The following is a 72089-nucleotide window of genomic DNA, read 5'->3' on the forward strand; positions in this document are numbered from 1 at the left end:
TTCAGTGGGTAGTGGGAGTTGTGTTTGCACACATGAGCAGCGGAAGGATCGTGTTCCAAATTCTATTGAAGTTGAACATAAACAATTACAGTACAAGAACAAAAACTAATAGGTCATGCATAACACGAAATTATAGCATGCTTACAAAGAACATCAAGGGATAGAGTATGCATACCTTTGAAGAAACATTCTTCAAACTCCCTCGATCAATCTACAAGCGTCCACAACAACGCAGCCCTCGAATGCAACGACCAGTGCAACACGAACACAACGAATACAACGAAAACAATGATCACGAACCCAACGAATGGCCTTCGACTCCTTGAAACCAATCGAGTTGAGTGAGGAAACCACCACAATGGTTACCTTCGGTGTGAGAATCCAGCAGTTGTGGGCTCTGTATGATCTTGGTTTGAGGAAGAGACTGGAGGACAATAATCATGTAGACGATTGAGCAAGTGGGAGATAAGATGTTGTCTATCGTAGAGACGATATGCTCGATTATGTAGAAGATGGAAGCCTATCGTATAGACAAAGCCATGCGACCGTTTAGCTATGATCAGCAGAATAAACTATTGTATAGTCAAACTCCACGATCGTTTAGTCTCTGCACAATATCGCTTAGTGAAACATTTTCACTTGATAGCCTTGTCTGTGAGCAACTTTCCGAATGAAGTAACTTTTTAAAATTAGAAAAACATTTTTCCTTTTATCTCACGGTTACCATAAAATCACCAATAACCTCCCACTCAATTGGTTATTAAAGAAAAAGAGATAATTAGAAAATAGTTAATATTATGATAAATAAATATGATAACCAACTTACCATATTATATTTATAACCTATAGTTTTAATATTTCATCTCATGAAACATACAAACCATAGTTCTTTTTCTATTTTATGGTACTTAATGTAAATCATATTTACATTACTTCTCCACTTGATGTATCTCATACATCACACCAATATATCTTATATAATTGAATTTTCTCTTGTCAATTTGAACATTTCAAATCAACCCCAAGAACTGATTCTCAAATTGAATCCATTGAACTACCAAGGGGACCTTATGAACCTATAGCTTGAAGCTCCAACGGTACGTCAATAACTGACTAAACTCTTTAATCATGGGATCCACCATCCGTTAACTGCTAGGCACTCCACTAAAGATGAACAACTGCACTCTCTTCACTATAGATATATTTTGTGTCCATATCAGCCAATCAACAGTACAATAACCCTTCATAGATCGCTCGTAAGTACAGTTGGGCCAATTTATCGTTATGCCCCTGTAGTTACGTCTAACTCCTTAAGTACCACTGATTCCTCTAATGAACATAAGTTATAGTCCTACTATTACTGAATCCTTTCTTCCAAAGAGAGATTTTGGTCGCTATGTTCAAGACCCGGAATCAACCTTTAAGGGAGCAATCTATCTACTTACCCCTGCTTCGAGGAAGAAGTGAATTCCGTCTTGTGTAACTGAGTTCCTAGCTCCCCAATTAGACAAATCCGCAAAAAGGTAGGTTTGTTGAGTTGACAATCTGGCTACTTTCACCCATACTAATCAAAGGACCACCCTAAAAGGCAGAAGTTCCCAAAACACTCAAGATTAAGGTCATGTCACCTATGGTCTTTTAGGTGAGATATAAGTCTCAAGTACCAACGACGTTATATAAAGAGACGAATCACTTCGTGGTCCGGTCTTATACAAACTCTTTGTATAGGACACCCCCGCTCGCATGTCTCCATATAAATGATCAGGATCAGACCATCTGTAGTAGTTCACAACATTTGTAAACCTCTACAAAGCGGGCCATATCCGTAGTGTCACCAGGATAAGGTATCCCTCCTATATCCTTATATTACATACCTTTTAGGTTATCACTTAAGGCATGATCCACTTGTATATCTCATATACATGCTTAAGTTTACATACAATAACCATGGATCTCTATTTTTTGGATATGAGTAAATGCAAATAAAATAACTCTTATTTTATTCATAACAATGTGTACAATATTTACAAACTATGAGACTCTGGAAGAATTAGGACATCAATCCCAACAATCTCCCACTTGTCCTAATGCCTCGGAAGACTAATGTACAATACATGAAAAAAAAAATACAAGTACAATATACAATAAACTAGGGCATACTCTATACCCCAGTATCATCTTCCACTTGCCCTAGACAATATGCCACATGTCCCGTAGATCCAAACTCTCCAGATGACCCTCGAACATTTTAGCCGTGAGAGCCTTTGTAAACGGATCAACAACGTTGTGCTCTAATGCGATCTTTATGACTATCATATCATCGCGATGCACAATCTCCCTGATGAAGTGATATTTTCGTTCTATATGCTTGCCTCTACGATGACTCTAAGGTTCCTTCGAATTTTCCACAACCCCACTATTATCACAATATAGAGTGATCGACAAAGACATATTTGGAATAACTTTTAAATCTGTAAGGAATTTCCTCAGCCAAACAACCTTCTTAGCTGCTTCACAAGTAGCTATGTATTCGGCTTCCATAGTAGAGTCCACGATGAATTCTTGCGATGCTTCACCACACTACAGCCCCTCCATTCAGAGTGAACACTGACCCTGATGTCAATTTTCGAGAATCTCTATCAATCTAAAAGTTAGAGTCTATGTATCCTGTAAGGATCAAATCCTTGTCTCCATACACAAACATGTAGTTCCTCATTCTCCAAAGATACTTGAGGATCGTTTTGACTGCTGTCCAGTGATCTAATCCTGGATTGGACTAATAATGACTGACAATCCCTACTGTATAGCAAATGTCAGGTCTAGTACATAACATTGCATACATTAAGCTTCCAACAACCGAAGCATAGGGAATCTGTCTCATCTTCTCAACCTCTCGAGGTGTCTTAGGACATTGATCCTTAGACAAAACAATTCCATGCTTGAAGGGTAATAAACCCCTCTTGGAATCCTGCATCATGTACCTGATGAACATTTAATCTATGTACGAAGCTTGAGACAAGGCTAACCTCTTGTTCTTACGATCCCGAATGATCTAGATCCTTAGAACATACTGCGTCTCTCCCAAATATTTCATTTGGAATTGGGCGGCTAGCCACTTTTTAATGTCAATCAGAAAGCCTACATCATTTTACATGAGTAGGATATCAACCACATACAGTACCAGGAAAGCTACTCAGCTGTTGATAATTTTCTTGTAAACACAAGGCTCATCAATGTTCTGATCAAAGCCAAACGATTTGACCGCACTGTCAAATCTAATGTTCCACGATCTAGACGTTTGTTTCAGCCCATAAATGGACCTATTAAGCTTGCAAACTCTTTGCTCTTGATCTGGAACAATAAACCCCTCTGGTTGAGCCATGTAGATGGTCTTCTCAAGATTACCATTAAGAAAGGCAATCTTGACGTCCATTTGCCTTATCTCATAATCATAAAATGTGGCTATGGACAGGAGTATCCTGATAGACTTCAACATGACAACAGGTGAGAAAGTTTCCTCATAGTCCACTCTCTCGACCTGGATATAACCCTTTGCCACGAGTCTAGCCTTAAAGATTTGCACCTTTCCATCTACACCTTGTTTTCGCTTGTAGATCCACTTACACCCTATAGGTTTTACCCCATCAGGCTGATCCACTAGTTCCCAGACATTATTGAAGTACATAGACTCCATTTCCTGATGCATGGCTTTAATCCACTCATCTTTGTCAACATCCTCCATTGCTTGCTTAAAAGACAACGGATCCTCGACCCCATCATAAAAAATGATGTTTTGGGCTTCAGTCAAACCCAAGTAGCGTTCCAGTGGGTTCATAACCCTTCCACTACATCGAGGCAGTTTCAACTCTTGAGCTGGTTGACTAGATGAACCGACCTCAACAACTCTTGTTGATCTATCAGTTTATTCAAAACTTTTGTTGAACCCTCAGTAGATAACTAGAAATCTCATGTAAAACAAGCTTACTTCGTGGTTTATGATCCCTGATGTGGTCTTCTTCCAAGAAGATAGCGTTTGTTGACACAAACACTTTGTTCTCACTCAGATCATATAAGTATCCACCCCTTATTTCCCTGGGGTAGCCTACAAAGAGGCAAACTTTCTAACACGGTTCCAACTTCTTTGGATTAGCCACAAACACATGGGTTGGACACCTCCAAATCCTGAAGTGACTTAAACTAACTTTACGGCCTTTCCACAACTCAGAAGGTGTTTCAGGAATACTTTTCGAGGGAACATTCTTCAGAATGTAACATGCAGTCTCCACTGCAAAACCCTAAAATGAGTCTGGAAGATGAGCATAACTCATCATAGACCGAACCATATCTAATAAGGTTCTGTTTCTCCTTTCTGATACACCATTTTGTTGAGGTGTACCTGGGGCCGAGAGTTGGGATGTAATTCTATGTTCTATCATATAGTTCTGGAATTCGAGGTCCATATACTCTCCACCACGATCAGATTGTAGTATTTTTATCTTCATACCTAACAAGTTTTCAACTTCAGCCTTATCTCCTTGAACTTGTCAAGGGCTTCAGACTTACGTTGCATTAGGTAGAGATACTCGTACTTTGAATAATCATTTATGAAATAGATGAAATATTCATACCCACCTCGAGCTCTAACACTCATCGGACCACAAAGATCTTAATGTATAAGCTTCAAAGTTTCCTTGGCTCTATAACCTTTTCCAGTAAAATGTCTTTTGGTAATCTTTCCTTCAAGGCATGGTTCACATACCGGCAAGGAGTTTTCTTCTAAACTCTTTAGAAGTCCACATTTCATTAACTGCTCAATCCTATTGAGATTAATGTGACCTAACCTTAGATGCCAAAGATAGGCGTTTTCCTTAGGAGAAACCTTTGGTCTTTTAGCGTTGTCGCCGTACTGAACATTTCAGTATTAAACAAGGCTTTTATGACTAATGGCCTTAGTACATATTAGTTTTTTTCCATTAAACCAAAATCAATCTCCATACCATTCTTGAAAATAAATACTTTACTCTCAGAAAAAGAGACAATATAGCCTTGTTCAATATAAATTGAGATTAAGTTCCTCTTGATATGAAGAACTACAAAAACATTATGCAGTAACATATAACGTTTCTTTTCCAAAACCAACTTCAGCCTGCCTACAACAACAACTTAAAAAACCTCACCAGTACCGACTCGAAGAGTCAACTCTCCCTGTGGCAACGTTTACCAAGAACTAAATCTTTGGTAGGAAGAACTGACATGGTTAGTAGCACCTGAATCAAGGATCCAGGAAGAATCATTATTCTCTACCAAACACGTCTCCAAGACCAATAAATCATATTTACTGTCTTTAGACTTTCTCCTCTTTTAAAGAGTAGTGGGATCAGTATCAGAGCCTAAATAAGCTCCAAGTTCCATTTCAGAGAACATTTCTCATTGATGAACTTTATCAAAATCGGCAACACTTGCTTTTCTCTAACTGGAGGTTATCTTGGGAACTGACACTACTGGTTTCTTTGTCATCTATCCCTTTGTGCTCAAAAAGTAAGAACTGACGTTCAAACAATTCTTGCAATATGTGAAGTCAAGCCAATGAATTAGCCTTCATCCACAGTTCATATGCATTATGAACACTTTGCAGTGCATCAAGGGTCGGGACTTGAGGACACTCCTCGACCATGACAAACTCGAGGTCGTTTACCACGAAATATGTTTTAACGGACTCTTTCCACTGTATGAAATCGGTCAAACTAGAGGCATTTAATGGAAAATCAAACATATTGCTGGAAAAAAAAACACATTGACCTATGTTTGGTTTTAAGCAAATACTCATTGAAAAACGTACAATATCCAATACGGTTTAGCAAAACTGAAATGAACCCCGTGTGACATCTAGTTTCACAATGACGCTTCAAAGTTTAGGAAAAAAGCTGCCAAAGGATAGTTAATTTATCCCTCATCTGAATTGAGACATTCTCAACCAGTCATTAATACCAGAACAAATTGTGCTCCTATAACGACTAGCCATCATTGATTTGGTCAGAAATCATTAACTTACTTAACAATTTCCTGTAAATGTGACCTGTCATTTTAGGCCCTAGAGTTCCGCCCCAAGTAGCCAATCCAAAGGGAAAAAATCCGATTGGGGCAAAAACTAAAGTGACCCTATCCATTTCTAGAGTTCACCTTGATATTGACTAACTGCACAAAAACGATCTCACGGTGTGAACTAATGAAGGAAACCACATGATGTGTTGACACACACCTTCACCCACTTACTATAAATACTCTCTCCGTCCACCTTGATATTGACTCATGCAAACACCATCCGAAGGGAGATGCTCCCAGGGCATCATGATGCCAAGCATGAATCTCACGACGTGAACTTTCAGGAAGAAACGTGAGTGGAATCATTGACATGTCATATATATCTCTTCCTCCCACTGAGTATTTTATAACCTAGGGTTTAGTTTACTTAGAAAAAACACAACTAAGGATTTTAACTAAGTGACTTTTTAGGTTTGCCCAAGAGTAATGCTTACCTTGGAAAGTTGAAACAACTTTTGATAATCATTCATTAAACTCTTTAACGAAGTATTTGATCAACTATCGCATGCTTGTAGAAAATTATCTAATTTACCTTTCCAGGTAGGTTCCTAGGTAAGGGTGTTCCGTTTCCGTCATCTTAAGTACCCCAACCTAGACAGAACCCGCCATAGACAATAGGTCCCTTATAGATAGATTTAATACAATTTAATCTTTTATGCCAATCAATTTAATCCTATTAAACTGATTTTAAAAAATTAAACTTAAGTTGCTAATTTCATTAGAACCTTGAACTTAGGTCTATTTCAATCCAATTTTAAAACCCTTTTAAAACATGAGTTCGTCTAAGTTCGCATGCAACTCTTTCTTATTGATTTTAGTTCTAATTTCCATTATAACACTTATAACCGGAAATAACCAAAATCATCCACAACGCAAAGCAAACACATACAAAGCATTCATAACATTTACAAATAAGCCTAATTGTCGTGCTCCATGCATTGTTCATTCATTGTTACTTTTATATAATACTTAATACAACCAAGCAATGAACCAAGCAAACATGCTTCCATTCACTCGTATACTATAATGCTTATAATATAAAGATGATGCATGCATAAATTTAACTCTTATATTTCATGATGCATCCGTATGCTCTCTTGTAATTTCATCAAGCCATATTATAACACTTATAATACATGATACATGAATAATTGCATAACCTAAGGTGGGTTTTAAATCTATATGTCATACACTATGACATATAAACAACATATATCATATGTACATTAAATAAAAATTGATGAACCGAGATAATTAGCCTCAAAATCCTCAAAACCAAAGCTAACTATTACAAATAGCAAAGAGTCTCTGGTTCAAATAGGCGAACTGGGTCTTGAACCGACCGGACGAAGAAACGTGTCTCCTTGATCATGTACCAAATTCCTTGTGATCGCCTACATGATAGAGTAAACGCTTTACTCAATCGCTTACCAACAATTCCTGAGCTAAACCATCGTTTAGCAACAATCGTGTACCTTTACTATGCGATGAAGCATGAGGTATGCGATCATTCAACGTGCAACGAACAATGCAAGCCTTAAATGATCATCTAAACGACAATGATGTTGTGAAGCACAATCGTCTAAATGATCGCTGAGCAAGCGCGAAGGTATCGTATACCGCGTGAGCGTGTAGTCAGTGACTATGCGATAAAGCATGCTAACTACACGATCGTTTAGTGCATGTGCCTTTTATTAAACGATGAGCATCTAATGCTCTACCCGATCGTCTACCTCCAACATCCACTCGATCGAGCAACCAACGCTACGCAAGAGAGCAAACAATTTACCCTATCGTTTAGTAGTAAATACTACACGATCATCCAGAACATTTATACACAATCGTTTAGCCAAATCCCAACTATCATTTACCTTATGCTACACGATACGACCAACCTTTGATCTTTTTCCTCGCTGAGAATCGCATCTCCATGCTTCAAAACTTTATCATGAATGACTCAACAAACTCAAACACTTTGAATTACAGACTCGGTTGCTTGTTAATTATGCCAAAAAACGCAGGGACCTTTACAAATTAACACTTTGTAATAAAAAGAAAACTTTAAATAGAGGCAATTAACCCGTAAATATTCATCAACATATCCACAAACACATTTAACACTTAAACGCGATGCAGAAAATCTACCAAGACTGTAAAAGAAGTTTAAAACAAAAATGAAATTTGGATTATCAGAACAACCTGGCTCTGATAATAATTGAAGGAAATCAGACATGAGGATTTCCATGAGCAGCGGAAGGATCATTCCAAATTCCATTCGAATTGAACATATACAATTACAGTACAAGAATAGAAACTAACAGGTTATGCATAACACAAAATTACAGCATGCTTACAAAGAACATCAAGGAATAGAGTATGCATACCTTTGAAGAAACATTCTTCAAACTCTCTCGATCAATCTACAAGCATCCATAACAACACAACCTTCAAATGCAACGACTAATGCAACACGATCACCAGCACGAACACAATGATCACGAACCCAACAAACGGTCTTCGACTCCTCGAAACCAATCGAGTTGAGTGAGGGCACCACCACAATGGTTACCTTGGTATTCTCGGTGTGAGAATCCAGGAGTTATGGACTCTGTATGATCTTGGTTTGAGGAAGAGACTGGAGGACAACAATCGTGTAGATGATCGAACAAGTGGGAGATAGGATGTTGTCTATTGTATAGACTATATGCTTGATCGTGTAGAATATGGCAACATATACTATAGACAAAGCCACACCATCGTTTAGCTACGATCAGCTAAATGAACTATTGTATAGTCAAACTCCATGATCGTTTAATCTCTACATACTATCGCTTAGTAAAATATTTTCACTTGATAGAGTTGTCCATGATCAACTTTCCGAATGAAGTAACTTTTTAAAATTAGGAAAACATTTTTCCTTTTATCTCATGGTTACCATAAAACCAACAATAACCTCCCATTCAATTGGTTATTAAAGAAAAAGAGATAATTATCAAATAATTAATATTATTATAAATAAATATAACAATCAACTTACCATATTATATTTATAAACTATAGTTTTAATATTTAATCTCATGAAACATACAAACCATAGTTTTTTTTTTCTAATTTATAGTACTTAATGTAAATCATATTTACATTAATCCTCCACTTGATGTATCTCATACATCACACTAATTATATCTTATATAATTGATTTTCCTCTTGTTAATTTGAACATTTCAAATCAACCCCAAGAACTGATTTTCAACTTGAATCCATTGAACTACCAAGGGGACCTTATGAAGTTGTAGCTTGAAGCTCCAACGGTACGTGAATAACTGACTAAACTCTTTAGTCATGGGATCCACCATCCATTAACTACCGGGCACTTCATTAAAGACCGATAGCTGCACTCTTCTCACTACAGATATATTTTTGTGTCTATATCAACCAATCAACAGTGTGATAACCCTTCACAGATCGCTCGTAAGTACAGTTGGGCCAATTTACCTTTATGCCCCTATAGTTACATCTAAATCCTTAAGTACCACTAATTCCTCTAATGAACATGAGTCATAGTCCTACTATAACTGAGTCCTCTCTTTGGAAGAGAGGATGTGGCCACTATGTTCAAGACCCGAAATTAGTCCTTAAGGGAACAATCTATCTACTTACTCCTGCTTCGGGAAAGGAGTGAATTCTGTCTTGTGTAACTGAGTTCCCAGCTTTCTAATCAGACAAATCCCCAAAAAGGTAAGCTTGTTGAGTTGGTAATTTGCCATTCTCACCCATACTAATCAAAGGACCGCCCTCTAAGTAGAAGTTCCCAAAACACTCAGGATTGAGGTGATATCACCTATGGTCGTTAAAGTGAGATGTAAGTCTCAAGTATCAACGACGTTATATAAAGAGACAAATCATCTTGTGATCCGGTCTTATACAAACTCTTTGTATGGGATACCCTCGCTCGCATGTCTCCACATGAATGGTCAAGATCAGACCATCTATAGTAGTTTACAATACTTGTAAACCTCTACAAAGCAGGTTGTATCCATAGTGACTAAGATAAGGTATCCCTCTTATATCCTTATATAACAAACCTTTTAGGTTATCACTTAAGGTATGATCCACTTGTATATCCCATATACATGCTTAAGTTTACATACAATAACCATGGATCTCTGTTTATTAGATATGAGTAAATGCAAATAAAATGAGTTATTTTATTCATAACAATGTGTACAATGTTTACAAACTATGAGACTCTGGAAGAATTAGGACACAAATCCCAACAATTACCTGGTAGCTAAGTGTGTAAGGATGGATTTGGAGTAAGCCTGGGGGTGTTCGTCCAAGGAGGCCAAGTCACCAAATCCTGTAGCAAAAGGGAATTCCAATTCATTAAATTTCATATGTCTATAGAAAATAATTTTGCCAATGGAGCTTAAACAACGATGCCCTGTTGTGGGATGAACTGGGGCCTAAATACACATGTTTCTCAGATTTGAACTGAAACTTCTATTTATTATACGATCGGAGATACGAATAGTAAATACACCCAAACAAATTTAATTTCAAGACATTTAATAGCTTGTATTTCTACAAGTTATCACTTTCGTATTCGACTCTAGTTACTTGTTGGTTATAAAATTTTCTTTTTAAAATAATAATAATAAATAAATAAAATAAAATAAAGGTCTTGCTATGGATTTATATGGATTTATTTATAATTGTGATACTTCCCTAAATAAATACTGAAAAATTAAAAAAGAATAGAGATGGATGATTTTGGCATTATAATATTAAATCTCCATCGACATGTCAATATTTTCATCGATATTTTTATATATTTTCATGAATTAACCTCAATATGAGGGGTCAATGAACATTTTTATTATACTGTTACAAATTTCACAAAAACACAAAAAAATAAGCAACATATGTCACTATATGAATATAATATAAAGAAAAAACAGTTTAACTTGTTTATTTACTGATTTAATTTTTTTAAAAAATTTTCATAAACATCCATTGATATCAATATTTCTATCGACGTTTTGGTAAAATTGAGACCTCGATTTTTATCAACATTATCATGTAAAACTTTGTTTGGCATACTCATATTCCTAAATTTTGAAGTTTGGGCCCATTGGTCCTTAACTTTAAAAAATGTATAATAAATCTCTAAACTTCTAATTTTGCCTCAAGTAGGTCCCTAGACATGAAAAAGTGTATAGTAAATTCTTAAACTTTAATTTTTATGTCCAATAAATCCTTTTTTTTTATCTATTAGGTCCTTGATTTATTTAATATTCTTTTTATAGTTTATGGATCTTTTTGAACACAAAATTGAAAGTTTAAGGTTTAATTAGACATAAAATTTAAATTTATATCTAAAAGATCAATTAGTGTTTAAAATTCTAAATATATCAAACACTTGTTAGATACAAAATTTAAAATCTAAAAAAAAAAAACTATTAGATTTGTAATTAAATACTCAAAGATGAAATAGATACAAATTTCAATATTCATTCGCTAAACTTATCCTCCAATTTTTTTATATTTTAGAAAAAGAAAATAAACAAAACACTTATGCATATATTATATAATATTTACTACAAAAATGGGAAAACATTTACTATTATTATTATCATCATTATTATTTGAAGAAAAAAAAGGAAAAAACATTATAAGTCATTATATGAAATCTTATTTTGATTATTAGCCAAGCAATTCCTATCTAATTGGGGCCCTCAGTTCCGGTGGTGGTCCACCAACTTCCAACCGGCGGTGGCTTTCGCTCGCCTGTTTACCTAATTACTTCCAACTATTAGATTTTTTATTTATTTATTTACTTTTTTTAATTCAATAATTTTATAATAAGCGATCTAACTACTAACTTTTGAAATAATAATTGGTATCTTATTAAATTATTTTCAAATCAAAATTTATTTAACACAACAATTTAGAAGGGAGAGATTCGAACCCTTGCCTTAGTGCATATTGTATGCTTTATTACGGCAATTGAATATTGAAAACTAACACGAGATATAAATAATTGCAGAACAAACTAAATTATATCTCAAATCTCATTTCAGATATTTGAGTCAAAAATCAATCAATCACAGTAAAACCAAATAATGGTTTCAATCCATCACTCAAGGAGAAGTTTGACATCATTGAGATTCTAGATTAAGACATCTCTGAGTCATGTAACTGCTAGAGCACGAGAGAATTCGGTGTAATGACTCTTTGACTTCTTTCCCTCCACAAATTGATAGTGGTAGGAATTCTTAGAAGAGTTTCAAAGGTTACTTTGTCATGTAGTAGTGTCAATCTTAAAAAAATGTTTCGAGGAATTTTCAAGTTGCTTGAATAAAAAAGAGGTTAAAATGAGCACAACTCAACTAGCACAAAATTTGTATATCTAATAAAGGTTAGAAGTTCAATTCCACCACATTTTATAATAATAATAATAAAGAGGAGAACAAGAGAGAATGTCGCGAAAATATTGCTTAATTTACCGTCTAATATTGAATGTCACTCTCACATGTCCAAAATGGGCTCGTACACAAATGACCTATGAGTAACTTTTTCTCTATAATTCACCAATTCAACTATGTTGGGTTTTACTTTAGGGAAATTCTTATAAATAGAAAGATCTCAAAATTATTGACACTTTATAGCAAAAAGTTAAAAAAAAAAAATAAAAAAATAAAAAAAAGAATTGTTGTGTACTTTGGAACTTTTTGCTATAAATTTTAAATTTTTTTAAATTTTTTTTTTTATATTTAAAAAGGTCCCTAAATTATACTTTCAATTATTAATAACTATTCAATAATTTACAGCTTTAATATAGCTTAATGTTGTCAAGGAAGAACAAATTACCTCGTCAGCAGATGACAAGGAGCCATGTAGAAGCTGATATAAATGCTCTCACTGGTATATATGCTCTTGCTGGTGTGTATGTTCTCGCTGGTATCGCTGGTGTCGCTAGTGTGTATGCTCTCGCTGGTATCGCTGGTGTGTGTGCTCTCCTAACAACCTCTGCCATATAATTATTCTCTACCAGCTGTACAGAAAATTCGTTAGTTATTTTTTGTCCTTATTCTAAAACCTAAGTGTATATATCTATACATCACTACCCTGTATTATCAGTAGGGAAAAGATTTAATATACGAAATCAAATATACAAAAAGGGAAAGAGAAATTGCTCTCCCAGATCTTCATCTTCTGCTGCAACTTTTTCTTCTTCAAACTTAGCTCATCAGCTGCTCAACTAATGTACCATCTATTGTAGTTCTATAAAAGTCAAAGAAAAAGCAGAGCCTTTCATTAAAGCCTTTTGCCATCAATAATTAATATCATTTCCATTCTTTGTAGTTTCTAATTTAATGTTCATGAATGTTTCTAAAGTTGCCTGGTTTAATTTTTTAGGAATAATTTGTTTGAGTAATTTTATATGGTGTAATCACCGTTAATTTGGCATGATTTATTACATGTCGTGAATTACAATGAATTATTTGGTACATTACACACGTTTATTTTTAACCTATACCTTATTAGTTAGACACGATCTAATGAAATGATGATGTGCTAGTTTAGTTGCGAATTTTGACATTAGTAAGTAAGAACAATCATATATATTTTAAGTAGCTATTGTAAAGAAGCTTATCATGTATACTAGGAATATGGTATATTTTTGTGTATGCAAATAGTGACCTGAAATACTTAACATGATGTATAATGACATACTTATTTTAATTAATTTGGTTGTGATTTTTTTTCAAATCTAACCAGATCAATTTTTCTTTAAGTTTGACTAAAGAATTGCCTTGAGAAAGGGCAACATGTTCCTTATTCATCACTTTGCATTCGTGACAGGCATGACCTTGTCGTCTGCAATGCATGCAGAACTTGGGTATTAAAAAAGAAATGATTTCTTGCTAGTGATACATACATACACAATCAATCCAATCAAAACACGATTTGGGAGGTTTTCTTTGAGAAGCCGATTTCTACGTCCTTTCATTTTCTTTAATCGAATTGGTAAGCTGGGTCAAGCAATTTTTCTATTGACGGTGATAGCCTATTTAGATTTCTCTCATCAACCACTTGACGCCCATTCGTTGCATCCATTATGGTTATTTCAACCAATATACGCGCCAAGAAATTAAAAACATAAATCCAATAGCCCAAACAAGATGTCCAAATAAGAACATTCGCGCTCAAATATATATGGAATTTTTCTCAAATAAAAAAATGTTAAACTATTTACAGAAATAATAAAAAAAAATAAAACACTGATGGACTTCCATCAACATCTAGTATCAATCAGCCTCTATAAAAAAATATTAAATTTTTATTTTTTCTATTTTTAAAAATCTCCTAAATATATATTTTAAAAATTATAAACCAGTTTTACCCAGTAGTTAAAATCTTATTGTTCTCCAAAGGGGAAAAAACTTATGATAATCGTTTTTAAGGCTTGCAATGTCATTAGAAGTTGATTCGACCACTCTCAATGGTCAATCCTATAAAATCACATTACATGTCATAAATGATCTAATGGAAATTTTTCAAAATAAATTCTAAAATAGATAAACTATTGTCCCAAAAAAAGCTCTTTGATTATTTGAAATAGAAAACCCAAACAATAATACTAATAATAAAATCAATAAAAGAATGGGAAAAAAAAACTATATTTTTTTAAAAGGTAAGACCGGTTTGAATAAACTGTTTAGGACGTAAAATGGGCTATAATAATACGTACTAGTCTATAATAATTTAAGTCTATATTTAAAGTATCCAATATTTTAGTCTGAACTCGTCTAAGAAGTTTATACTTGAGATGTTGAAAGTTTTTATTTTAGGTGCTAATTTATTTAATATAGAGTTCTGAAGTATGTGTTTAGGTTGATTTTTTTTTCTACATTTGTATAAAAATCATTGTACATTAAAATTATATTTTGAAAATACAAATAAAAGAAAACCCATTTAACATGCCATTTAATTTTCTTTTAATATCAACTTGAGTTAAGGTATGTTTGGATTGTCTAGGGAAAAAATGTTTTTCAAAAAGTCATTTTCATTTAAACACTTTTTATAAATATTGTTTAAAATAAAAACACTCATGTCTTTGATTACATTTTCTTAGAAATACTTTTATATGTGAATTTGTTTGTTTTGTTATACACTCAAATTATTTCGAGTTTTCAAAATTTGCTATGGATTTTAAGAACATTCATGTACACGAAGAACAAAATAAAGACCCATAAATGAAAATTGTATTTATAAGCTTGAGTTCTAAATATCAATATTAAAAATTATATATATATATATAATAACTAAACAGTTGTCTTTTATCAAAGCCTAAATTATTCATTTAATTTTCAAGCTTTCTAATGGTATAAAACAAAGATGCTAAGTGTCATAATCACACTTTTTAAGGTTCAAAAAGCAATTGTGCGACATTTATTCTTGCCAACAAACACGTTAGTCAATTCAAATTCAAGTCATAGATAGCACAATGACCATATCTTGCAACCTCCATCGCCGTTTGAAAAAAATAGTATTAGAAAACGAGAGTAGAAAAAAGTTTTCACAAACATTTGAAAGCGTGTCTAAGAAAATGATTTTTATAGGCTAGAAAGCAATAAGGGATAACAATAGTTTAATAGCTTACAATTCTGAGTATGTAGATATGATGATTACTCTTGCCCCTATATAGTACATTATAAGCATTTTTGTGACTACCACGCTTACCTATGAAGATGGCGAGAAGGCACTCAAAACAAAAAGTACAAGAAAAATAAACTAACTTGCATGATGTAACATGAAAGCATGATTAAAAAAAAAAAAAAAAAGTTGAAATTAAGGTTGGCAACGGGGTAGGCTGGGGATGCACTCCCCGTCCCCATCCTCGTGAGATTTATAATCCTCATCCCCGCTCCATTCCCCATTTTGGGGAGTTGGGGTATCCCTATTTAGGGATCGGGTTCCCAAGGGAAAAAAATTCTTCGTTTATATTTTTATTTTTAATTAATTATTTATTTAAAATAACTTAAATTTTGGTATTTATATTCAAATTTTAAATATTTAATGTAAGAAAGTATTATTATTATTATTAATTTAAATTAAATTAATAATTAAAAACATTTTAGATTTAATGAAAAGTTTAAGATAATTATATTATGAAATAAATTTAAAAATGTAAAAAAAAATTAAAAGAATAAAAGCTACTGTTATATATATATATATATATATATATATATATATAATTAAAAATTATTAAAAAAATATTCAGTGTGGGGTCGAGGACCTTTTTTTTATCCTGACCCCCATTTCCGGTCAAATCGGGGATTTCCCGCCTCGACCCGACCCTATAGGAATTTTTGTCAACCCTAGTTGAAATGGACATACCACCACAGGACAATAAGTCCTAGACAAGCATGACCATGACATTAAGTATCAAAATGACGATCACAAGCATAACATGTTTATGATTTTGCACATCTTTTAAGTGAGAAAGTTGCAATGTTGCATAAAAGTATGTCTACTCTAAAAAAAATAGAGATATCCATGGGCGGGATGGGAACAGGAAAGACTTCCCCACCGCCATCCCACACCTTATTTCATTCTCCATCCTCGCGTAATTTTTCATGGGGATTTAGGCGAAGGTTCCATGCAAGGAAAAACTCATGTTTGTGTCTATTTATTTATTCTATTTTTGGACGACTTTAATAAAAAAATTATATATTAAATGAGTCATTTTTAATATTTTTTTATTCAAAGAGAATGCTGTAAAATTTACTAATAAAAATAATAGTATTTTATTAGCAAATATATAATTAAAATATGTAATCACATAATTTTAAAAAATTAAAATTTAAATATTATAAGTTTAACCCTTCAATATAAATATTATAACATTCATAATCTTAAAAGTAATAAAGTCTTAAATATTAAAGCATCTATATCTTAAATTTAAATATAAAAAATTGAGATGAAGATTAGAAAATGATTGAGGGTTGAAACTATGATTTTTCTGAAATATTACATATATAAATAAATAATATTTAATAGATAAAAGACATAATTAGAATGTGTAGTTTCAGTAATTTCTAAGTGTTAAAATTTAAATGACATAAAATGATAGCAAATTTTTATATAATGATTTTTTTTTTAAAGAAGTCAGTTTGCTTATGAATGTGTGTAAGAAGCTTGTCTATCAAACGTTTGAAGAAATTGAAATCTTAAGAGTACTTAGAAACTTTTTGTCTTAGGGTCAACCATTTAAAAGGAATGAAAATTTTGATGCATTGAGTTGAGTACTTGAAATTAATGCCCCCATGGAATTCTAGTTAAACAATCAAAATATATATATTTGTATATAGTTAATTAACTAATTAATTGATTAATTGATTAGATGTAGCAAGAACGGAGAATTGTCCTCATTTCCGTTTAGCCATCAATCCAATAGATTAAATAAACATCTGTAATCAAATATAGATTTACTTTGAATATCTTAGACAAAAGGAGTTCCTTTGACTAACATAATAAATAGAAAATTACCAATGATATCATTGTTGCATCTAAACTGCAAGCACATAAATTAAGAGAAATTGCGTAAAATGGCCAAAAAGGAACATCCAATTGAAAAAATGACAGTTTTTCTAATTTATGGCATGTGTAGAGCCCCATCTTCCTAATTAGTTTTCCAATTATGCCCACAAATCTAATGCTTCCAATACGATGGGTATATTATCCCACGATTTTAGCAAAATTCATTTTTAAACTTGAAAATTTTGTTGGGATTTAGTTTCTAATTGGATTTAAATTTTAATTTAAAATTTAGTGCTTGTTTTTTTTTTTTCTACCGTTGGTTCTGCCTAATTCTTATTTTCCCCTTCAATGTTATACGAAGCTTTCAATTTCAAATCGTTTTGATTTGGACTTGCAATTTTATTTCTCTTTAGAAAAAAAAAAAAAAAAAATCTATTATCTTCCTGTTTTGACAATTTTTTAAAAACACAAATCTATTATGGTCATTTATCCGTCGACCCTAAAAATTCAGAAATTACATGTGGATTAAAATTTGGGCCTGTTAAGTCAGCCCATCAAGAGGGTTTTAGTTAGTTAGGCCCATTAAGCCTTCATGGAAAATAATGAAAATTAGCTTTAAAAAAAAATTGTAAGAAGTATTTAAGTTGAGAATGCCTTTGCAAAAATACATTAACAAATTTTGTAAGGTGTCATTTATACCTTTGATATATCCCTTAACAAAAGCAAGGATAAATTTTGTGTTCTCTTACCCGATTTTAAATCGAGTTTTCTTCCGTTAATATCCCTGGTATATCTATGTATTTACAATCAAATCAGAATAATCGAAAATTGATATTTTTCTATTAAAAAAATAAATATATGTTTTGCATTCTTTCACCCCTCATTGTTTTTCTATATTTTAGTTGTATTTAGTGACTTTTAGTCATAAATTAGCCGTAAGATTATGATTTTTTTTCAAATATCACTTAGATTTACCTTTAAATACGTTTAATAATTTTTAAATTTAAAAATTATCTTCCATATTTTAGTTGCATTTCACATTTCTCAATCCATAATAATATGTTTTTTTCACATATTACTTGTAAATATATTTAATATTTCTAATCAATGTTGTTTTCTATATTTTAGTTGCATTAAATGTTTTTTTAACGATTTTCAACTTCAATTCTTTCAATCTTCAACAAAATTCTTTAAATATTGGTGTGGAGTTAAATCTGTTCTAACTCTTTATCTTTCTCTCAATGTTTGTGGCTAATATTCCATGAGAGTGGATGTTAGTATATATACTCACATATACATTATATGAACTCTTAGGTTTACTTAGTTATAAGCATATATAACATTTATCGGGACTGAAGTTAGAGTATATACATACATATACATTGTATGATATCTATAAATGTAACTAGTTAAAAGAGGAGTTTATCTAAACAGTCATATGCTCTTATTTCTTTTTTTTACCACCAATTCATTGAAAAAAGATCTAAGTATATATTTATTTACTTTATGTTTTTTGATTACTTATATACCATGTAGATAATTATATTTACAACATTTTTTTTTCCTGTTGGGACTTATACCTACACAAAAGATTGATTTGGAAAACAGGTTTAACTACCTAAGGATTAAGAACTATGAGTTTTGCGTTTTACGAAGTTATTTAAGGTAATTGTTGCATCAAACTTTAAATTTTGCATGTAATTGGTCACTATTTTGGTATTGCCATTTTTAATAGAAGGTTGAAATCAACTACAATTCTACATGTTTATACTTTAGATTTTGATAATATGTCTCATAAGTTATATGTATATATACTCAGAAAGATTCACATTTAGACTACTTTTGTTATCGTTTTACCACTATTTGTGCATATGTACATCATGATTGTGACTTGGTTAAGTTTTGAATATGTGAATTTGGTTCCAAAAATTTATTTGAGAGGTATGTGTAGACATTTAACAATTGGGGTAGTTAAAAAAAAAATTAGCAATCATCATAACTTTACTTACATTTGACCTTCCTAATTTATTTATATTTGTTTACCGTTTTATCTGTGATCCTTATTTATTTTCATCATAGTAACACTATTGAATACTACAAAAATATATATATTGGTATAGATGGTCCCTTTTCAGGGACCCAAATAAAAAATGGCTCATTATTTGAAATTAAATGGAAAGTGACATTTTGCTTGCATCATCACCATGTGAATTTACCGATTCGTCTCTGAGAATTCACCCGCATATATGTAAATTGAAAAGGTCACTCGATGCACGATACTTACTGACTTTTTGAATTCATAAGTACATACTTGTCGCTCCCCGATGCTTACCAATCAGATACTCCTTGATGCTTGTTTTCATCACATTCTTTTTGCTAGGTAATTAATGATCTCATACGGTATTTGGAGAAAATCAACAATTAGAAAGACATTTGGATCATTGTAGACTTTCAATTGCACACCTCAAGTAAATAAATGTACACCTGCAAGCTTCTTTGTTGTTTTTTCTTTAACAAACTAACTTTCGTAAGTTTATATACCGGATTTATCAATTCTGCATGTCAATGTGCTCGAAACTAGTACACTCTTCAAATGACCTCCATTAAACCATTGTTTCGTGTCATCCCATTTGCACCATATTGCATGAATAGATATTTCTTATGCATCCTTACAAAAAATCATACAGAAAAAGAGCAATTAGAAAAATATAGTTTTTGTAAAAACCTCGCTCCTTGTTAACCGAACTTCTCTATGCTACTCAATGTTAGTTGATAATTGCTCGATGCTTACTAAGTCCTAACTTTTTCTTTCCTCTCTCAGATGTGCCACTAACAATTACTCACTCGCCTAGTGATCACAATGCACACTCACACCCTCACACGCACTCGTTCATATGTCTCACACAAGGTTCCAAAAAAAAAACTTGCAGGTGTGCATTTACATACGTGAGGTATGCAATTGTTAGTCTACAATGATCCAAATACCCTTCCAACTATTGATTTTTTTCAAAATATTACAGGTGCGCTAAAATCCATTCTTTAGAGAGAATGTGAGTGAGTTTATGTTTTGAGAGTAATTTCCAGATAGTCTATTGTATTTGTTCTTTATTTAGAGAAAAATTGCTTCACTTTTCATTAAATTGATATGTTTGTACAAGAGCATTAATTACCAAGTAGAAAGAATGTGGCACAAACAAACATCAAGAAGCGAGTATCTAACTAGTAAAGATCGAGGAGAGAGCACTTGACATATTCTATTGAGCGACGAGTATGTACTTAAGAATTCAAAAGTTAGTAAGTATCATGCATCGTTACTATTTAGACATGGCTATTTCTCTTGTTGGCCATTCTTTTATTATTTCAGTTTTATTCTTTACTATTTCAGTTTTGTAAAATCCCAAGTCCATGTTATTGGAGCTAGTTGGCGTCATGGCGTGATTGCTTAGTATTTTAGGCGGTTATCTCTTTTTCTCTTCTAGAATATTTCCATTCCGTCATGAAAGATATATTGTTTAGGGTTTGCAAGAGCTTTCTCCTAGGTTTCTATATACTGGATTAAGGAGGTTATCTTGTCCCTCTTTTTAAAATAAAGTTTAGCATGAAATGTGAGCTCCTATACTTTCATATTTGTGTGTGAGAAATAATGCTCATCTTTTTTAAAATTTATGTTTATAATATTTTTTGAACATTTTTGCACACTTCTGGTATATAAATATTGGATAAGTTTATTAATGCAAACCCCATCAATAAACAATGTCCTTCAACAAAATTTTATGCTTAATTTTTTGTATTTAGTATTGGATAAGCATATCCATTTAACCGCTAAGCCTTTACTCTACGGGTGGTTACAACACCATTGTCCGAAGCTACAGTCGACGCCTTAACCGTTGGCTCCTCCTAACTCCTCCACGAATTGTTCGTTAGGAATTTGGACCACTACAACTCAGCATAACATAGAAGTCCAATGCAGTGGTCTTCCTTGGAACTGCTAGGTCCTACATGGGTCTCGCAATCTACAAAGGTCCGCCACGATACTATTAGGTCCTCTGTAGAGGTCCTCCATAGTACTAATACCTCCACGATATTTTTTAGGTACTCTACAGAGATCCTCCATGAGTTCTCTATGGTACTACTAGGACCTTCATGATACTGCTAGGCCATGAGTAATCCAAGGTACTGTCCAAAGGTTTTCTATGATACTACTAGAACATTCATGAGATAGAGATTCTCCATAGCTCCTCCATGGTACTTTTAGGATCTCCATGGTAATGTTGGGTCCTCACTAGGTTTTCCATGGTACATTTAGGTGAGTGCATAGGTCCTCCACGAGACTAGTAGGTTCTCTTACCTTCTCCCATGGGTTCTCTTAACTCCCTCATAAGTCCTATTGAGGTTTTCCATGGGTTCTCTAAACTCCCTCATGTGACTTATTGATCCTTTGAACTCCCTGATGAAACCCGACCAATCCATTCGGATTGATCTCCTAAGACAATAGGTGGCTATTGGTCGGATGTTGTGGTCCCATTGGCCTTGGTTTACCATATCAAGCCTTTGTCTCTATTCTTGGACCTCCCATCTCTCTAGACTCTCGGTCTTGGCCCATCTAAGTAAATCTACCAATAATATATACCATTTTGGAAATATGAACAAATGCAAGCGAAAAGGAGCCCAAAACCAAGCGGCACGGTGGTTCTATTTCTGACAGAGTTGTATGATTAAAACTGGAATAGTCCTGTTTGTATAAAATGTTCAAGAAGTGACCAAACACTACATATCAGATCCTCTATACTGCCAATAATACCAAAAATAAAGAATAAAAAACTTTCCTTCTTTCTTCATGGGGGGAATGCTCCTTTCACATAGAGATGACTATGTTGCAGTACAGGTTTTGGACAGGGGGGGGTTGATTTTCCAATCCCTTCTACATAGTGGAAGAGAAAAGAAAAGGTCCGATGGTAATTTACATGAATAAACAACTTCCAAATAATTTAACAAATTTAAAAGAAGAGAAAAAACCAAAACCATGTATATATCATATATACTTGGGGTGGTTTTCAAGAGTAAAAATACATCTATACAAGGAGAAGTAAACTAGAACCTTTCTTGCAAAACTACAGCCTCAATCAGTATACCAATGGTAATTGATAATTATCGAGTCATCGGCCGTAGAGTAAAGTTTAGAACAAATCTTGCTGATTAGGAGTACATTTTCTTCAGCTTAATTGGCTTCAATCCTCACAAAATTGGGACTGGCCTTGTACCATTTTGGAGCTGATCACAATCGCAGCATCTAAAAGAGAAACACCTAAACAGAAAAACAAAACAAACTAGTTGATCGAAATAAAAGCTGTTTGAGCCATCTCAGACAAATTAGTCAGTCAATAAAAGCTGAAGATGCACGTAAGCATTTCAAATGCTGAGACTCAATACATGATGTTTGCTCAAGCAAAGATAAACTTTGTCGATGAGAGAGAATTTCAAGACCTGCAGGAATAAACTTATCTCAAAGGCTGGGAAAGCCAACCATAAAGTTATTTTTAGGTTAAATTGCAAGTTTAGTCCATGAACTTAACTTCAAGTTTGTATCCATTCAGTTATTTAACTTTAAAAAACATCTAATTAGTTCCTAAACTTTCAAGTTTACAAATATTTGACCCCTAAACTTTAAAAAGTATCTAAATAGGCTTTGAAAATTCAATTTTGTGTCAAATAAGTCTTGGACCCATTTGACGATCTTTAAAATTCACAAACTTACCAAACACTAAATTGAAAGACTAGAGCCCTATTAGACATAACATTTAATTTTATATTTTAATCTATGAATTAATTTTAAGAAATTTTGAATATCTCGAGGACCTATTAAATACAAAATTGAAAGTTCAAGGACCATTAAACACTTTTAAAGTTCATGGACTTTTTTGAACACAAATTGAAAGTTCAAGGACCTTTTAGACACAAGTTCAAAAGCTAAACTAGTAATTTAAGTTTGTTTTTAAAATAAGAATTAGAATGAAAATTGTATTCCAAGACAACCCATGACCAAAACTTGAGCCAGAAAACAGTGCTCCATATTAGTACTGAAGACAGTTTTGCCAAATATTCCCAAACAAGCTACCAAGTAACAACAATTCTCCAGCTTATATCGTTTACATTAATTTTGCCTCTGCCAGTGACAGTGTAGCATCAAAATATCATTTACATGTCACATACACACCTACAGTCATGATGGTCGATTATCTTCCATCCAAGATATGGATCCTCTAACCATTCATCATATAGACATTTACTCCTTCCTTATTGACAGGTCCAGAGTCAGTGATATGCTCATTCGTACAATAATACACGCAAAACTAAAAAAATAAAATGTTGAAAGAACAACTACTACATTAAGAGATCCAGATAATCGAACAAAAAATTAGTGGTCTTGCATTAACCAATTTAACAATCTTATTCGTATTAACTTCGCCACAATCCCAATCAAACAGACATATGAATTATGAGATATGGTCCTACATCAGCATTCAGCAGCCTAAAGCAATGTGTTTTCTTTTGTTTTTGACAAAATTTTCGTTTTCATTAGCATTCAAGAGGGCATATATCAGCAGCCTAAAGAAATGCATTTTTTAACCAACTTACTTCAATCTAAAGTGTTAGATACTTCAGACCGTTGCTCTTCGATCAAAGCTTGAATTCTCTGTATCAGACAAAATTACATGTTCAGCATTACAAAGGAAAAAAAACATTGGTGTTTTTATAGACAAACAGATGCCTATAATTAGTTGATACCTTCACAGAACTTCCAACCTCCTCTACTTTCTGAAGTACTTGTTCACCCAAATATAAATACGGGTCATACTTTAGAGATGTTGATGGGGATGCCTGTGATTTAAAAAGAATATATGTATAGTCAATATTCATCATTTCACACAAGAAGCATCCAGCACAGTTCTTAAAAACAATCAAGAACAAGTACACCTGTTGACTTTGCATGTAGCATTATGTACGTATACAGAGGAAAATGACCTACCTTCGTATTTAAAACTTCATCAATTGTAGAAATTTGAGGGCAGTTGCCATCATTTCTCATACCAGAAAGACGCATTAGAACAGCCTGAGAAACGCAGAATGAGAGTGACCTTCTCTAACAATACTGGAAACCTGTTCATTAATACACAAAGTACCTTTTTAAACGCAATTGGATCTGTAATTCCTTGAATATGAACGTCATCACCAGGTGGTCTTCTCACGCCAGCATTCTCTATCCTAATAGAGTAAACTCCATAGAGAGACTCTAAATATCCTGTAAACATGAGAAGAGATCTTAAAAGCCAGAAAAACATATGTCGTGGTAAACAAAAAAATACATCACTAGAAACTCAATTACATAGAGGAAAGTGTATTTTCCAAAACAACAAAGAATTTTGCCATTTTTCTATGCATGTTAACGTTATAATGATTGGGAGATAAGACTTCAGGAGAACAAAAATAGTAGACTTGTATACATCCACTATAAGGCAAGATATGGACATGGAGTATAACTGTACTTAGAAATTTATAACACAGATACAACAGAGACATGTTGATTAAACGACATTATCAAAAAAAAAAAAAAAAAAAAATGATGAAAGAAAAAGCATATGATAAAAATTTTAATCATTACCTATGGTGGAATTCGTAAAATATAACAGGCTTAAATCTCTAAACTCTGGTTCAACACTACTACATTTGTTTTTTGCATTGCCATGTGACTAGATTCCCTCACCTACCTCCACTATCTCTCTCTTCACTATGCCAAACAAAATGATTTAAGGGATTGAGAGATCATTCTGAAACCTTTTGTTGAAAGGTGAAGCAAATGCATTGGATCAACACCTTGTTGAGTGGAACAAAATTCTTCTCCCCATTGATCAAGGAGGCCTTGGCCTTCACTCCCTGAAGGATTAACCAATCCCTATTGGCAAAATGGATTTGCCAATTCAACGATGAAAAGGGTGCCCTTGGGAGGGAACTTGACCAAATATGGTCCCTCTCTCTCCATTGCTTGGTCTTCTCCATCTACTGATAAGGGACCTTGGAAATTTATTATCAAGCAACAACGTCTCATGACCAGCAAATTGTAATTTCAGGTTAAGGATGGAGTCTCCACCTCTTTTTGGTTCCACCATTGGTTGGAAAACGGTTCTCCTGCTACATGCTTTCCTCTCCTTTTTTGCTCTATCACATAACAAACTTGCCACTGTTACGGAGGTTTTCAATGCTTATCTTTGTTTTTGTGACCTCAAACTCAGAAGGCATATACAGGATGATGAGGCAATGGAATAGGCTGATTCGAACCTCCTTTTAGCATTGGGTACTCTAGACAACTCTTGGTTTTGGTTAGCCAGACAAGACAGGTCTTTCTCCACTGCACTCTTCAATCGAGATACATGAAAAACTAGCAGACCTAGCTCTCTCTGGGTAAGTCCAACTTGTATGCAACCTGTCCAATCTTCTAGCCAATATGAAAGGGGCCATAGAATCCAGGGAAAACCTTAAAGAGATCATGTAAGCCACTGATTGTTAATGCTAAGGGGCAAGAAAAAACAACTCTTCAACACCTATTTGGGCATTACTTCCATCAACACTGCAAGCATAGTGAATTAACATTAGCATTCCTTTTCTATCAGATCCCAATATGAGAAAAAAAGAATGTATCACATAGTGCTCCCTCGATCCCTCCTACAGCACGAACCGTCCAAAGAGCTAACAGTGCAACTCCACCAAGCTTTGAAAACATCACTTACATTCCAGCCAAACTAAGAAGATGCTTCCCTTCCTAGCATATTGCCATTGGTCGTGATCATCACTGTTGTCCCTTCAGGGATTTGATCACATTGAAACTCTTCCAAATCTAAACAACCAATCATGAAGCTCTTCTTTGTTGAAATTTGGCATGATCTTATTGGTTTTCATCCAACTTCTACTTTAGAAGCCTCACGCATTCCGCTTCCACTGTCGCTTTGCCTCGTCATCTTATCTTGGTGCAATGTTCCCAATGAATTCCAATTGCACCACATTCCCTCCATCCATTTCATCACACTCTTTATGTTCTTTTCCAAACTCCCAACAGTCAAATTTTCTTGTTGACTAATTGCTAGCATCCCCAGAAAACTTTATTTAGTAATCCAATATCATTTTGATGTTGACTATAAGAATTAAATGCATAAACTATTTCTTCTCAATCTTATTACAAATAATTGTTGTGGTCCATTATGAAATAGAAGGTTAAGATGGAACTTAAATTTGAAAACCACTATAAAGAAACACTTTACCTTGTTCAATTATAATGTCTGCCACTGAAGGCAACAAAACATGCTTCTCTTTCTTCAATACTCCAAAACATGGAAAAGGTACAGGTCTTGTAACCTGTGATGAAAATAAGAACTCCTTAAGGTAGACCGTAGACAAGTAAATGGTTTTATTTGTAATCAATAGAATCGTCTTTTAGTGATCAAAGATAAGAATGAATGATGGAAGCATATTTATAGTCTAGGAGACTAAAACAGAATGAAGGTGAACAGAGTAGAAAATGGAAAAGGTATAGTCCCACCATAGGGCCATTTATAGAACAGCGTGCAACAAGATTCAACTATAAATCCCGATAATCCTTAGACATTCAGTTAATATGAGAGAAGTTTCAATCATTGAACAGAAGCACCAAAGTTTGAAAATTAAATTAGATTGAAGTCCACAAATTGCCTTGTAGATTATGGAATTTGGTGTAAGATAAAGCTTCTTCGACTGAATATCTTTCCGCAGAATGTATCTTCTTACTGGTAGATAAAGCAGCATCAACAACCCAATCCCCCACGCTAAGATCAAAAGCAAAGAGTAAAGGACCCACTGTGCTGTATGATACTTTACAAATTTGTCTTCCATCTCTTGGAAGGATGCTGTAAACAATACAGGCTCATCATCACTTTCAGGTTCCAAATCAGAACTGCATTCTGACAATAGACCCCTTTCCAAGCTACTAATTTCCACAACCTCCTCGTCTGAACCCATCTGGATTAACACAAAGCAACGTCAAATTCAACTATTACAACTCCCTAAATCGAATTAACCAAACAAATTCTAACTAAAAGGGCGTTGCAATCAACTACTTCGAATAATCTAGTTTCAATTTGTTTGGGGGGTTTTACAATTTTGTATGATAGGATGCTCCGAAGATTCACAGGTACAAAAGTAATCGAATGAATTTCGTTAAATGTAAAGAAAGACTAAACATCCTTGGATGACAGAAATCAAACCAGAACCAACAGCATTAAGCGGCATAAATCCGTGAGAAAGAAACACAAGTTCTTTAAGTAAATGATTCAGAAAGATTTCAAGGAAAAAGAAAAATTAAGTCCGAAAGCTAATCAGGGTCGGAAGGAGAGATGTGATGTTGCACTGCAATTGCATATATAAGAACAGTAGATGAGATTGATACGAGTATAAGCATGGAATTTACCGATTGTTTTAATAGGGGAGTGCAGGTAAAGAAGAGAGAAGTCGATGGAGAAACTGGAGAAGCAGAGAACGAAGAGGCTCTATGTCGCCGGCGGAGAAGGAGAACGGCGATGCTCTAACTCAGAGGAAGTCGGTGGAAAAGAACGCTCAATCGTTGAGAATCTCTCCCATCACCACCTATATGTGAAGGCAAATTTGTACGGATGAGTCGGCCCAAAATGTCAAATATCCATTTTTAAAAAATAACATCAATTGACTGACATCATCGCCGTACCAAATTACGTAAATTGTCTTCATCTCTTTGTTTTATTACCCTTTTACTAAAAACCAATCAAAACTAAAAACTCTTCAAATTTTCCAAGCATAACGGCTTCGTATCACTCATAAGCTCCAGACAGTTTTACTACATTTTAAAATCCATCATTTGGGCTTGTAAAAGATTCTCATGTCGTCGAAAAATCGAATCTAATCGGTCAGTAATTTCAATTTGTGCCTGAAAATGTCTTAAATTGATCGGTAATAGGGCTTTGTGGATCATTTTGGGTTTAGAAATACTGTGAACCTATGGTTTTTTTTGTTTATTTTTTTTTGTTTTTGATGTGTTCAGTAGTTAAAGACGAATAAAAAGAGAGAATGTGAGCGAGATAAGTGAGAGTGAATTTGGTGCGAGCGATACTAGAGAAAGTAACACCGAAAAGGATGGTCGTTCTGGGGTTTAGAAATACTATGAACTTTTTTTTGTTTTCGATGTGTTTTGTGGTTGAAGACGAGTAAAAAGAGAGAATGTGAGCGAGATAAGTGAGAGCTACTAGAGAGAGCGACATCACAGAGAGCGATACCAGCGTGAGCGATACCGACGAAAGTGATACCAGAGAGAGTAATACCAACTAGAGCAATACTAACGAGACTAGCGAGACTTAAACAAAATGTTTTTTTACAATTTTTTTCTGAAGGAGTTTACTGATTGAATCTTTATTTCATGCAAGAGTGATTTAAGATGTTAACACATTTCATAATATTTGTAGTCGACCGATTTTCCGGTCAAGTAACGAGCTTGGCCCATATTGTTAATACGAACAAGATTGTGAAGGAGAAGCTTACCCCAAGGCAGTTAGAGATGTTCAAGAAAACAGTTTTTGGGCGATTTGTATACGTTGCCATAGTGTTCAACAACCCAATTATTCATCATATGTTATTGAGAGAAGTGAAGAGCACGAGAGCTGACTCAATCTCATTCTCTGTTGGTAAAAAGTTCATCACTTTTTCAAATGATGATTTTTTGTTGATAACTAGTTTGTGGCAATCCCCTACACGAGTTGATCAAAATGAGTCGTCCTCATATGAACTTGCAATAAAGTATTTCAGTAATCGAGTGACGAAGGACATCTTACATGTCCGTTTACTAGAAGAAAAATACGAGTTGGAGTTTGAAAATGACGAGGATGTTATGAAGATCACATTAGTCTATTACAAGGAGGTTGCAATGATGGGAAAGAACAAGCAGAAAAATGCAATGGACCTTAAACGTTTTAAGGACGTTCAGAACATAGAGTACTACAACAGTCTAGACTAGGGTACCATTATTTAGGAGAGGACACTCGATGCTCTAAAGACTACATTGAATGATAAGAGAAATTTATACAAGACGAAGGTGAAAGGAAATAAAAATGACATCATGAAATACTCTTTGTGTGGATTTCCACAAGCGTTTTAGGTAAATTTACTTAACATAACAATCGTGTTGTTTGATTTAACATTACTATTGTTCTTAATATATGTTAAATTTTATTTAGGTATGGACATATGAGATCCTAGCAAAATCGATAGCTAGGAACATTGTGGAGCAAAGGAGCAAGGTGGCTTTGCCTCACATATTACGATGGTCATGCTCACACTTAGTGTTCTTCAAAGTACTCGAGAGAGACATATTCGAGTCTAACAATATACGTTTACTCCATGCATAATATGTTTATTTGGTTGTTAAATTGACACTAACCATTTTACTAGGTTGTTAATGTAGATAAAGGTTAAAGAAGGTCTTGTCATGACCGACGTTGAGAGGAAGTTTTAGGATACCCTAGTGAATAGATGACCTATATTCGATCTAGGTGCCAATAATGATAGTATTGAAAGTGGCTGTAATGACCCGAGTTCAAGAGGGGTACATGAATGAACCGGTATCACATCTGAACGAGAAGGATTCTGAGGACATGAAAGTAAGGTTAAGAAAGGCTTAAAAGAATTTAAAGTTACTATCTATACCAACAAGGTACACCTTCCTTTTCGGTGGCTCAATCATAAGAACTCCAAAGTTAAGTGTGCTTAGTTTGAAGCAATTCTATGTTGGGTGACCTCCTAAGCATTTTCACACCACCCGAACAAATATTTACAATATGAACACTTCGCGAATTCCTCAGTAACACGGACGGCCTCCAGAAAACCTCGACGGTGTCGAGTTGAGTCTGGCACCACCACCAAGGTCAAAACCTTTTCAAATATTTTGTAAAAACCTTCTTTTCAAAATAGTAAAACCTTTTTCCTTTTAAACTCACGGTTACCATGATCCAATAACCACCCACTACTTTGGTTATTTAAAAGAAAAAGAATTAATTATCCAATAATTAATATTATTATAAACATAAATGATAACCAACTTAACATACTATATTTATAACCTATAGTTTTAATATTTCATCTCATGAAACATATAAACCATAGTTCTTTTTCTATTCCATGGTACTTAATATTAATATCATTTACATCAATCCTCCACTAGATGTATCTCATACCTCAAATTGATTATATCATATATAATTAAAATACCTCTTGTCAATTTGAACATTTCAAATCAATACCAAGAATTGATCCTCAACTGAATCCATTGAGCTACCAAGAGGACCTCATGGACTTGTAGCTCGAAGTTCCAACAGTACGTGAATAACTGACTAAACTCTTTAGTCACGGGATCCACCATCCCTTAACTGCCAGATACTCCACTAAAGACTGACACCTGAACTCTTCTTATCACAGATATATTATGTGTCTATCTTAACTAATGAGCAGTACGATAACCCTTCACAGATGGTCCAATAACCGTTATGCCCCTGTAGTTACATCTGTCTCCTTAAGTACCACTAATCCCTCTAATGAACATAAGTCATAGTTATACTATGACTGAGTCTTCTCTTCCAAAGAGAAGTTATGGCCACTATATTCAAGCCCCAAAATCAACCCTTAAGGGAGAAATCTCTCTACTTATCCCTGCTTCGGGAAAGGAGTTAATTTCATCTTGTGGATTGAGTTCCCAGCTCCCAGATCCGATGAGTTCTCAAAAAGGTAGGCATGTTGAGTTGGAAATCTGGCCACTCTCACTCATACTAATCAAAGGACCGCCCTTAAAGGCAGAAGTTCCAAAAACACTCAAGATTGAGGTGGTGTCACCTATGATCGTTTAGGTGAAATGTAAGTCTCTAGTATCAAGGCGTTATATACAGAGCCTAGTCATCTTGTGGTCCAGGTATTATACAAACTCTTTGTATAGGACACCCCCGCTCCACGTCTCCACATAAATGGTCAGGATATATCATCTGTAGTAGTTTATAACACTTGCAAACCTCTACAAAACAGGCCATATCCGTAGTGTCACAAGAATCAGGTATCTCACCTTAATCCTTATACTACAAGCCTATTTAGGTTATCACTTAAGACATGATCCACTTGTATATCACATATACATACTTAAGTTCACATAAGATAACCAAGGAGCTTTGTTTATTGGATATGAGTAAATGCCATAATTATACTTATTTTATTCATTGAACAATGTGTATCTTTACAAAACAACGAGACTCCGGGAGAACTAGGACATCAATCCCAACAAATATATTCCATGATGTGGTAGGGGATGTACGCGATGAGGATGAGTTGAACCCACCTGATGTTCATCTTACGGATTACCATAAAGAGCGATCTATAGATGAAGAGTGTTCTAAGTGTGTTGCCCGCAAGGAGAGAGCTAATCCCAATGATTTTATTTATTCGTACCTATGGACCATTGACAGCTCACTATCGAGGTTGGATGGTTGTATATCTAGTTTAGATAGTTGTGTATCCAAGATCGAGGAAAACATGACCGACATGAAAGGACAATTGTCGGCCATCCTGTCACTGTTACGTCTATGTGCAAGGTTTACATTTACTATCATTTTATGTCTTTACGTGTTCGTGAACTCATCATTTTAGTTTACTAATTGAAGGGTTCCATGGTGATTGAGAAGACGATAAGGTCACCTATCCCACATATAGGTGACGATGCCACGATGTCGCTCATCCCATCTCAGGATCCCAATACCACTGATGACTGTCTCTCATATTCCCATCCCCCTTGTAGAGCCTCAAAATACCACCACTTCACCTACTCCCATCCCCCCTTTAGAGCCCAATACCACAACATCACCCACTAACGTCCAACCTAGAGAGGCCGACATCCCATATACTGAGGCTGACATGTCTGACTTACTCACCATGCCACATACAGAGGTCGACATGTCTGACATCCCAGAGGCTGACACTTCTGGTATTGTTACGACCACGGAAGGAGTTACATTGGTGAGTAATTTATTGATTAGTAATCTTTGTTATATTTTTATATTTCTTGATGTGTAATTTTTTGTTCGAAGAACTACTCGTAAGAGGAAAGATGTTGATAAATATACACCTCCAGCTCAAGTAAAGAAGAAAAGTGTAGATTCTAGGGTACACCTTCCGTTTGAAAAGGTTAAGTATCCTCTCTCGGGTGTGCCTACGTCATTATTCAGAGTGATCGTCGGGTACAATGTAGCACATAATGTTCCACTTAATATCTTTACAGAAATGATGGGCTAGATCACAGATGAGAATACCGATAACGAGGTTCAAGAGAATTCTTTTAAGTCATTATCAAAGCAATTTTCAAGGAATTGATTGAACCGAGTTCGTGGTTGAGTGTGATGTAAGTGTCCTAGTCTTGACTTCTTTACAATTGGATATCTTGTATTTTGACTGATATAGTAGTTTTTTGTGTATACCATAAATACTTTATTTTATTTTATGAAAGAAAAGTTTTCTACCTGACCTGATATGTGCATGCACAAGTTCACCATCTTGTCAATTGGAGTAACGGTAAATTTTGATATATTTTGTTGTGCAGAGTCGTTTTACTATTATATATTTCGTTACTTAACTTCTCATTTTATTTGATAGAATCATCTTAATACTCGTAGTGGGGTATTTAAATGAATAAAAAATAAGACGAGACTGGAGGTTGTCCTAGTATGGGAGGATGAAGACACGTACAAGGACTACGTCACTGGTAAATTCAATGTCAAATGGCCAAATATGGATTTCTTGTATACGACAATGAACATCAGTGAGCACTGGATGGTCCTTGCAATGGACATTAACAGAGGTCATATATTCGTGTTCGATTCACTTCCGTCATACACACCAATGACGAAGTTGGGGACTTGGCTGGAACCATTGACTGTCACAGTACCATCCCTACTTCACTACTGTGACGTGGATCGTTCAAAGCCAAACCTATCCATATCCCATTTTTTCCAGAACCCAGTCATGTGAAATGCCCATACTGCATCTCGAAATATCCCAACAACCATACTATCCTTAAAGTTTATAATAAGATTCTGTTCTATGTGCCACGTGCACAATCCATGAAATGTCGTGGAAAAAATACAAGAATAGCATTGTCGATAGATACCATTCGATCAGACACAAACACCAGATTATCAGGTTCTTCGATACTGCATTTCAAGTTCGACATAAACCATTTCCGTGATCAATCGGTTTCATTGTCCACTATTGCATATGCTAGTGGGTATAATTGATGGTTCCCGTCTATAGAAACTGCAACCAACATGGTCCCCTTGTACTTTCTATGCCTGTAAACTTATCATAAGTATGAAGTATGAGTATTCTGGAGTACCTCTAGTGAGATCATATGTGGCTTCCCTTGCACGCCATACTTTATCATAACTTATGTTCACGCCATAATCTCTTCTCATATCCTCAACGATATGACAAGGTTTATAAATACGTCCTATGCCTGTAAACTTATCTTTAATCAACTGACCAACAACCGTAGCAGTTGCTTGTCTATGGTCGTGATTCAGAATTCTGATGGAACATGTGTGCGAACTGCAGTACTTTGTGATCTTGAATATATCAGACCCTTCCATTTTCACTGCACAAAGGCTCTACTTATAAGTCTCCCCAATACATTTGACAATGAACAAAGATTTGGTTGACTTCCTGACCCTAAATTCAAAATTTTTGTTGATGGACAAAATAGATAATCATATTTTCAAGTTCTTTTTACTCAAAAATAGTTGACCAACTTCAACATTTGTCCCAGATGAAGAGGTACTAAACATAATCAACTCTCTCCTATGACTTGAAGTCACAGATGGTGAACCACTGAAGCTGCTGTAGAACAACGCACATCTCTATGATCACGATCCATTTCATTCAATCCTGTTGGTTGCTCATTAACATCCACTGCGTTGCTCTGGATGACCACAATCCATATAATCAAGTCTAGATGATCTCTCATTACCAACAACTGAAGTACCGCCCAATTTTATATCACCATAATTCATTAAATTCAATCCTACTAGATTAATGCGATCATTGTCTAGTGATAATGTTGATGGTACAGTGTTGGCAAACAATGGAATATCATCATCTTCCGGACGAAATTCATATGATTCCTCGTATTGTCTGTCTATAGTCGTATCATCATAACTCACATTTCCAAACCCTATTCTAATATTTTCATCCTGATTCGATTTTAGCATTATAGATAACTGAAGTCTACTAAGCTCTTCTCGGAAAAGAAGGAAGCGAACATCATCATCATTCCTTATGTATTGTGGAGGGGCTTCATATTCAAGCTATATTTAACTCTCATTATAAGATCAAACTTCAAAGAACTGACATTTGTAACCTTGTAAATGTGAGATTTAAGTTCTTCATACTTCAATGTAACATGCGCAATGATTCCTGTCAACTCTCCTTCAATATACGAACTTTCATTCTCATCCCAATCACCTCTATATCGAATAAGTAGACATTTTTCTGTCATCCTACAAAGCAAGAGAACATTTCTCATTAAGTTGTACAAGAAATTGAAGTATACTCTCGCTCTCTCTCTTAACCTCGCTCTCTCTTAATCTCTCGCTCTCTCGTAATCTCGCTCTCTCTCTTACTCTTGCTCTTTCTCACTCCCGTTCTATCTCTCGCTCTCTCTCTCCCAATATAAAATTTCGTAATGCTCAATTCCTACCTTTCCAAAAATAACACAACAAAAATAATGAAATAGACTCAAAATAATGAAACACCGTTCTGAAAAACCTGTTTCGTTCTAAAAAAGCCTTGCCTTGGAAATCCCCGTTCGAAAAAACTCCGTTCAATAGAACACCGTAAAAAAACTAGAGAAGTAATCACCGTTGAAATGGAGTTTAGAGTTTAAGGAAATCACCATTATATTATGTTTAGGTATTATTGATTTGAAGCTTTAGTCGTGAAAATTGTCAAATCATTCGTACATTGACGAGCAATCACATCAAACCAGGGAATTTAAAGCGAGAGCGAGAGTGTTCAACCAAATGAGAGCGAGACTTATAATGAAAGGTACTTGCAAAGGCAATTTTCGTAATTTGGTATAGCGATGATGTCAGCAGATGGTCTATTGCCATTATTTTTAAAAAATGGGTCATTTGACATTTTTTACCCAAAAAATGGGTCATCCACACAAATTTCCCATGTCTAAAGGAATCGCCTGTCAAAAGGTGAATATGATTTTTTTTTCTTATTTTCTGGATTAAATACCATTTAATCATCCAACTTTACTCCCTTGTACAAGGTTAGACGATCCTGATAGAAATATCGATGTCCCGATTTTATGTAAATATGAATAAAAATTTTAAAAAATATATGAAAATTAATAGAAATTGATAAGAATGATTATAATTAGTTAATGAAACTTTGATTGTGACTTAATTAGAATATAATTGACAATTTTCAATCACAATTTCTATAAAGTAATACAACATTAGATGTTTATTGTAAATGTTCGTAAAAATGTTGATGCAAGAGCAAAATTTTTTAAAAGAAATGGATTACAAAATAATATAAAGTTTAAGAATATTTTAAGATGAAATTGTAAGTATAATAATATAAAGATTAATGACTACTCTAAAGTGGTTGTTGTTTTCCTCAACCAAAACTTCGAATGCCACTGGCATCTCTCTCTAAATAAGATTCAAAAAAGACTAACTCCTTATTATTTTGTCAATTAGGGTTCCACTAAACCCCAATTAACTAGGAATGAGCTTCTATCCATTAAGTTTATACTCAAGAAGGAATCTAGAGCCTTAATTAATAGATCATATAATAGGCTCAATCTAATAAAATAACCCAATGTGATAAAAATATTAATCCACATACATAACTCATACTTCAATTGTACATATTATTATTTAAATACATCTAACAATCTCTCACTTGGGCTATGTCTGTGTACCTGATGTATTTAAATCGCATCAACCTAAGCGCGCATAAACAGGTTATTTCAATAATAGAATTCCCATTTTAGTTCAATTTGGTTCATTTCCTAGATTAGCACGGAATCAAGACAACTTTCATCACTACCCTTGTAACTAAACCTTTCTTGATCACCAACTCCAATGTATTTAATGACATAGATCAAGTATGGATGGATAACATTGATATTAAATACAAAGTGATCTAGATCATGCCTGTTTCCAATCGGTCTAAATTCCTTAGTGGGATCATTCTTAAAAGCTTTATGCTAAATCGCATGCATGATAAATAAGTTCAAATAATAAAACATAAACCATTAACTTTAATCTATATAGAAAATAAACAAAATAAGGTCAAAGAACATCCTCAATAACAAACTCTCACTAGATCATGGAATCAAAAAAGTGTCTAACACCCATGTGAGCAACATGCTTATGAAAAACTTTAGGTGATAAACCTTTAGTCGATGAATCTGCCACCATAGAGTTTATTCCTATGTGTTCTATCGAAATTAGACCATTATGAACTCTTTTTTTAATAACCAGAAATTTCACGTCTACATGCTTTGACTTTGTACTGATTCTGTTGTTGTTGGAATATGTCACTATCGACTTATTGTCACAAAATAATTTTAGTGGTCTTTCTATGCCAATCACTATCCTAGTCCAATGACAAAATTTCGCAACCATATTCCATGATTGGATGCCTCATAACATGCTATAAACTCCACAAACATGGTAGGAAGAAGCCATATATAAATGTTTGTTTAATACTTTTCCAAGATATAGCTCCTTCAGCCAACATGAAGATATAGCCTAAAGTGGATTGCAAAGTGTCTTGACATCCAGCATAATCGGAATCAGAATACCCAATGATCTTCAAGACTTCTTATCTTCGATAAGTGAGCATATAATCTTTGGTTCTTTATAAATACCTCATAATTTGTTTGGCTACTTCTTAATGATCCATCCCCAGGTTGCTCAAATATCTACCTGACGTTCCAACTATGAACACAATATCTGGACGCGTACATATTTGAGCATACATTAGACTTCCAATGGCCGGTGCATTGAGAACCTTCTATATCTTCTTAGTCTTGAGTGTGGTCTTGGGGCATTGATCTAAATGGAATTTATCACCTTTAGCGACCAGAGTATCTCCTGATGTACAATCTTTCATGTCAAATCTACTCAAAATCTTTTCAATATAGTTTTTTTTTGTGAGAATCTCAAAATACCTTGAGAACAATCTCGCAATATTTCAATTCCTTAATACAAAAGAAGCATCACCAATACCCTTCATCTCAAATTCTTTTTGAGAAATCTCTTAGTTTCATGCAATAAACCTACATCGTTACTTGTTATGAGTATGTCATCGTCATATAACACCAGAAAAATTGCTTACTATGAGTATATCATCGACATATAACACCAGAAAGATTGATTTACTCCCACTGAACTTGTGATATTACAATTTTCCATTATATTTACCCCAAAACTAAATAAGGTTATTACTTCATGAAATTAGTGATACCATTGACGAGAGGCTTGTTTGAAACCATAGATGGATTTCTTCAATTTGCTCACCATAGACTTTGAATTACCAGACGCAAAGTTTTCTGGTTGCACCATATAAATTGTCTCATAAATGTTCCCATTAAGAAACACAGTTTTTACATCCATCTGGTGTAGCTCTATATCAAAGTGAGCTACCAGTACTATGACCATCTTGAAAGAGTCTTTTGATGAAATCGGAAAGAAAGTCTCTTTGTAATCAATGCCTTCCTTTTGAGTAAAATACTTTGCAACAAGACGAGCCTTATAGCTTTTGATATTGTCGTGTGAATCACTTTTGGTTTTAGATATTCATTTACAACCTATGGGTTTCACTCCTTATGGCAATTTAACAAGTTCCCAAACATCATTGTCTTTCATGGATTTTATTTTCTCTTCTATAGCATTTATCCACTTTTGAGAGTTAGAACTTTGTAGAGCTTGTTAGAAGTTGATTGAATCGTCTTCCATTACACCCATATCATCCTAATGTTCTTGAAGAAATACAATATAATCATTTGGAATTGCATTTCTTCTTTCCCTAGTGGCACTTCTTGAAGTTGTTGAGTTTGAACTCCAGGTTCAACAACGGGGATTTCAATGTTGTCTTGTTCTATAATTGGTTCAATAATGAAGTCAGGAATTGGAGCCTGAACATCATTTATAACCACATTAGGAAAAGAAACTAATTCCTCTTTAAAGACAACTTTTCTTATGTTATCTTCCCTCCCAAACTCAACATCCTCAAAGAATCTAGCATTTCCCGTCTCAAACAATGATCTAAAAGTGGGATCATAAAACTTAAAACCCCAAGAGTACTCAGAATACTCAATAAAATAGCAGCTAATAGTTCTTGAGTCCAATTTTCTTTCGTTAGGCCTGTAAAGCCTAACCTCAACTAGACAATCTCATATGTGAAGATGCCCAATACTAGGTTTTCTTCCTGTCCACAGCCCATAAGGGGTTTTAGCTACTATTTTACTAGGTACCCTATTAAAAATATATGTTGCAGTCTTTAGTGCCTCACCCCAGAGGGATTTCGGTAGAGAAGAATGACTAGTCATACTTCTTGTCATATCCTTAAGCGTTCTATCTTTCCTTTCTGCCACACCATTCATATTGGGTTTGCCCAACATGGTGTATTGTGGAACAATTCCATATGCCTCTAAGTATTTGGTAAAGGGTTCTGGACGTTGTTCACCTAATCCATAATATCTACCGTAGTATTGACCACCACGATCAGATTTGACAGCCTTAATTTTCTTTCCAAGTGGAAGTTTAACTTCATCTTTGAAAGACTTGAAAATGTCCAATGATTGAGACTTCTCATGAATTAAATGTAGGTACCCATATCTTGAATAGTCGTTTGTGAACGTAATAAAATATTGTTGTCTATTCCAAAAAACCATAGAAAATGGACCACAAATGTCTAAATGGATTAGTTTTAAGTCATCTGAGCATCTGTTGGTACCTAATTTTCTTATATTTTTCTGTTTTCCCTTAATACATTTCATGCAAACATCAAAGTTACTCCATCTGACACAAGTCTCTGAATTTTTTATTTAGAGATGTGATCTAAACGCTTGTGCTATAACATAGCGGAACTCTTATTTAAGTTACACTTTGTACCACATGAATTAGATAACAAGATCTTGTTAAATGAAACAAAAGAATCAAGCATATATAGATTAGCAATTAAAAAACTGATACGAATAAGCTTGAAATCATGAAAAAGACTAACTTTATTATTTCCAAAAGAATAAATAAAACCAATTTTGTCCAAACTGGAAATAGAAACTAAATTTCGTTTAAATGACAGCACAACAAAAGTCTTATTCAAATCCAAATAACAACCAGTTTTTAAACGTAATCTAAAATTCTCAATAGTTTCAACTGAAACTGTTTTGTCATTGCCCACATAGATGAATCTTTCAGCATCACTTGGCAGCCGGCTCCACAGGCAACCCTACATTGATATACTTATGTGAGTAGTAGCACCAGCATCTACCCACTAAGTATTTGTAGGTACAAAAGTTAAATTAATTTCAAAAGAAACCAAAGTAAAAAAATTTACCCTTCTTTACTTGTTACCTGGTGTACTTGGGACAATCTTTCTTGAAATGGCCTTCCTTTTTGTAGAAAAAATAAGGATTTTCAGTAACCTGTTTCTTTCTCTTATTCTGCTGAAATGTCCCTTCTGCAGCACCCATAGGTTTCATTTTCTTCTTATCACAAGAGTCAGTTGTCAAATGAGTACTTTATGTCTTTTCTCTCTTAATTCTATCTTCTTCTTGCACATATTATGAGATAAGCTCATTCACACTCCATTTATCCTTATGAGTATTATAGCTTATCTTAAACTGGTTGAATTGTGTAGGAAGAGAGTAAGTACCAGATGTATGGGTAAATTTCATTTATATTGATGTCAACTTTAATTTACCTGCGAGATTGGACATTTCCATAATGTCTCTTATGTTCCCATTGCCCTTATACCTCATAGAAGTTAAAGAAGTCAAAAGACTACTTGCTTCCCATTTTCGTTTTTAGCGAAATATTTCTCAATTTGAACAAGAAACTTATTGGCATTTTCACTTTTCATAATAGAGCCCCGAAAAGAATCTGAAATGGAGTTCCTAATGATCATCAGACACATGTAATTTGACCATTCTCACTTCTCTATATTAGTTGTATTTAGTTGTTCCTCAGTAGATGTAGGATTATTGGTCCTTAATGCAAGGTCCAAATCCATACATATCTCTAGGCTTTTCTTCCAAATCTTGAAGTTCGATCCATTCAAGGGATTGAACTCATATTTCTTGATATTTGAGTAAGACCAACTGAAACAACAAACAACAAAACATATACTCACAATTAAAATATAACAAAATAATTTCATCTATGTGGCGGGCCCCTTTAATAAGATAGCTAGCAAAACATTGATATCCAACCTTTGGGCAAAAAATCAACTGTAAATGGTACTCTCAACGTAATAATCAAAGTACTGACAATAAACTTCATAAAAAAATAGCCTTTCTTTGGACCTTTAATTTTTCACATGAGCAATCCTTATAATTGTCACATACTCATTACCACATGCATACCCACAATTTGGACAAATAATTATCTTCCTTTGGACCAATAATTATTCGCGTAAATTCATGAATATGTACATCTTATATTTTATAGTGAAATTAATCCATATAACAGGGGCTACTTTGGTAACATATTATTTTGACCAATTCAATCAAAAATATAAGACACAATAATATAATAATATTATTTTAGAAGAACACCATATAATTTTTATCAAAATTCAACCAATAATTGCATACACATAATCCAATTAAAGCAATATAAACATGTGAATTTTACTAAATATCACCAATCAAATTTAAATTTATATTCACTAAAATATCAATCAGAATTAAATTTAAATTTATTACATTGTCAATCAAATTAAATTTAAATTCACCAAATATCAATCAAATTTAAATTTAATCCACAACATAATCAATCAAATTTAACTTAAATCCACAAATGATTAATCAAAATTAAATTGTATTCACAATATAATTAATTTAATTTAAACTTGAATTATCAATCAAACTTTAGATTCAAATTCACGAACTTATCAATCAAGAACTTAAAACCGCAAGAACTTCACCAAACTATTTATCAAGAAAACTTAGAAACACCGATAAGAAATTCAATCAGCAATTTAACTGAAAAATCAAGGCTGACGAGACCCTCAATGGTGATTAATCAAATTCATTATTATCAAACTATATATAAAAACCACCGAGTTCAATCAATCTTTAAAAAACCACTGAATTCAGTATTATCAAACAAAACCCCATTAAAAACCACCGAATTCAAGCTTTCTAGCACACAGTTTTGAATGATATTCCGAAGAATTCTCAAAGAATTTATGTTGATTGTCCTAATATGACCTTGCCTTTCTTAAAAAAATTAATTCCACTGAATTCATTGAATAAATTAAAAAATAATAATAATACAGAAACACAATCACGGCCAGTAGCGAGACCCTCTATCGAAAAAATAATAATAAAAAAAACGTATGTTACGGCCGACAAGTCGTTCAACCGAAACCCAACGAGACCGACTGCCAGCAACACACTATTGGCTGTGCGTTTTGACAAAGGCCGAAAGCCGTCTGCAACCCCGATGCCGATTGTTCTTGTGTGTTGCCGGCGTGAAGTTTATGCGCAGCGAGGGTTTCAGTCTTTTTTTGGTTTTATATATATATATATATATATTAAATCTTTAAACATCTTTACCGAAATCAAAGATTTAATCTCATATGCTCAATGAAAAACAAAATAAATCAACACTTCAATAGGAAAATCATGCTCGAAAACCAACTATAAGTATAAATAATTTATATATGTTTTGAATATATAAACCCTCTAGAATTTGACATGAATATATACTTATCGGATTTCATTGAAAGATTAATGACGATTATAAGATGGTTATTGTCTTCCTCAACCAAAACTAGAATGTCTTTACTGAGATCTTTCTTTATAAGATTCAAGAAAGATTTACTTTTTGTATATTGGACAATATAACCCTAAGGTCTCTAGTTCAATTAGGGTTCCTATTAAACCCTAATTAATTAGAAATGAGTTTGTATCTATTAAATCCATACTCAATTTGGAATCTAGAGTCTTAATTAATTATATCATATAATGGGGTCCAATCTAATAAAATAACTCATGTTATAAAATATTAATCTACATACATAGCTATACTTTAATTATACATATTATTATTTAAATACGTCTAACAAAAATGATATGAAAATTATAAAAGTTTTGAATGGTTAAATAAAAAAGCTCACTCAATTCAATTTTGAGGTAAAATGATATGAAAATTTAATGGAAAATGTTTCAATAAGGTTAAAAATAAATATATATTATTTTTTTGTGGTTTTTTCAAATTCAATTTTTTTATAAATGAAAGTTTTAGGTTAAAAATAAAGCTAAAATTGAAAAAAGTTGGAAATTAAAAAAAGTAACACATAAATAAGCTTAATCCTTGTCGAAAATGACATTGGCGTGTGCAACTATAGAATTATATATAATCAAGACCATAAAATTGAAAAACTTGAACTCATCTAACTAGTTCTTAAAAAAAATTGAAAATTTCTCGAAATCTCTAAATTTGGTGGAAATTGAGTGGAAACCGAAATTTCCCCCAATCAAAATTTCAAAGTCATCGAAATTTTGAGATTTTGATGGAAATTTTAAAGTATGCTTATAAATCGTATATTTATTTAGTACAAACTATTGTGAGAATGGAGATCGAATCTTGAGAAAGGTCACAGCAATCAACAATTATTGTTTAGCTAGCTTATATTTAAGTAGTTGGTTTTTGTCAAAATTGGTTAAATAAAAACAATAATTTTCATGTAAAGAATACAATAAATAATTGTTTTAAAGGACAAAACTGTTGAAAATATTTTTAAATATAGTAAAATATCGTCGTGTATTAGTCATAGATATGGATAGATAGACAGTGATATTTTGCTATAGTTGTAAATAAGTTTGCTCATTTTTCTATATTTAAAAACAACCCTTCAAAAATTTATAATAAAAATATTTCCAATTACATACATGTTTGGAAGTGATTTTGAAATTGTTAAAATCACTTTTGTCATGTTTAAAATCACCCTAAATATAAACTTAACCTTTTAAAATTAATTTAATATTTAATTTAAAATTGGTTTCGAAGGATTAAAAATATATTAAAGATTTTAAAAATAACAAGCATACCTTACATAAAAGAGAGACCAGAAACTAAAATTGGACATTTTAAAAGGTACTATTCAGACAATTAGTAGTTAACTTTAACGGTCCAAGCCTTTATTATTTACTATGATTTTGAAAAATACACAAGCTTGGCAAGATTAAAAATTTGAAAGTCTTTGTTTTCCGAGACAAACAGTACATAAAAGCTAGTCAAAATCATGACAAGAAAATGGATCCAAAGAGGAAAATTATTACACCAGATATAAGGACAAGTCTCATTCATCGACCATTTAACCAAACGGTCTACCACCTAATTCTAGGACTATCTTATATGTCTAAATTGACATACATATCCTTCCTTATTTACCTCCAAGATCTCTTCCATCAAAGATCGAAGAGTAGTCAAATTGACCTCCTGACCTAACAATAACTGCATCTAGATAAATTATTGGTCTAAAAAATGATAAAGCGTAGATCCCGAGAAGCAATGGCCTTTACCCCATCAGCTATAGCCCAAACCTCCAACATCAACAGATCAAACACTCCACAGACGTAACAGTAGCGCACCCCATGAAGCTTCCCATTACCATCCCGCAAGAACCACCTCAAGGCCCCACCCCCTCCTCCTGTTACCACCTCGTATCACAGGACAAAGCCAGATGTAGAAGGGGGAGGTAACCAACAAAGGATGTATTCAACCCTCTGCGAATCAGCAATTTTAAGCATCCACCGTCAAACTTGCAGGAACATCGAACTCATCAATAGAAACGCAAATGGAATCGCACAACACAGGAATGGACACCGCCCCACCTCAAAACACCACGTGATTTCTAAGAGTCCATATCCTCCACAACATCACCAACGACACCAAGACATCACCAAGTGTACCATGAGCCAGGCCAAACGATCCAGAATCACTATCACACAAAACAGAAACAACACAAGGAGCAAAAAGACAAGGCCAAATACCCCTCACCTTCTTACATCTCCAAAACAGATGTAAGGACATCTCCAAAATTATAAGTTAAGACTCTGATTTGTTAAAATATCATTTTAAATCCTACGCTTCGAGAGTTTTTCAATTTTAGTTCGTGTACTTTCAAATGTTTAATTTTAAACCACATTTTTTAAGTAAATCTTATTTTTAGTCTATACTACTATTTATTATTGATTTTTCAAAACCTTTTTATTATTTATTAGCATTTTCACTATAAATTTTGAAAACATATTTGCATATTGTTAGGGGTGATCATTGAAATTGCTAAAACTGAACCAGAATCGAACTGAAACCAAATTAACGAACCTCGATTCAGTTTGATATATTTTCAACCTGAATTATTGTGGTTCGGTTCGGCTTCAAATTTGAAAATCGATTTGAAATCGAACTAGACCGCTTTTTAATAAATATATTAAAAACAATATATATATTTCAAAAATATGAAAAAGCATAAAAAAAAAAAAAAATTTAAAAATCGTGAAACCAAACCGAAACGAACCGCTTATAATTTAGAAAATATGAAAAAACATAAAAAAAAAAAATAATAATAAATAAAAAATAAAAAATAAAAATCGTGAAATCAAACCGAATATACGATTCGGTTCAGTTTCAGAAAATACACTATTTAAAATTTGTGATTCGGTTCGGTTTGAACTCCAAATGAACTGAACCGGGCCGTGAACACTCCCACACACTGTAGTTTCTTGCATTAAAATGATTTGGGCTAAAAAAAATAAAATAGATATAACACATAACACAAATGTCAAAGACATGTTATAACATGATTACAAACGAACAAAATGACTTAATGTGAAACATTAATGACAAAGATAGTGAGACACAGAGATTGATAACTTAGTTTGGTGCAATATCCCTTACGACTTCTTCAAGCTTTGTACGAAATTCCCTCAATACAATGTACTTAGACTCTTCCCCAAGTTTGAGATCTCTAACCTTCATAAGTAAGTTTTTCTCAAGTTTTGATTGAGCTCCTCTCAATATAACATCAAACTCATCTTCACTTCTTACACTTATTCACTAAGTAATTCACTACACTCACAACAATCAAACCAAGCCTACTTGATTGTTGGAAAAACCCACTACAAGAAAAAAAAAATAAAGTTTTTCTAGTCACAATACGTGAAGATTGAGGCTTAGACAATTGCTGAGCTAACTCTATACCATGGTGTGTGTCCGAGCACGTGCATGCGGTGCGTTTGCACGTGTGTGCGTGTGAAATAATCTTTGCAAGAAAAAAGGAAGCCAATCCACAAAAATGATAAATTACAACAAAAAAAAAAAATACATAATCTATTGCCTATTATGCAACATTGTGTTGGACATCATATGTGGCATGTTGCAAAACATGTTGATGGATGAAAAAGTGTTGGCTTTTTAACCCTTAAACTCAACATAATCAATTAAATTAAATTAATTAATTGATATTTTGATGATAACAAATCTGAACTAATTTATTAATAATTTGTGTGTTTTGAAGTATCAATTGCATAGAGCTCAGAACAGCGATTCCAATGCAATTTGAATCACTTAAACCTCGAGCTCATGATATGGTTGATTTTTTTTCATCAAGGTGAACCAATAGAAATGTACCACTCGAAGCATAGGAGGAATGACACATGGGGGGCTTTTGATTTTTGGATTGGTTTTAAAAAGAAAATAAATTTAATATTATTTTATGTTTGTGTTGTGGATACGTGGTGAACTTTTACTTTTTATTTGGTTTTAAAAGAAAATTATTTTTTAAAAAAAAATATATTATTATTTTATATTATGTTTGGGTCTTACAATTAGTTGAGTTGAAATCTCTAGCATTCAATTTTCTTTTACCAAAATTCAATAGCCCAAATTAATTGTTGTCTCCACTCTCCCTCCCTTTTTAAACTCTTCATCTTCTCCACATTTCAACAACTTCACATTATTTTTACAATCCTCCATAGCTCATTAAGCCTTCATTGTTACTCTCTCTCATTTATTCTTGAGAGAGATATTGTATTATGAGGATTATTTATTGTGAGATGAAATTTGTAAATCCACTCTTTTAGAGAGTTTTTCAAGTGTGTTCTTTAATTTTTCAAATTTTTGTATGGGTTGATTCTTGATCCCCGAAAAAGAGTTGTTATAACGATTTGATCCTCAACCGTAAAAAGATTGGGTTTACTCTTTCATCCGCAAAAGGAACGGTGTAACGGTTCAATTCTAAGCCGTGGAAAAAGTCAAGTTCATAGTGACATACCCAAGAGGAGTTTGAGAAATGAATGTAGGTCAAGTTGTGCTGAACCACTATAAAAACTATCGGTGTAAATTTCTCTATCTATCTCCTATTTAATTTTGCAAGTAATTTCTTAATATATTTCATTGCATAAAATTAATTGCTACAATTTGTTCTCATATTTGTTTATGCCAATTTATTGATCTTTTTGAAGTGAATGTATTTGTATGAAATTTTTGTTTAAATTACTTATTAGCTAAAATGTATTGAACTTCTTAATCGAGCCCACTTTAAGGAGAAAAAGTATTCATTAATTTTAATACACCCTAATCACCCCTCTAGGGTTGTCATATCAATCCAACAAAAAGCAAACCAGCAAATATGCATTACACATCGATATATATGAAGAAATTTTCGAGAAGAATCTGCATGATACAAAACATGGTGTTGAAACATGTAGCTGAAACATGTTGCTGATCTAAAACAAGACATGTTGCGAATTATGTTGTTCAATTTTTTACTGTAATAAAATCAACCAATCATACTCCAATAACAAAGATAAATTGCAAAAATCACCTCTAAAATATGGTGATAGTTTCAATTATATCCTCTAAGTTTCAGTTGTCAAAATGTAGCACTTAAGCTTATACAAGCACTAGAATTGAACCCTTAAACATATATAATTGTAGAATTTTAACAATTATATAAGTTAAGGTTCGATTTTTTCATTTGGAGGTCTAATTTCTACAACTTTTTAAAATTTGAGATTTTAATACTTGAGAATTTGAGTGTCAAATTTTTACGATTGAAAGTTTGAAAGTGTAATTACAGCTATCAAAACACTTCTAGAGTAACTTTTACAATTTGTCCAAATGATTATTATTATTTAACTAATTTTGATCAAAGTTAACTTTAAATACCTAATTTTAATATTCATGGACTAAAACTGAATAATTAAAAATACAAATACTAAAATTGAATAATATTTTAACCTATTTAATTAAGTTTACAAATACTACTTCCACCCTAAACTTAGATACTTTTGTATGGATAACCCTTTCACGAATGCTTTAATGATTGATGACCACCTCCACAATATATGAAATCTAGCATTCTACTTACATCAAAGAGCACTATTGCATTTTTGTTGGAAACGGCAGGACCCTCAGAATGACGAACTGTAAACCGTCAAGGCACGGCGGTCAAGCGAAGAGCAAAACTTGCAAAACAGAAACTCGTTATAGGTTGAGTCGCGGAGTTCGCTCTCTTTAAGACGTTTCACGGCTCTGTCCAAGTGTGCAAGCAGGTTTGAAAATTACCACATCGTCCCTAGGATAAAACAGCCAAATGAAACTGATCGGAAATGCACCATTACCGATCAGAATGTACACCCTTTCTAAACTCACTGCTCGGAAAGCTAAGATGGAGGAGGAGAGGAAAATGAAGAGGGAATTTAGAAATGAATTCTGTGTATTACGAACTGTTGAAGGCCTCGCCTTTTATAGGCCTTCAACATCGAAACGGAACGTTTTAAAATTAATCAACGAACCGTTTTAAAAATTAATTAATAGACCGTTTTAAATATAATCAATGGACCATTTTAAATATAAATTTGCACCCAACAATCCCCCACTTGGAAATTTAAACAAAACGATAAGAGAGGAAATACTTTCATCGAGCAGTTTCAGTCTATACAACACTATGCATAAGCAAAGGTTTCTTACGACTTAAACCTTTACATAGTGTAGATGATTCAAAATATACTAGAGTAACCCTTGGTTTTGAATTCTATCTCTAACAGCATCTCACACAGAGTGTCATTAAGGTGTAGTACGAAAGCCCGTGCTTTTAAGACCTCACGTGAATCCCGGTTTAGTGAATGCTCTAGAGAGATTGCCTATAAACTCCATAGGAAGCGGCCCTCACTTCCACATTCACACAGGTGAGTCTATCAAGGGTACTCTTGTAGCTGACTACCCCACTTGTCATCAAGTATAGATCTCATTAAGAACTGAGTTCAACCTTTCTTAAGCTTCAGGATATCATGCTCAGACTTTAAGTCATAGGAATGGAACTCTGTGTTTGGTTTAGCATGATTCACTATATATCACTCGTGATCAGTTATTACCTGTTGAACCTGTTTCTTGAGATCTCTAGTCTATAGGTTTGGTTTTCCTTACTGTGATTCATTTTTCAATAGGCATGAGTCTCATTCTTTCCCAGGTTCTGAAAACCTTTTCTCTGGCCAATCCTTTCATCAAAGGATTTTCCAAATTTTCATCAGTCCATATGTGATCCACTCTAACTGCTCCAGTAGTGAGAAACTCTCTAATGGTACTATACTTACGACGTATTTGATGTCTCTTTTCGTTGTAGTAACGGTTCTGAACTTTTGTGATTGTTGCAGTACTATCGCAATGGATCAATATGGCTGGTAACAGCTTTTCCCATAAAGGAATCTTTGATAGTAGACTTCTAAGCCAACCTGCTTCTTCACTAGCTATCGCTAGTGCTATCATTTCTGAATCCATCGTAGATTGAGCTAAAATAGTTTGTTTCTTGGACTTCCAAGAGATAGTTCCGCCAGCTATATTAAAGACATGGCCACTTGTAGCCTTTGAATCATCCGAAAGAGAGTTCCAATCAGCATCGTTAAACCCTTCCAGGACAGTGGGAAACTTTTGATAATATAATTCTAGGTTTTGTGTTTTCTTTAAGTATCTCACTACCTTTTCTATAGCATTCCAATGCTCTTTACTAGGTCTGCTTGTAAACCTGCAAAGTAGTCCTACAGCATAAACTATGTTAGGCCTAGTGCAGTCGGCAGCGTCTCTAAGACTGCTTATGATGCTCACATACTCAGATTGATTAACACTGTCACCAGTGTTCTTGAACAACTTAACACTAGGTTCATAAGGAGTACAGGCTGGTTTACACTCGAAGTAATTATATTTCTTTAGAATCTTTTCTATATAGTGGCATTGATCTAAAGAAATTCCCTTTTCGGACTTATTTACTTTTATGCCTAAGATTACACTAGCTTCTCCTAAGTCTTTCATGTCGAAGTTCGCACTCAATATTGATTTTACATCATTTATGACGTGCAAGTTCGACCCAAAGATCAATAAATCATATACATATAGACACAAGATAGTGCAGAGGTTATTATCAAACTTATGGTAGATGCATTTGTCACTTTCATTGACCTTGAAACCTATAGATAGGATAAGGTTGTTAAATTGTTCATGTTATTGCTTAGGAGCTTGTTTTAGACCATAGAGAGATTTGTCTAATTTACACACTTTACTTTCTTGACCATGGACAACAAAACCCTCAGGTTGTTCCATGTAAATCTCTTCTTCAAGTTCACCATTTAGGAAAGCGGTTTTTACATCCATCTGATGTACTACGAGGTTATAAAGGGCAACGAGAGAGAACAGGACGCGGATAGAGGTAATTCTAGTGATAGAGGGAAAGGTGTCAAAGAAAGAAGAGGAACTGCTTTAGATATCTCTTTTTTTCTGATCTTCCTCAACATTGCTACACTGTGTTTTTTATACGTTTTCTCTCTATCTAAAGCCCTTCGCTACTAACCTGGCTTTTAATTTGTCGACAGTCCCATCAGGTCTAAGTTTCCTCCTTACGATCCATTTGCACCCTACTGCCTTACATCTTAGGGATAGATCTACTAAGTGTCAAGTCCTATTTGACTCAAGTGAGTTCATCTTATCATTTATGGCTTCTTGCCATAGGTTGGCATCTACTGAGGACAGGGAAGCTCTTAGATCTTTAGAGTCTTCTTCTACATTGTAGGTCAAGAAGTCATTTCCGAAATCTTTGGCGGTTCTAGCTCTTTTGCTTCTTCTAGGTTCTGGGTCAGTTTCCTCTCTAGGATTAGGATTTCTAACTAGAGTTATACCACTTGAACCAGAGCTCTCACTATTCCTTAATTTAAAAGGAAACATATCTTCAAAGAAGTCGGCATCATTAGACTCAATGATCACTTGGTTCACTAGATCATAGAACCTATAGGCTTTACTATTTAAGGCATAACCTATAAAGACACACTTGTAAGCTCTACTAGCCAACTTTCTCCTTTTTAGGTCAGGAATCCTTACAAAGGCTAGACAACCTCATGTTCTAAAATAGGACAAGTTTGGTTTCTTATTCTTGAGAATTTCGTAAGGTGAAGTTTTATTTTTAGATTTCGGGATTATATTTAGAACATAACACACGGTAAGGATGATTTTACCCCACTAATAAGACGCGGCTCCTGAACTAAGTAAAATAAAAACTATTAGCTCAGCTAAAGTTTTATTTTTTCTTTCGCCTTTTCCGTTCATTTCAGGAGAATAAGGTGCGGACTTTTCGTGTATTTTTCCATGAGAGTTAAAGAATTCATTAAAACTGTCCGGGTCGTACTCGATTCCCCTATCACTACGAAGTCTTTTAACTTTTCTATTAAACTAATTCTCTATTTCAGAAACAAAAAGTTTAAAGGCATCAAAAGCATCACTTTTATTTTTTAGTAGATATACAAAAGTAAAATCAGAGCAGTCGTCAATAAAAATAATGAAATATCTTTTACTGTTCCTAGTCAATATGCCATCAAATTCACAGACATCAAAATGAATCAAATCTAGAGGCTCAAAATTCCTAAGTACAGATTTATACGGAGTTTTAGTAATTTTAGCCTGATTACAATACTCGCATTTATAAAAATCATTCGTGGATAACTTAGGTATCATTTCTAGCCTAATCATGTTACTAATTAAATTCGTATTCACATGACAGAGTCTAGCATGCCAAATATTCATACAACACAGCATATACACAGAAGATTTCATTTTATTAAGGTCTAAATTTAATTTGAACATTCCCTCAGTTGCATACCCTTTCCCTACAAATGCATTATTTTTGGTAAGGGTATATAGGTCTGCCCCTATAGTTTGAGTAAACCCGGATTTGTTTAAGAGATAGTCCGAAACCAAATTCTTTCGTATCTCCCAAGTGTGTAGAACGTCCTTCAACGTGAGGGTCTTCTCAAAGGTAAACTTCAGTTCCACCTCGCCGGTTCCAGCAACTTTTATGGAGTGGTGATCTTCCAACAGAATATTCTTATCCTTAGTTTCAGTATAAGTTTTAAATAGACTAAGGTCATGACAAACATGGTGCGTCGCGCCAATGTCTATCCACCACCCTTCACAACCACCGATCACATTTACTTTGTGATCATGGCAACTAATGGTTCTTCTGTCAAATTCGCCTGACCAGCAGGATGACGCCTGTTCCTATAGTTTCTAGCCATGTGCCTAGGTTTATTACAATTAGAACAGAGGAGTTGTACCATTTCTCATGAAGGGGGCTTCTGTTTTTTCTGTTGGTTCTGGTTGCTAGAGCCACAGTTCTTACCTTTCTTCTTTGTCCCTTTAGGTTTTTGGTCAGGTTTTACTACAGTAGAGGCAGGTTTCCTAGGTATTGCGTTCACCTCCTCCCCCTGGTCCTGCTTCCGGGCTTTCTCCTTGATTCTTATTCGGGTTATAAGACTCTCCAAGGAGAACTCCTTGGTCTTATGCCTCAAAGTGTTCTTAAAGTTCTTCCACAAGGAAGACGGATTATCAATAATAACAGCAACTTGGAATTGTTCGTCTAGAGGCATACCTTCAGTAATTATCTCGTGAGCTATCTTCTGGAGTTTATGGGATCGGGCCTGCACGGATTAGTCATTCGTCATCTGGAACTTGAGATAACGGCTAACTGTATATTTCTTCGACCCGGCCTCCTCGGTGTCATACTTCTTTTGCAGAGCATCCCAAACCTCTTTCGTTGTCTTCATTGTATTGTAGTAGTCATACAAATCATCAGTCAAACAATTTAAAATGAAATTCTTACATAGAAAATCTTTCTCCTTCCAGTCAGCAGCTTCTTTTATCTGCTGTTCAATTGGTTCTTCTAAAGAGACGATCGGCTTAGTGCTGGTACAAGCTTCGACAACTTTCTTGACGGTGAGGAAGAACAACATCTTTTGCTTCCACCGCTTGAAGTTCGCTCCTTCGAATCTGAATGGACGGTTGAGGTCAGATATCTCATTGTTGCTACTGAGGGCCATTGAAGATGTGGAAACATTTTAAAATTGTTGGAAACGGCAGGACCCTCAGAACGACGAATTGTAAACCGTCAAGGCATGGCGGTCAAGTGAAGAGCAAAACCTACAAAACAGAAACTCGTTATAGGCTAAGTCGCAGAGCTCGCTCTCTTTAAGACGTTCCGCGGCTCTGCCCAAGTGTGCAAGCAGATCTGAAAATTGCTACGTCGTCCCCAGGATAAAACAGCCAAATAAAACCGATCAGAAATGCACCGTTACCGATCGGAACGTACACCATTTCTAAACTCATTGCTTGGAAAGCTAAGATGGAGAAGGAGTGAAAAATGAAGAGGAATTTAGAAAATGAATTCTGTGTATTACGAATTGCTGAAGGACTCACCTTTTATAGGCCTTCGACATCGAAACAGACCGTTTTAAAATTACTCAACGGACCGTTTTAAAAATTAATCAACGGACCATTTTTAAAAGTTAATCAATGGACGGTTTTAAATATAAATTTGCACCCAACAATTTTATACAGTATCGCATTAGGGATGGTCATCTCAATTGTAACTAAAAGTTATAATAGACATGGTCATCAGGTAGTGCGCTCTGACGTAAACAAAAAGTTATAACCCATTTATTTTTAGAGAATGAGTAATTAATCATTTATACTCTGAGAATTGATTGTCTATACAAAATGTTGGATAAAAAACAACATACGCAGCAGAAGCAATTGATCAATAACGCTCTAATTACAATAATAAACTAGGATAAGCATGCAAAAGGGTTAGAAATACAACATTTATAGTTTCTACAAGAATCTTCCTCTCCATGAGCAATCGGCACCACCAATGGAAAATTCTCGTTATTCTTCGATTGAAGAACATGGTTATAGGACCGAATTTTTAGTGAAAGATTGGAGATTTCACTTAATAATTTGGAGAGTAAAAGAGATTTTGTGGAAGATTATAGTCAAAAATCAAGGAAACATAAGTCTTTTTCATTTGGAAATCAAAAACTATTTATAAAACCAAAAACATGCAAAAACTCTTCCTGCATGGTCTTTACCTCAAACTCCATTAGCATGAAAAAATAAAGTGTGAAAAACACTTCATAACCCATTTACTTAGTGGGAAAATCTAACAATTGGATTTTTTCACTAACTAATTTTTTGTTAAAAGATATTATAATAAATCTTTTTTTTTTTTTGACAAAATATGAAATACATTTTTCATATTTTCGAAATTATTTAATTAAAATAATTTTAATTAAATAAAATAAATAATTTAATATCACATATAAAATTGTCTTTGACACCTAATTTTGATTAATCACATTAATCAATTTAAAACGCTTTCATACTAATATTTTATTTAATATCTTATAAAATAACTCTACAAAAAATAAATAATTAATTATTCAATTGTAAATTATATCTTATATAAAATAAAATTTTCTCTAAAAGCCGAATTTGAACATTTCAAATTCTTACTTCACCTAGTTCTTCAATTTTGTCCGTAGACTAACCGATCAAACTCTTTAACCTAATCAATATTCGTTAACTAACAATACTAGTTGCACTCTCTTCACTATAGACATATTTTGTGTCTATTTGTTTGTAATCTCAGATAGATCAACTACTATTTTACCCCCGAGTTACATTTTTCTCCTTAAATACCACTATCCCTCTAATGAATTTAGGATCTTAATCACTAAATCTATTCTCTCTTAGGTCAAGATAGGCCCCTTGTTCAAGACCCGGGATCTACCCTTAAGGGAACAACCTTTCTACTATCCATTCATAGAAAGCTCCGGATTCATCAAAAAGTAAAATTAATCTATATTAATAGTAAACAGTGTTAATACGTAGCATAAAGCAGATCGTATTCAATAATATCTCCAAAAATATATCCCAACCTAATCTAAGTATTATAGACTGTTTAGACTATTTTACTCAAACTTGATCTAATTTATGTTTCCACATAAAGTCTAAATATTCATGACAATAGCCAAGGTCCAAATCTGAAGTATACCTTAAACAAATTTTAAAAAACCATAAATGAAAATTTAAGGAAAAACAAGCCTAAAAGAAGACTCAAAATTACTCGTTCTCCATGAATAAGAAGTTCAAATACTACTATTAAGAGCAAAGTCAAATTTTGGTCACCATATCGATCCCAAAGAAAATTTGGGTTACCATATAAATCCCAAAGTCAATTTTGGTCACCGAGTTGAAGGGTCTAAAAGCTTTTTCAAGTCTCGTTTTTTCTACCTCAACGGTTTTGGTCGAACACCGTGTGAGAATGGTCAATACACAAGATTCAAACTTGCATATCCATGTAAGTAAAAGTAGTCAAAAAGTGGCCACAGTTTACTGATATCGAACAAACAAATCCCCTGTTATTAGCGAAATTTCCATCTCAGCTGCCTTTTCCAATCCTCCTCTAAGACTCAAAATCCATTTCAATTCCTCATTTTTGAGCAAAAGCAAAACCACTAAAAACATGAGGTTTACATAACCAATCACAGTCTAGATATAAGTTTTTACAACTAAGATAACACTGCGATAACGTCTGAAGCCCTCAAAGCAATGTAATCAGAACCATCTTTGCCCTTGAATTCATTCCCGGCATATTTCGAGTACATCACGTTGTTTCCCACTGCGATGGATATTGGTTTCCTGTTGCCCTCCTCGTCAAGATGACCGGGACCAACTGCGATCACCTGTGTAAACCAAATGTTTTATGTTAATCATACAGCTTAGGAGTTTCAAATGAATAGGAGGGGCAATTTTGCTAGTTTACTGACCGTTCCAATGGAAGGCTTTTCTTTGGTTGCCTCTGTCAACAATAAACCTCCTGCTGTTTTTTCCTCAGCCTCAGCTACCTGTGATCAAATTATAGAACAAGTATCACATTGCAGTCATGTTTCGTGTTCCTTTGCAAATGATGAAAGACTAGACTAATGTTAAAACCATATGTCAAGTGGCATTACATCCAACTTCATTTATCCCTTCAAAATGTAAATCAGAAAGAATTTCTACATACACCACCAAGATTTTGGGCAAGGATATTGGAAGATTCTGACTATTTGGTTTTATGGTTACTCCGAAAAGGAACATTGAAGTAGTATGCATTGAAGTTGAAGTAGTATGCATTGAAGACAAACCTTGATCAAGACCCTGTCGTTCAGGGGCTGAAGATCTTTCGCATCATCTGTTTCTAGTATACCAACTATATCATCTTCCTTCAGAATAAGATGCTTTGAACCATTGAACTCTAACTCAGTTCCAGCATACTTAGAGTACACTACTTGAGCACCAGTCTATCAAATCAAAAGGAAAAAATAATTGAATGAATGATAATAAAACAGAAGAAAACACATTGAATGAATTGACAGCACAAAAAGATAAAACCATCTCTAGATATATATGTGCATACCTTTACACTAGCTTCCACTTTGGTATTTCCAATTGTCTTGCCTTCTCCAACTGCAACGACCTCCCCTCCTTGGGGTTTTGACTGAGCTGTTGTTGGAAGTAAAATCCCTCCATCAGTCTTCTCTTCAGCTTCCTTTATCTTGACCAACACTCTATCGCCCAATGGCTTGATTGAAGTGTACTGAAACATTGCAATTCACACACCAAGGTAAATTCCTTACACATATGTACTCACTTAACAATGTCCAACATAAAATGACACTGCCAGAAACTTTTAGTAGTTCACTTATAAACACAAATCATTTCAGGAATTGCAGCCGCGCACAGTAATTGGAAGAATTATCCTTCAAAACACATACACTGCTATCAGCCATGATTGTAATTATGTAACTATACAGTTTAATCGAAAACGTAATTGTCAACAAACAAGAAACTTGACCAATAAACCCGCTTGGTAAGCATTTGATTTACTGTTTTTAGTTTTGAAAATTAAACTTATAAACCTCTTTTCCTCTAAATTTCTTGCTATGTTATCTACTTCTTCTACAAACATTTTTAAAAAAACCAAGCTAAGTTTTAAAAACTAAAAAAATATATATATATATTTTTGGAATTAGCTAAAAATTCAACTCTTTTAACTAAGGAGGATGATAACCTTCAAAATTACGAGAAAATAGATTTAATTTTCAAAACCAAATGATTGGCAAATAGGTCTGAAAGACAACAAAATACAAAGGGACATTGGTTAGATACATAGAAGCAAGAAGAACGGAATGCAGAAGTATCTATTCACAAGACAACCAGAAATTATAGACCTGAATTACACTGCGAGGGAAACATATATCAAATTCGCAACTATATTTAACATAACCTCGTCTGAAACTGTAATAGAAAGAGAAAATGATAAGGACTAGAAAAATGGACGATATGAAACCTTTGGAGCAACCACAGTAGCAGCTCTAACGACCAAGCCAGTGAAAGATCTGTTGGCCAAACCCCCAACTCTGACATGGGCTACAGAAGGAGAGAATTTCACCGCAGAAGGACGAAGCCCATTGAAAGAAGGCAAATTCCTCGAAGAAATTAAGGAGCCAGTGAGTTGAGCTGCCGCCATTTCACGTTCTATCCTCAAACACCCAAAATCGAGAAAACACCTATGAAAAAAGATCTGAAGAGAACAGTTTCAATTTCAAATGAGTGTGTAAAGTCAATTCAAGCTCCACAAAAGTACTACAATGGGGAGTGAAAAGAGATTTGTAGGACACAGAAATGAAATTTCGAAGAAGAATCGGAAATGGGAAAGAAGGAAGAGACGAGCACCTGAAGATAAAGATAGAGAAGCGGCTCCAATGGTATAGAAGATTATGGAAGAAGGAAGAAGATAAACCCTAGCACAACTTGTAAGCAGCTCCAGCAAAAAATGGGTTTTATCGGAGAAATTAGACCCTTCTAGAAATTGCTCCAATAATGCGGACAAATGTATACCCTTAAGCCTTAACTTAATGATAATAGGGTGGAGGTAAAAATTTAATATCCAACTTTAATTTGTAACGATATAATCCTAAATAATAATTTATGACGTATTTGGAGCAGGAATATTCTAAGAGACTATTTGATTTAAAGTTTTATAGATGCCTGAAAATTAAGAATGTCGGAAAATATGATGTCTAGAAATCAAGAATGACCGTATTTGATTGTATATGAGAATGCTATCATAATTTCATGAACAAAAATTATGTTTGCATTTAATTATGTAACTAAACATGAAAATCTTATTATAATTATAATAGATTAATAATTTAAAGAATAAACAATATTTAATATATCAATAAAAAGTTAATTTTGAATCAGTAATAATTTTAATTATAAATATTGAAAACTGAGTAATTTATAATTAAATTTAACCAATTAATACATGAACATCATACTAATTATAATCTAATACTTAATCATTTTTATTATTAATTAAGTTCAGCATTAATAATTTTAATTCTAATTAAATAATATAAGAAAATATATTTTAATGGATAATATAGTATATAAAAAGAAATAAAATGAGATAAAAATATAATATATTAATAAAAAATACTAAAAAATACTTTGTAAATATGATATGTTAATAATTAATTGAGTAATAAAAATTAATCACAGTAAATAATTAATTTTTTATAAATAATCAGTGATGATTATATGTTCATAATGAATGATTAAATTAAAATTAATCTCAATAAATAATTACTTGATTATTAAAAAGAATAAAGTAATAAATTATTATTATTGACAAAGTGAAGTTTAATACTAACTAAATTTAACTAATCATAGTTTACTAATTAAATATATTTAAGATAGAGTTGGCTAATAAATTAATAATTTATGAAAAAAAATAATTTCATTCATTTAATAAATTTTTATTATAAAAATAAGTTAAGTAAATATTTTTTAATAGATCATTATTGATTTATTAAAATAAATATTTATATTATTTTTGTTAAATTAATATTAATTAATTAATTAACTAACTATATTTAAAGTGGAATTATATGTAAGATGAAAAGAGATAGAGAGGGGAAAAGAAAAAACTTTGGAAGGGAATAGAAAATTCTTATATGTGGGAAATGAGGATGCCTAGAAATAGTTTATTCCCGGCAAAGAGTTGAAAATTGTGAAACAAACATGGAAATTTGATACATATATCAATTTCCTTGCAGAAAACCCTCCAAACGACCCCTAAGAGTATAATAACCACACTCTACTACAGTAAATACTCTCAAACTAAAATAGTTTACACCTCAAACAAATACTATTATAATCCAAACTAAGATAATCTATACCCCAAACACAAACTATTAAACCCCACCTATAATAACTTAGGGCTATAATAACCAACGTCTTGCCCCCAAACACCCCCTTCGAATCTATTTCGAAAAAAGAAAAAGAAAAAGAAAAAGAAAAATGAAGGTTCAATAAAAATAAAGTTGTATTTTTAATTTAAATATATTTAATCATATATTTTTAAACCATAAAACTACTTATGATTTTTGAAATAAAGATCATCTAACACACGATAAAACTTATTACACACGATATTACAAGATTTCCAAAAACATCATACATAAATGCATAAAACTAAAGTTAGACACAAAGTTTGAAGAAATTTTTCTCGAGTAATGATGTCTTAGGTTTTCCCTAAGATAGAGAATCTCTTCTCAAGTAATGGTGTCAACAACTTCAAGATCAATGATAATTCAGAATCGGAATTTTAACATTCAATCACTAAAAAAAAAAAACAAAAACAAAAACTATTCAAAAGCAGCCAACCTTAAATTTGAACAAGACCAAAATATATACGACTAGCTTTGGGAGGATATTCGAGAAATAAATAAATATTTCTCTTGGAAAAATATACAAAGGCACGAAATCTACGTAAAAATCTTGATAGATAAGAAAAAATATTATGCAAAATTTTATACGGTCACGTTATAATATTCTTGATAATGTCATTGTATGTTGTAAGACATGTCGTACATATTATAGAAATTTGTTGTTCTAATTTTGTCAGTAATAAATAAGTCGATCATACAATTACAAACATCCTAACCGTCCTTCTAAAAAGGAAAAACTTATAGTAGCATACGTTGAATATAAACTAACATAAATTTATTTATAAACATATCTCATGTTATAAAAAAAAAAATGTTTAATTATTACTTTTTTAATATATGTAATTTATAATACCTTACATACTATATATTTTAATTTTTTTAAGGAAATAAACTGAGTTTATTACATAAAATACTAAATTTCTAACCTAAAATTTGTATATGTTAAAAACATAAAAATGTTGTTTTTTTGTCAACCACATTTTATTTAATTCATTAAATTTGAAAACATAAAACATAATACATATTACTTATCAAACAAATCTGTGGTCTCTCTATTTTATAATTTGCAACAATTTAATTTCTATTATAAAAGATATTATTAAATTTGAATGAAATTCTTGTATGTACAGTATTAATATGTAAATTTTAACACACAGTTTCAAATTTATTTAAATACACACCTATCTTAAATAAGCGATAAAAATTAAGAATCAAAATGAGTGTAGCTCAAGTGAAGATGTGTTATCGATCATGAAGTTGGTAATTTAAACCCCTACCTTATTATAAAAATTAAAAAAACTTAAAGAAAAAAAAGAAAAAGAAAAAGAAAAAAAAGAGTATTAGGGAAAACTAATCAAAACTTGATAATGTAGGTCAATAATCACTCCAAGACTTTAGAATTTGATAACATTTGGTTTTCTATTTTCTTTTTTTTTTTTTTTCCTTTTTTCAAAAGTTTGTTAGCTTATTTATTTTTATGTTTAAGTGTTTTTCAAAATTATAAAAAAAAAATTAAGCATTGTTTGGTAACAATTTTGTTTTTTGCTTTTGAAAATTAAGTTCATTTCCTCTCAATTTCTTACCATAATTTTTATCTTTTTTAACTAAAGATTTGAATTCTTAGTCAAATTCCAAAAACAAAAACAAATTTTTAAAGCATGTTTGGAGATCATTTGAGCCCCGTTTGATAACTATTTTGTTTTTTATTTTTGTTTTTTAAAATTAAGCCTATGGATACTACTTCCACCTCCAAATTTCTTCATTTGTTATTTACTTTTCATCAATTGTTTCAAACACCAAGTTAAATTTTGAGAACTAAAAAAAGTTATTTTCAAAAGTTGTTTTTTTTTTTCTTTAAATAATTTAGCTAATAAATTAACCATGGTAATTAACAAATATGCAAATTATTATAAGAAGTGTGCATGAAATAGGCTTAATTTTCGAAAATAAAAACAAAAAATCAAATAGTTACTAAACAAGGCCTTGAGTTTTGCCTTCTATTTTTTTAATTAAGCCTATAACACTCTTTTCACCTATAAATTTCTTGCTTTGTTATCTACCTTTTTCTAATATTTTAAAAAATCAAGCCAAATTTTGAAGAAAAAATAACTTTTAAAAGTAGTTTTTGTATTTGGAATTTGGCTAAGAATTGAACTCTTGCACTTAAGAAAGATGCAAATCACTATAAGACACTAAGAGGAAATAGACTTAATGTTAAAAGATAAAAAACGAAATTGTTACCATACAAGGTCTAAAAAACTATTTTTTTAAAAAAAAATTATTTAATTCTTGAAAATGCTGGTGGAAATGTAGATAATAAAGCAAAAATGTAGATATAGAAGGAGTCTTTACAGACTTAATTTTCAAAAACTAAAAAAAAAACAAATATTTACCAAACAAGGCATTAAAAACTATACAAAGTTGTTTCTAAAAATCAATTTATATTTTCAAATGGCTAGCCTCGCCTAGAAGAGGTATGGATGGGCATAGTTTATCAAATTGTGAGTTTCTCAATTTTAAGCCTTGTTGTATGTTTTAATATTGAGGCTTGAGTCATCTTGAACATAATCTTTTCTGTTGTTTGCTTTTTGTCCTTGCGTTTTCTCTTGCTTGAGGACTAGCAAGGTTTAGGTTGGGGGTGTTTTGATTGCTCTCCAAAAAAACCATTTATCTCTACTTAAATCATGTTAATTCTCAAGAATTTGATATCTATTTGAGTGTTTTTAAAGGAAAACATGCAAAGATACCAATGGGACATTCCAGGTGCAGTTTGGATCAAAACAGAGCACTCAACAGAAATTTATGACGATTGTGTCCCTAGTCGATCGCAACAACCCTTAGGTGGCACGTTTCGATGTGCTCAAAGGCAGTAGGTGCATAAAACATGCAACGTCGTAATGCTCCATTGGAGCGCAGCAGCACTGCAAGACGGATGTGCGCATAGAGAAAGATGTAGCATCGCAACGCTGTGTGCCAGGTGTCACAATCTAACTTTGAGATAGTAGATTGCAAACCCACTTATGCAGTCAGTGCAGTAGTGACACATGAGTGTCGACACACCTAACAAAGACAGAGGGCCGAGAGAAGTGTCATGATGCGACCAAAGAGGACGATGCATCATCAAACACACCAACATAAGTGGACAAGCATGCAATGTTGAAAATTAAGTGGAAAGATAAGCAACCATGTCATCGATGGTGTTAGTAACAAGCTCCATGGGGGCCAAATGGGGACCCGGGCCGTGACCTCGGAAGGTGGGGTTCCGTCGCGAGTTTAGATGAGCGACTCTATATTTAGATGCATATTGATAAGATATACAAGAACATCGAATTCATGTCAATTGGAATTCAGACGAGCGTTCTACGTTGGTGAGTGACAGTTTGCCATATTTGATATGCATGGATGGCAAAGAAGAAAATGTTCAGAATGCACGATAGGGGGAGGCATGGTATCAGCTCTCCACCACCCCTAGGCTATGTGGCCTAAGTGAGCTACCTCATGGCACATGTGTGTGTCATGGCATGGGCGAGCGTTACAAAATAAGTGTCTTGGGCGTCTTCCATCGAGAATGGGATCTCATGGATAATGTCGGACGACACAGATGTGCCAGAATTGCACCTCTTCCCATGGGCCAGAGGTTCAATGTAGCACCTGGTATACCGTTTTAATTCGACAAGGGCTCGATAGGGTCTAAGTCTCAATTAAGTCTGGATGGATGGATGTCCGGGAAGTCCCGAGTTGGATAGTTGCCTATGGGTTGGTTGATGAGGGTTGAGGATGAAAGTACCTCGCCTAAGGTCCGACGAAGCTTAAAGAGCGGAGGCAAAAAGAGAGGATGGGACTTGAGTTTCCTTTAATACCATGATTGCGTGAGAGTCATGGTGTCACACGATTGGAGAAGTACGACCGTGACATTTGGTATTAGAGCCACTCTTTTTTAGTAGAGTTGGACAAGACAGAGAGAAAGACCCGAGGGTTGGACTGAAGACTTCATAGTTCCATCTCGACTACCAGTTCAGCAAGCAAATGTGAGTCAGTATCAAAGACAGTGCATGGGTTGAAGCCAGATTTCTCCATTGAGGGGAATCTGTCCCGTCAAGAAGTAAGAACCAAGCTTGTTTGCCAAGAGTTTGGGTATCCCATTGGCTAAAAGACGCACAGAAGGTGCACCAAGTAGGGTGCCTTCAAAAGAACCATTACTACCAGAGAGATAGTGTTAATGGTTGCAAACAAAAGAACCTAGGGTCAGGGAGACATGCGTCAATCAAGTGCATTTATGCATCAAGAGTTTGTATGAACAGACGTCATGGCTAGCAGAGCCAAGTGATTGGGAAGAAACTCGCAAGAATGGGTTGTTGTCCCATGAGAATGCTCCCTTTGTGTAGAGCCAGTTTATCCCTTAAGTCATCTCACATGCCTAAGTGGGGTGGCTTCGTAGTTATTGAGGCCAGTGTGCGTTGGAGATGACCAACAGTCTGGCAGTTTAGAGAAGGAGAAAAGAAGTTGCATCAAGCATCTTCGCAGCGTCGCCACATGAGGTGGTCAGTGTGTCGGCTGAAATGTAGTGCCAACAAAAGAGGGTGTGTTTTGTTTTCTCAACGTCGCAAATGTGTGGGTAGATGCCACGATGTGTGATGTTTCGTGGTAGGTATGCGAGCCTCACCCTGAGGGGTGCATCTTAATGTGCGCTTAAAGAGTATGTGTTATGGCTGTGGTGACGACCAAGTTGTGTGGGATGAAAAGATATCCCTTTTTAGTAGAGGCGAGACGATGCCGAAGCTTTTTCCATGCATATGTTGCGAGTCTCGAAGGGCAAGTTCTAGAGTGGGTGTGAGGAGGCCCATGGATGGGATAGCTTATACTATTGGGATTGATGTCCTAATTCTCCGGGTGGTCTCGTAGTTTGTAAACATTTTGTACACATTGTTATTAATAAAATAAATGTTATTTTATTTGCATTTACTCAAATCCAATAAACTAAGATTCGTGGTTATTTCATGTAACTTAAGTGTGTATATAAGACATACAAGTGGATCATGCCTTAAGTAATAACCTAAATGGTTTGTAGTATAAGGATAAAGAAGGGATACCTTATCCTAGTGACACTACATATACGACCCACTTTGTAGATGTTACAAGTGTTGTAAAGTGCTACAAATGGTCTGATCCTAATCATTCATGTAAAGACATGCGAGCGGGGGTATCCTATACAAAGAGTTTGTATAAGACCGGAACACGAGGTGATTAGTCTCTTTATATATCGTCGTTGATAATTGAGACTTACATTTCACTAAAATGACCATAGGTAACATGACCTTAATCCTGAGTGAGATGGGAACTCCTACTCATGAGGGCGATCATTTGATTGGTATGGGTGAGATTGACCAGATTGCCAACTCAACAAGCCTACCTTTTTGGGGATTCGTCTGATTGAGGATCTGGAAACTCAGCTACACAAGACGGAATTCACTCCTTCCCCGAAGCAGAAGTAAGTAGATAAATTGCTCCCTTAAGAGTTGATTCCGGGTCTTGAACATAGTGGCCACACCTTCTCTTTGGAAGAGAGGACTCAGTCATAGTAGGACTATGACTCATTGTTCATTAGAGGAATCAGTGGTACTTAAAGAGTTAGATATAACTACAGGGGCAAAACGGTAAATTGGCCCAATTGTACTTACGAGCGATTTGTGAAGGGTTATCGCACTGTTGATTGGTTATATGAACACAACGAAGAGTGCAGTTGTCGGTCTTTAGTAGAGACCGTTAACGGATGGTGGATCTCGTGACTAAAAAGTTTAGTCAGTTATTCACGTACTATTGGCACTTCAAACTACAGTGCGATGACCCTTCACAAATCAGTTTTTGGGTTAGTTTGAAGTGTTCAAATTAATAAAAGAGAATTTGATTATATATGATATAATTAAATTGGCTCAATTATATGTAATATAATTGATTTGATATATTTGATACATTAATTGGAGGAATTGATATAAATATGATTTATATTAAAGAAAAGGGAAAAGAACTATAGTTTAAATACTACATATGATGTGATATTAAAACTATAAGTTATAAATATAATATGATAAGTTAGTTATTATATTTATTTATAATAAAAATAATTATGAGATAATTATTTAGTTGGTTATTTTCTCCATTAAACGTGCAAGTGGGAGGTTAATTTCAGTTTTGAATAACTGAAGAATAAAATGAAAAATGTTTTAATTTTATGAACAATCGCTTCATTATAGCATTACTAATCATTTGCTCACGAGAGACCATACGATAGCCCTCATGAGAAACTAAACGATCTAGCGAGAGACTAAACGATCGAGTGAGATTTTCTAGACAATCGACTCTAAACGATTGAGCGAGAGACCAAACGATCGTCTAAACGATCAAGTGAGATTTGCTAGATGATCAGCTCTAAATGATTGAGCGAGAGACTAAACGATTGGCTAGACAATTCTCACGAGAGTGAGAGATTACTAAATGATCAAATACTCTCAGTCTATGCGATAAACAAAACCTTTCTCCCACTTACTTAATTGTGTAGTTCGATCGTTTTCTTCCTTCTTCCCTCTACCAAATTCACACAGAGCCCACACCTCTTGGATTCTCACTTCGAGAATACCAAGGTTGCCGAGTGGTAGTGTCGAAGAATTGCTATTCAAGGATCAGACTGTTCATGACTATGACGACAACGAGAGGTTGCTAGACGTTGCTCACGAGAGTGAGATATTGTCGGACGATTTTCATAAGAGCGAGAGATTTCCAGAAGAGAGTTATTCAACGGTATATCTCTCAATTCATTTTGTATTTGATTAAGAAAGCATGTTGTAAGTTTCTTGAATATGCATAATTGTTCTGTATGTTTGTGAATGTATTTATTCTTTCATAATGGGCTTGGAAAGATCTTACTCTGTTCACTGGTTCTCTTGAATAAGAGTTCCTTCATATACGTAGTGGCATTTTCCGTACGTAGTCTGACGCACATTATTTCAGTGAGTCTGTTAACAAGCCAACCAGTTCAGATCGTCATCAGAACAAAGCCGAGTTTAAGTGGGGGAGAGTGTTACAATCCAACGAGAATGAAAGTGGATTGCACCCCTAAATTTTCATCGAGGATGATGAAAGCTTAAGTGGGGGAGGATGTCACCATCTAACTTTGAGATAATAGATTGTGAACCCACTTGTGCAAACAGTGTAGTGGCGACATGTGAGTATCGACACATCTGGCAAAGACAGAGGGCCGAGAAGAGTGCCATGATGCGACCGAGGAAGACATTGCATCATCCACGTAAGTGGGCAAGCATGCTATGTTGAACATTAAGTGGAAAGACAAGCAACCATGTCATCAGTGGTGTCAGTGATAAGCTCCATGGGGGCCAGATGGGGCCTCAAGCCGTGACCTCGACAGATGGGGTTCCGTCCCAAGTTTGGATGAGCGGTTCTAGATTTAGATGCATATTGATAAGATATGCAAGCATGTCGAATTTCATGTCAATCGAAGTTCAGATGAGCTCTCTATGTTGGTAAGTGACAGTTCGCCACATTTGATATGCATGGTGACAAAGAGGAAAATGTTTAGAATGCATTATAGGGAGAGGCATGGTGTCAACTCTCCACTATCCTTGGGCCTTATGGCCTAAGTCTCGATTAAGTCCGGATGGATAGATGTCCGGGAAGTCCCGAGTTGGATAGTTGCTTATGGGTTGGTTGACGAGGGTTGAGAATGAAAGAACCTCACTTAAGGTCAACGAAGCTTAAAGAGTGGAGGCGAAAATAGATAATGGGACTTGAGCTTCCCTTAAGGTTGACCATGATTGTGTGAGATTCATGGTGTCGCATAGTTGAAAGAGTACGACCGTGACACTAGGTGTTGTGGTACCGCCCTGCAGAAAAGTACACCAAAGAGGTAGAGCGTCGCGACGCTTGGGAACTTTCTATAAATTCTTGCTTCGATTTCTAAGGCAGAGGGAGGATGGAGAAGATTGAGAAAACCAATCCCCAACTCGTATTTTCTTTCTTTTTCACCTGTAAGCTAGCTTTTTTCATATTTTGGGTTGTAATCATGGATTGGAAGCTCTTCCTCTTCTTTCTTTGTTTATAAAGATGTTTCGATAAGTATTCTATCTAGTTCTTGGGAGCAAACCCTATGTTAAATTCTTGAGATTATTTTTTGAACGCTTATTACATTATGGCTATGTTTCTTTGAATCTAGTTTATTTTTTAGATGTATGTTTCTTGAATGGATTGATGCTCCTTCATTGGATGTATGTCGATGCTAATCGATGTAGTATCACATGTTCATTATTATTTGAATCCTCTAAATTACCTAATTAGCAAAACAATTGAATCTTGTATGTTGGGACAATTTTACTCTATAAAATAAAGCTCGAAGTTTTATTGTCTTTGAAGAGAAGCTGTTATTCAATTTATTATTTGGGGAGGCCACCAATTTTACCCTATTCCAAATCGATGAGCCAAAAAAAAAAAAAATCATATTTTTTAATCTAAATTCAAGCTTGAATATAGCTCAATCTTGAATATTATATGCTGGAATTCAAAGCTCAATCTTGAATCTTGAGGATGCATGTTTTCAATTAGGTTCAAAGACAAAGTGATTAATTGAGTTAATCTAATTTACTAATTAATCACACAATGGAATCTTAAAACCTAACACACATGTTCTTGATGTTTGGGTTGATGCCCTAAATTTCATGCATCCTGTAGTTTTGTAATGTACAAATAATTTATTTATTTAATAAAATCTGAGGTATGTTATTCGACATTTAGTAGTATTGACCCAAAAAATCAATAAACTAACATCCAAGGTTATCTTCTGTAACTTAAACTGTATGTAGAGATATACAAATGGACCATGTTTAAGTGATAACCTAAATGGTCTGTAGTAGATGGATAAGGTTGGATACCTTAACCTGGTGACACTACGAGTACGACCCACTTTGTAGATGTTACAATTATTGTAAAGTGCTACAAATGATCTGATCCTAATCATTCATGTAGAGAAATGTGAGCGAGAGTGTTCTATACAAAGGGGTTTATATAAGACTGGACCACGAAATGAATAGTCTCATTATATAACACTATTAATAATAAAGACTTACATTTCACCAGGATGACCATAGGTGACCTCACCTGAATCCTAAATGAGTTGTGAAGCCTTTGAAGGTGGTCCTTTGATTTGTATGGGTGAAAATGACCAAATTACCAACTCAATAAGGCTACCACTTTGGGAATTCATTTGATTGGGGAGCTGGGAACACAACTACACAAGATGGAATTCACTCATTCCTTAATGTTAGGGTAAGTAAATAGATTGCTCCCTTAAGGGTTGATTCCGATGCTTGAACAATGTGGTGTCATACCCTTTCTTGGCCTGAGAGGGGATTGGTCATAGTTGGACTACAACTTATTGTTCATTAAAGGGATCAGTGGTACTTAAGGAGTTAGATGTAACTATAGGGGCAAAACGATAATTTTGACTTAGTTGTACTTACGAGCAATTTGTGAAGGGTCATTGCGTTGTTGACTGGCTATATCTAATGGACACGGAAATATATCTGTAGGGCGAATAGTGTAATTGTTGGTCTTTAGTAGAGTGACCGATAGCTAATGGATGTTAGATAATTAAATTAAAGGAGTTTACTTAATTATTCAAGTACCATTGGAGCTTCAATCTACAAGTTCATAAGGTTTCCTCTGTAGCTCAACAAAGATTATTGAGAATTAATTTTGGATTAATTTAAATTGTTCAAATTAATTGAAGGAATTAATTATATATGATATAATTAATATAATGTATTTGATACATTATAATATAAAGTTTATTCTGAGAGGAATTAAATATTTGAATATGATTCAAATATTAATTATATGGATTAGATTCATATAGTTAAATTTAATATAAATTTGATTTATATTAAATATCATGAATGATTAAGAGAATTCAAACTATAAATTATATTGTATTTGATACAATATAAAACAATAGGTTATATGTTATATTCGATATAACATATGGTTTATATATATTATATGATAAGTTGGTTATTATATATATATATTTATTTGTTAAATTATTTGAATTTAATTAAGAAGGGAGTTGTAACTTCTCCTATTTTTCTCTCATTATCATTCGTGGGAGTGGTTTTTTCTATATTAACTTATTCATCTTCTTCATAGAAGATTAACATAGGTTGTCTGTGAGTTTTTGATCTCAGAAGAATTCTCCCAGAAAAGTACTCCTTTCTCTCAATTCTTTTCTCCTTCTTCCCAAAATATACCGACCTCACACCTTCTGTAACTTTCACCCCTAAGAGAATACAGAGGATTACCTCTTGGTGTTGGCCAAAGTTTGGTTATTGTTTTCGTTTGTGACCATTTGGAGAGGAAATACGTGAAGATTTTTGACTTCAGGGGTAAGTAATCTAGACCATAATCTCTCTGTTTATTCTAAAAGCATGATGTAAATTTTTGTTTGAATTGCATAATTTTTCTCTAAATGTTGTATTATATGAAAATTGGGAATTGGAAACGATTTGCGCTTCTGCAGTGGACCTTTCGGTTCCTTCACTTGATTCTACATAGATGCTCTTCGAACCCAATAGACCTATGAACATGTAGTTTAGTTAGAGCTTATACTTTGATTAATAATTGGGATGTCTTTTTAGTTTAATTGAATGATTTGGCTGCTAAAGCGTCAATGAGTTTAATTAGATTAAATAAATTGGTGTACATGCAAAATTAAATATATAACCAATCAAAATATCTTAGTGATAGAAATTACAAAGGATCCCAATTTTCTCCCAAGACTAGGTTTTCCCATTTTATGCTACATTTACATTTTATCTTTACTTTTTTACAATTTAATTTTTCATGTACTTAAATCTATCCACACCAACCCCCCTTTTTACTATGATAACTAGAGAATTAGCTTAATGAAACATATATCACGCTTTCTTGTGGACCGACCCGTGCTTGTCATTGTTGCTACATTTTAGTATTGGTAGTCGTATGGTTTAGTACTATAAATTGTGTTTGACTGGTTCAATGCCGAAAGGAAAAAAGATGATGAGTAGGAAATAATAAACATTGTAAGTCTTGAACAAATAGATGGTGTTTCAAGTGAGGGTATGAGTTGCTTTAAGTTGAGATATGAACTCAACTCAGTATTTGGGAGGCCAATTTTGTATGTCACTGATATTTTATACCCATGTCGAACAATAATGCTTTCATCTCTCGTAGCCACCTATTCCCTCATTGCTGAACTTCCACGACCTCTGATGGCAGCTACCTTCACCAACTCAAACGACTATTATTTTAAATTATCACTACTACAAATTTAGCATTTGTCGACGCACAAGTTTTTTGTTTTGTTGATGTTCTGACATAAAACTTTCAATAAAACCTTAATTTAGAGCTTAAAGATAACTATTAATTTAAAAATACATATATTTTGATGGTTATAAAATATCAATAAATGTTTATATTTAAGTTGATGCATAAAAAGGTCAATAAAAATACCTTTGTTGACGCGAAAATACACAAATTGCATCAAAACAATAAATTCTCGATTTTTGATTAGGTTGATGGTATTTTACAGTCATTCTTCATAGTAATTTGATATTAATAAAAACACTTTTAGCATATAACAAATTGAACAAATTTGTATATAAAAACACTTTTGGGAAAGAGTTGTCAGACACATGAGTATTTTTATTTTAAATAGTCTTGATCAAAAATGTTTAAATGAAAATGACTTTTATGAAAAATATATATTTTTTCCAATTAATCCAAACAAAAGTTTGTATCATGACAAAAAGATAAGTAAGAACTAGAGTTTGAAAGGTAGAAGGAAGTTGTCGAACATATATATGATATAGAGAATTTAACATCTTATTTTGTTTCATTTCCTCATCCTCCTCTCCCCCACACATAGCTCTTCATAATAAAAAAAAAAAAATGCAAACAAAATTCAATGAGTTACTAAAAATTATAATAAGTGAACTTAAATAAACAATATATATTTATTCCCAATTATAATCTGAAAAGCCATAAACACATTGTCCCTAATTTGAAAAACATCTTCCATACAATCCCCATTTAGAATCTAAATCTCATCTCTCCATATAAAGGAACTCCTAAATTAAATTCCTCAAAACATTTAAAATGAAAGCTAAAAATTAAAAAAAATCAAAAAAAAAAAAAAAAAAAAAAAAAAAAAAGAAAAAGATTACTTGTTCTGAAGATCATTGAGAAGATTTTTCCGTTGTTTTCCATTTGAGTTTTCCATATAAATAAATTTCTAAATCAAATCCCTCCAAAATTTGAAAACGAACAAACCATTATCCACATGCATGTC

The 72089-nt window shown here is 33.7% G+C and overlaps 3 protein-coding genes across 4 annotated transcripts; 1 reads left to right on the forward strand and 2 right to left on the reverse strand.

The window, feature by feature from the left end:
- Window positions 1-22664: 22664 nt before the first annotated feature.
- Window positions 22665-28353, reverse strand: LOC120071681 (uncharacterized). 2 transcript variants are annotated; one of them, XM_039024057.2, is made up of 8 exons: window positions 28145-28353; window positions 27391-27696; window positions 26964-27057; window positions 24834-24952; window positions 24680-24763; window positions 24439-24531; window positions 24289-24346; window positions 22665-22957 (listed from the first exon to the last, which is right to left on the reverse strand). In XM_039024057.2, the coding sequence occupies exons 2-7, from the start codon at window positions 27694-27696 to the stop codon at window positions 24290-24292; spliced, it is 753 nt and encodes a 250-aa protein (XP_038879985.1). In that variant the 5' UTR covers window positions 28145-28353; the 3' UTR covers window positions 22665-22957; window position 24289. The 2 variants fall into 2 exon arrangements, with proteins under 2 accessions (XP_038879985.1, XP_090167466.1); XM_090311340.1 differs by lacking the exon at window positions 22665-22957 and adding an exon at window positions 23872-23945 and having other exon boundaries at window positions 28145-28299.
- Window positions 28189-29716, forward strand: LOC120072125 (uncharacterized). Its single transcript, XM_039024537.2, has 2 exons — window positions 28189-28276; window positions 29169-29716. The coding sequence occupies exons 1-2, from the start codon at window positions 28189-28191 to the stop codon at window positions 29714-29716; spliced, it is 636 nt and encodes a 211-aa protein (XP_038880465.2).
- A 26039-nt stretch (window positions 29717-55755) lies between these two features.
- Window positions 55756-58320, reverse strand: CPN20 (chaperonin 20). Its single transcript, XM_039024682.2, has 6 exons — window positions 58140-58320; window positions 57754-57987; window positions 56821-57000; window positions 56549-56704; window positions 56189-56266; window positions 55756-56104 (listed from the first exon to the last, which is right to left on the reverse strand). The coding sequence occupies exons 2-6, from the start codon at window positions 57931-57933 to the stop codon at window positions 55931-55933; spliced, it is 768 nt and encodes a 255-aa protein (XP_038880610.1). The 5' UTR covers window positions 57934-57987; window positions 58140-58320; the 3' UTR covers window positions 55756-55930.
- Window positions 58321-72089: the final 13769 nt, after the last annotated feature.

This window comes from Benincasa hispida, chromosome 2, assembly GCF_027475165.1.
Source record: "Benincasa hispida cultivar pf3 chromosome 2, pf3_genome.v1.1, whole genome shotgun sequence".
NCBI classification, from domain to species: Eukaryota; Viridiplantae; Streptophyta; class Magnoliopsida; order Cucurbitales; family Cucurbitaceae; genus Benincasa; species Benincasa hispida.

What these genes read in the sequence shown, in the direction of transcription:
- LOC120071681 (XM_039024057.2), bottom strand. Translation starts at nt 27,696, where the DNA reads ATGGGTTCAGACGAGGAGGTTGTGGAAATTAGTAGCTTGGAAAGGGGT. An exon ending in CAAATTCCATAATCTACAAG is followed by an intron (nt 27,058 to 27,390) that starts GCAATTTGTGGA and finishes TTTTCATCACAG; the next exon opens with GTTACAAGACCTGTACCTTT. An exon ending in AGACATTATAATTGAACAAG is followed by an intron (nt 24,953 to 26,963) that starts GTAAAGTGTTTC and finishes TCATGTTTACAG; the next exon opens with GATATTTAGAGTCTCTCTAT.
- LOC120072125 (XM_039024537.2), top strand. Translation starts at nt 28,189, where the DNA reads ATGGAGAAACTGGAGAAGCAGAGAACGAAGAGGCTCTATGTCGCCGGC. An exon ending in CTCTAACTCAGAGGAAGTCG is followed by an intron (nt 28,277 to 29,168) that starts GTGGAAAAGAAC and finishes TAATATTTGTAG; the next exon opens with TCGACCGATTTTCCGGTCAA.
- CPN20 (XM_039024682.2), bottom strand. Translation starts at nt 57,933, where the DNA reads ATGGCGGCAGCTCAACTCACTGGCTCCTTAATTTCTTCGAGGAATTTG. An exon ending in AAGTGGAAGCTAGTGTAAAG is followed by an intron (nt 56,705 to 56,820) that starts GTATGCACATAT and finishes TTGATTTGATAG; the next exon opens with ACTGGTGCTCAAGTAGTGTA. An exon ending in AAAAGCCTTCCATTGGAACG is followed by an intron (nt 56,105 to 56,188) that starts GTCAGTAAACTA and finishes TGGTTTACACAG; the next exon opens with GTGATCGCAGTTGGTCCCGG.